The sequence below is a fragment of the Leucoraja erinacea genome, unplaced genomic scaffold, assembly GCF_028641065.1.
Source record: "Leucoraja erinacea ecotype New England unplaced genomic scaffold, Leri_hhj_1 Leri_108S, whole genome shotgun sequence".
Taxonomy (NCBI): domain Eukaryota; kingdom Metazoa; phylum Chordata; class Chondrichthyes; order Rajiformes; family Rajidae; genus Leucoraja; species Leucoraja erinaceus.
The window spans coordinates 270445-338678 of NW_026575330.1; the positions used below are offsets into that span (position 1 = coordinate 270445).

The following is a 68234-nucleotide window of genomic DNA, read 5'->3' on the forward strand; positions in this document are numbered from 1 at the left end:
TAGATGGAACCGAAAGGTGATAGAAATTAAGTTAATGTCATAGAAGCAGAATTAGGCCATTCGGCCCATCAAGTCTACTCCGCCATTCACTCATATAACCATATAATAATAATAATAATAATAATAATCTTATTTATACAGCACATTTTCAGTCAACTTGCATTGACCCCAAAGTGCTTCACATAATTACATTACATTACACGCAGGCAAAGGTGGGTGAAGTGTCTTGCCCCAAGGACACAACGACAGTATGCACTCCAAGCGGGATTCGAACCGGCTACCATCCGGTCGCCAGCCGAACACTTAGCCCATTGTGCCACCTGTCGTCCCAATGGGTCAATTATAACAATTACAGCACGGAAACAGGCCATCTCGGCCCTACTAGTCCGTGCCGAACAAATTATTTTCCCCTACTCCCATCTACCTGCACTCATGGCTGGTCTATCTTTCCCCATTCTCCTGCTTGCTTCCCATAACCTTTGACACCCGCACTAATCAAGAATCTGACAATCTCTGCTTTAAAAATACACAATGACGTGGCCTTCACAGCCGTGTGTGGCGATGAATTCCAGATTCACCACCGTCTGACTAAAAAAAATCTTCCCCATCTCTTTTCTAAACGTACATCATTCTCATTCCTTCTCACCTCCTTTCTAAAGGAACGTCTTTTAATTCTGAGGCTGTGCCCTCTGGCCCTGGACTCTCCCACTAGTGGAAACACCGGCTCCACATCCACTGTATCGGGGCCTTTCATTATTCGGTAAGTTTCAATGCGGCCCCACTCATCCTTCTCAACTCCAGCGAGTACAGGCCCAGTGCTGGCAAAAGCTCATCATATGTTAACCCACTCATTCCTGCGGATGAGAAGATACAAGAAGATTTGGTTGGCAACATACAAGGCAGGGTTAGCAAGTTTGCAGATGACACTAAATGATACTGAAGATGCTTGTCAAAGGTTAAACCAGGATCTTGATCAATAGACAAGTGAGCAGAGGAACGGCTAATGGAGTTTAATGCAGGTAACTTTGAGGTGTTGCATTTTGAGGTTTAGCCAGGGCAGGACAGTAAATGACAGAGCTCTGGGGAGTGTTGTAGAGCAGAGGGATCTTCGTGTACACGTACAATAGTTCCATGAAAGTAGCGTCACAGGTAGATGAGGTGGTCAAGAAGGCCTTCATCGGTCAAGGTACTGATTATAGAAATAAGGACAGACACAAAATGCTGGAGTAACTCAGTGGGCTAGGTAGCATCTCTGGAGAAAAGGAACAGGCGACCTATGCATGGGCGGAAATCCCAGGTTGGGATGGGTGGGACACGTCCCTCCATGCTTTGATAGGCAGAGGACAATCCCCCCCATGTTTTGTAATCCGGATTTTGAAATTCGGTGAAAAAAAATCTATTATGTAATACTACTGGATAGACTTGGTTTATACTCTCTAGAATTTAGGAGATTGAGGGGGGATCTTATAGAAACTTACAAAATTCTTAAGGGGTTGGACAGGCTAGATGCAGGAAGATTGCTCCCGTTGTTGGGGAAGTCCAGGACAAGGGGTCACAGCTTAAGGATAAGGGGGAAATCCTTTAAAACCGAGATGAGAAGAACTTTTTTCACACAGAGAGTGGTGAATCTCTGGAACTCTCTGCCACAGAGGGTAGTTGAGGCCAGTTCATTGGCTATATTTAAGAGGGAGTTAGATGTGGCCCTTGTGGCTAAGGGGATCAGGGGGGTATGGAGAGAAGGCAGGTACAGGATACTGAGTTGGATGATCAGCCATGATCATATTGAATGGCGGTGCAGGCTCGAAGGGCCGAATGGCCTACTCCTGCACCTAATTTCTATGTTTCTATGTTTCTATTAAAATCTCCGCTTTCCGCGAGACTGTGGTGTCAACCTACCTTTCTCTCTCTGCGTGCCCTTTGGCCAACTTTGCTTTGCTTAGATCACCCATGGGAAAAAGGGGTCATTTTACTCATTAACATTTTGTTTTAAGGAGAAAGCTGCCAACAGCCGTTAAACAGGGAAGTCATGGACCATAAAACCAATTATATGAATACGGTTCCAATGAACTGAATAATTATGTGAAGCTCTTTTGTGGGAATCTCACAAAGATTGGTCTAATTAATGAGCTTTCTGGCAGCATTACAGAAATACCTGTTCTCACATCTTTTACAGATACTGATGTGAAATTAATGCTAAAAGCAATGAACAAGAAATGTAGATTATGGTACCAAACTTCCCTGTGAAAGGGAGTCGTGCATGATAAGAGCTAATTTCCAAAATGCATGGACAAAAATTAAGAATTGTTGCCGCAATCTCCCTCGAGACTAAAGGGCGATCTTTTTCGGCGACTTGGCACCCGTCATAGTCGCAGTAGGTCGCTGAAAATTTTCAACATGTTGAATATCCAGCGGTGACCAGAACAAGGTACGGCTCTTTGGGCGACTACTCACGACCATAAAGGCTTCATCCCGCGACATATCGCCAGGGTGTCGCCTGTATGGTCGTGAGTACAGAAGTACAGTGAGTACAGTGCGTTTGAGATTCAGAAGATCATTGGGATACAGCTACCAGCCTTGGAGAGCATCTACCACACACGGTGCCTCAGGAAGGCCGTCAGCATCCATAAAGACTCCTCACACCCTTGTTCGACTGTTCGAACTACTTCCCTCCGGCAGACGTTACAAGGCCTTCTACGCCCGAACCTCCAGACTCAGGAACAGCTTCATTCCCAGAGCTATAGCGGCTCTGAACCGGCCCTGCTGAGTGCCCCCCCACCCCCCTGGACTGTCTCCCTCGGATGGTCACGTCACACAGACACATCTGCACTTTAGTCTGTTTGAACCGTTTTGACTATTTCACTGTTCTTTTTACAATCCATGTTCTCGGGGTGTCTAAATCGAAATCTAAATCTAAATATCATTAGTTATTTAAGTCATGACATCGGATGAAAGATGCATACCAAATCTCATTGCGTTTATGTGCAATGACAATAAAAGATATTATTCATATTATTATTATTATTAATAGTCGTCTCCTCAGTCGCCCAAAGAGTCGTAGCGTGTTGAAAATGTTGAACATTTTCGGCGACCTGAAACGACCTTTGACGGGCTGGTTGACACTCGATGCCCCCAACAAATGTAGCCAAGTGTACCATAGACCTTCTTTGCCACTCTCTCTACTTGTGTTGTCCTAGCCAACAATTCCTGTTGCTGGTGACACACTCTTTATAGGAACAACTAAATCCTTCCCGCTGTAGATTCCAACCCATAACAGCTCTCTGCAGGAGAGAGTGGATCCGCATGTTTTCCCGCATTCCACTGGTTCTTCTGCTGATTACCTTTCACCTGTGGCATCTTTAGTTTTAGCTTAGTTTAGAGAGACATCGCAGGAACAGGCCCTTCGGCCCACCGAGTCCCTGCCTACCAGCGATCCCCCCGCACATTAACATGAATGAATGAATGAATGAATAAGTTTATTGGCCAAGTATGGTCACATACCAGATTCAGATTCAGATTCAGATTCAATTTTAATTGTCAATGTCAGTGTACAGTACAGAGACAACGAAATGCATTTAGCATCTCCCTGGAAGAGCGACATAGCAAACGATTTGAATAAATAATAATAAGTGTCCGGGGGGGGGGGTGGTGATTGGCAGTCACCGAGGTACGTTGTTGAGTAGAGTGACAGCCGCCGGGAAGCATACAAGGAATTTGCCTTGGTGCTCCACCCTCAAGTAACGCCACAACATACAGTCAACCATTGAGAATAAAACATAAAACATTAAAACATTAAGAATAAAACATTCTAGTTTAAACATGTGAATGATATAAAGTACCAGAGGAAACGGAGGCTGCATTACCCCACACACACACACCCACTAGGGACAATTTACACTTATACCAAGCCAATGAACTTATAAACCTGTACGTCTTTGGAGTGTGGGAGGAAACTGGAGATCTCGGAGAAAACCCACGCAGGTCACGGGGAGAACGTGCAAACTCCCGACAACGGAGCACCATCATCCGGCGAGACCGACCTGGAACATCAGGCACCCGTAAAGGCAACTGTGGAGGCCTCAATAGGCTGGACTATGGGTGAACTGGGGATGGGACTGGACTTTGTGCCTTCTCTCATAATGGGAACCATTGTGGGGGGATGTTTTTATGTTTACATTTCTTTATTATTGTTATGTCTGTATTCTATCTCTATGTGGTGCATTGGCAAGAAGCGTTTCACTACACCTAGATGTATGTGACCAATAAAATAACCTTTGAACCTTGAACCTTTGAACTCCGCACAGAAGGCGCCCTACTTGCTGCCTTACTGCGCCAGTAGTCGGGATCGAACGCGGGTCTCTGGCGCAGTAAGGCAGCAACTCTACTGCTGCGCCACTGTGCCGTCTCTTGTGAATCACAACTCTTTGCCATGGGAACAGATTCTCTTGATTCACTTTGTATAGACCATTGATAACTCTGGACATTTCTATCAAGTCACCTCAGCATCTTTCTGTCAGTCCACAATTCTTTCAGCCCAATCTTTTTTTTAAAATCTCAATGTCATCAGCTTTCATTTTTTGTCCAAATCGTGGGTGAATACAGGCTAATTCTATTTCATATCCCGTTAGACCCAGAATCATTCCAGTGAATTTAGGCAGCAGTGAATCCATAGCGTTTTCATTCTTCCATTGGGATGATCAGAATTGCACTCAGTGTTACTCAGTGTTACGAACCAAGACTTACTCAAGCTTTGTACAATGTCATCAAGATCTCATTACGTGTACAAGCTTCGTGCAAAATATGCAGACATACGCACATATATGTTTAGTATACACCACACACACATTTGTATGTAATGTGTATGTTGTGTGTGTATATTATATATACAGTATATGTGTGTATGTATGTGTGTGTGTACAAACAAGCGTGTGTGTATATAGGAGTCAAGTCAAATCAAGTCAAGTTTATTTGTCACATACACATACGAGATGTGCAGTGAAATGAAAGTGGCAATGCTCGCGGACTTTTGTGCAAAAAGACAAACAACCAAACAACCAAACAAACTATAAACACAATCATAACACACATATTCTTTTACATAATAAATAATGGAAGGAAAAACGTTCAGTAGAGTTAGTCCCTGATGAGATAGGCGTTTACAGTCCGAATGGCCTCTGGGAAGAAACTCCTTCTCAACCTCTCCGTTCTCACCGCATGGCAACGGAGGCGTTTGCCTGACCGTAGCAGCTGGAACAGTCCGTTGCAGGGGTGGAAGGGGTCTCCCATGATTTTGTTTGCTCTGGAGTTGCACCTCCTGATGTATAGTTCCTGTAGGGGGGTGAGTGAAGTTCCCGTAGTGCGTTCGGCCGAACGCACTACTCTCTGCAGAGCCTTCTTGTCCTTGGCAGAGCAATTCCCAAACCAGATGGTAATGTTCCCGGACAAGATGCTTTCCACCGCCGCTGCGTAGAAGCACTGGAGGATCCACGGAGACACTCTGAATTTCCTCAATTGCCTGAGGTGGTAAAGGCGCTGCCTTGCCTTACTCACGAGTGCTGAGGCGTGTGATGCCCATGTCATATCCTCGGAGATGTGGACTCCCAGATATTTAAAACAGTTCACCCTATCCACAGGATCCCCATTTATCCTCAATGGAGTGTACGTCCTCAGATGATGTGCCCTCCTAAAGACCACGATCAGCTCCTTCGTAGGTAGGAGGTAGACAAAAGTGCTGGAGAAACTCATCGGGTGCGGCAGCATCTAAGGAGCGAAGGAAATAGGCAGCGTTTCGAGCCAAAACCCTTCTTCAGACCTTCTTCAGATATATATAGGAATAACTCAGTAGGTCCAGGTAGCATCTCTGGGAAAGCGGAATAGGGGGATGTTATATATATACTGTATATAAAACAAATAAACAGACAATAGTAGACCAAAATCAAAATTAATGTCCCCCGAATCTATGCAGATCAGAGCCTATTTGGAGGTTGTAGTGTTTAATAGCCTAATGGCTGTGGGGAAGTAGCTGTTCCTGAACCTGGACGTTACAGTTTGCAGGCTCCTGCACCTTCTTCCTGAAGGCAGGAGTAGAGGGGTAGGCCATTTAGAAGGGAGATGAGGTAAAGACATTTCACCCAGAGAATTGTGAATCTGGAATTCTCTGCCTCAGGAGGCGGTGGAGGCCAATACTCTGGATGCTTTTAAGGGAGAGTTAGATAGAGCTCTTAAAGATAGCGGAGTCAGGGGATATGGGGAGAAGGCAGGAACGGGGTACTGATTGGGGATGATCAGCCATGGATCACATTGAATGGCGATGCTGGCTCGATGGGCCGAATGGCCTACTCCTGCACCTATTGTCTATTGTCTGTTGCCTAAAGTGAAAGTGTGGCCTGGGCCTTTGATGATGCTGGCAGCCATTTTGAGGCAGTGACCCCTGTAATCGATGATGGGGAGGTCAGTACACGTGATGGACTGGGCAGTGTTCACCACTCTTTGTAATCTTCATCACTCCTGGGTGTTCGAGATGCCAAACCTGGCCATGATGCAACCTGTCGATATACTCTCTACTGTACACCTATATGTAACCATATAACAATTACAGCATGGAAACAGGCCATCTCGGCCCTTCTAGTCCGTGCCGAACACTTACTCTCACCTAGTCCCATCTACCTGCACTCAGACCATAACCCTACATTCCTTTCCCATCCATATACCTATCCAATTTATTTTTAAATGATAAAATCGAACCTGCCTCCACCACTTCCACTGGAAGCTCATTCCACACAGCCACCACTCTCTGAGTAAAGAAGTTCCCCCTCATGTTACCCCTAAACGTCTGTCCCTTAATTCTCAAATCATGTCCCCTTGTTTGAATCTTCCCTACTCTCAATTGGAAAAGCTTATCCACGTCAACTCTGTCTATCCCTCTCATCATTTTAAAGACCTCTATCAAGTCCCCCCTTAACCTTCTGCGCTCCAAAGAATAAAGACCTAACTTGTTCAACCTTTCTCTGGAACTTAGTTGTTGAAACCCAGGCAACATTCTAGTAAATCTCCTCTGTACTCTCTCTATTTTGTTGACATTTTTCCTATCGCAGTTCAAGAGACTATTCGTTGAAAAAAGACCTTTTGTCAAATATCTTTGATGTTGCTATAAGTTCATAAGTTCTAGGAGCAGAATTTGGCCATTCGGCCCATCAAGTCTATTCCGCCTTTCAATAATCATGGCTGATCTACCTATCCCTCGCAACCCCATTCTCCTGCCTTCTCCCCATAACCTCTGACAACCGAACTAATCAAGTATGGCAATCTCCGCCTTAACAAAAATCTGTTGACTTGGTCTCTGTCTGTGGCAATGAATTCTATAGATTCACCACCCTCTGACTAAAGAAATCCCTGCTTAACTATAAATGTTTATTTCACATGGGTCCATTGAAGCAAAGAAGCAAATCTTCCAGAGGGTACTCATGTCCGCCAAGGAGCTTGAACGCTGATTAAAGCATTAGTTTCAAGGCAGTTTTGGGATGGTTTTCCATTTGTTATCAATACAAACCAAATGAAAAAGTTAGTGAGGCATCCACTAGAGGGAGACCATGGGCCATGCTAAATGCTGACATTCGCTTGCTGTGGAATATAAGATTCAAGGATTCAGAACAAGAAGGCACATGCTGGAGAGCACAGATAACTATTTATTGAAGCAAAATACAAGTAAAACACAGAAAACTATCAGTAAAGTACAAAATAACTGGTCTCACATCCCTGAGTATTCAACTCCCCTGTATAGGGTGATTTCACGAAAGGTCACTGGAGCGTAGATCCGCACCCACGTGACCGAAAATTTGAAGTGGAGTACATGCTATACATCCGGTACACGTTAGTGAATGGGAAAACACGCACTTTCACACCCGTTAAAAACATCGAAAACGGCCAGTTTTTGAGCTGCAATTTACTGTGCCAGTCGGGGTGACGGGGTGAATAAATTCAAAACGCATTGATAGTTTACGATTATTTAAATGGTAAATGTAGCTTCAGATGCGTTTTCATTTTGCATGTTAAAACCCACCTGAGAAACATGGGCGATTTTGAAATTTTACTGACGGATTTTTCACTTTTAAAACTTTTCATATAACAAATGAATAAAGATAAAAAAGTCAATAATGCCTTACTTTTGATGAAATGCAGCGAGCAAACGCAATAATTCCCGATATCTTGGATCTTTAAATCTCCACAGCAAATGTCCGCTGAGCACTTCCGCTGGATTTGCACCTTCAGCTCCCTCTTGAATTTACCTTAGTTTCTATCTTTTTTTTGGACTGTAAATTTAGGTAGCTGTGCCTCACGGTCACCCCGACTGGCACAGTAAATTGCAGCTCAAAAACTGGCCGTTTTCGATGTTTTTAACGGGTGTGAAAGTGCGTGTTTTCCCATTCACTAACGTGTACCGGATGTATAGCATGTACTCCACTTCAAATTTTCGGTCACGTGGCTGCGGATCTACGCTCCAGTGACCTGTCGTGAAATCACCCTATATGTGTAACTCTCTCTTTCTCTCTCAGTGGAGAGAGAGAGAGAGAGAGAGAGAGAGAGAGAGAGAGAGAGAGAGAGAGAGAGAGAGAGAGAGAGAGAGAGAGAGAGAGAGAGAGAGAGAGAGAGAGGAGAGAGAGAGAGAGAGAGAGTTACATTGGGAGGCGGGGAAGGTCCCCAGTGGGGGTCCCTCTACAAGGGAGTTGTCCCCCTATACGTGGGGGACCTGGGGTGGAGAGTGCTGCACAGAGCGGTGGCGTGTAACAAACTTTTGAGTCGGTTCACGGACTCGTCCGCTGCCTGTATTTTTTGTGGCGAGGAAGAGACCGTGTTCCACATTTATATGGAGTGTGAGAGGCTACTGCCCCTGTATCAATATCTGAAGGGGTTGTTCCTAAAGTTCTGGTTACATTTTAGTCCTACGATTCTTGTGTTTGGACACAAGGCAGGGTGTGGGGAGAGCCAAGTGGGAGGGTGGGACCTACCTGTCGGTCTACTCCTGGGCCTGGCCAAGATGGCCATACGTGGGTCCAGGCAGCAGGCGATGGATGGTCAGGCAAGAGTCGGCTGCTTGCCCCTCTGTCGGGCCTACGTCCGTGCACGTGTGTCCCTGGAGAGGGAACACGCGGTGTCCACGGGGACACTGGAGGTATTCCGTGGGTGCTGGTCACCGCGTGGGGTTGATAGGACTGTCTTATGAAGAAAGACTGGATAGACTTGGTTTATACTCTCTAGAATTTAGGAGATTGAGAGGGGATCTTATAGAAACTTACAAAATTCTTAAGGGGTTGGGACAGGCTAGATGCAGGAAGATTGTTCCCCGATGTTGGGGAAGTCCAGGACAAGGGGTCACAGCTTAAGGATAAGGGGGAAAATCTTTAAAACCGGGATGGGGAGGACTTTTTTCACACAGAGAGTGGTGAATCTCTGGAACTCTCTGCCACAGAGGGTAGTCGAGGCCAGTTCATTGGCTATATTTAATAGTGAGTTAGATGTGGCCCTTGTGGCTAAAGGGATCAGGGGGTATGGAGAGAAGGCAGGTACGGGATACTGAGTTGGATGATCAGCCATGATCATATTGAATGGCGGTGCAGGCTTGAAGGGCCGAATGGCCTACTCCTGCACCTAATTTCTATGTTTCTATGTTTCTATGATAGTATTGTAATCAATGAATGGACATTTGTACTATAATGATTATTTGATATAGTGTATTTTTGATTATGATTTGATGTGTTGTATCATATGTTTGTGTCGAATAAAGTTTTTGAAAAGGAAAAAAAGGGTGTGCGAGAGAGATATGACAAATAGAGCGTATACACAGTATAAGGTCTTAAGTGATAGTAGAATTAGGCCATTCGGCCCATCAAGTACGTAATTCAATCATGGCTGATTTATCTCTCCCTCCTAACCGCATTCTCCTGCCTACTGCCCATGACCACTGACATCTGTACTAATGAAAAATCTATCTCCGCCTTAATAATATCCATTGACGGCCTCCACAGCCTTCTGCGCAAATAATTCCACAGATTCATCACCCTCTGACTAAAGAAATTCCTCCTCATCTTCTTAAAAGAACGTCCTTTAATTCTGAGGCTGTGACCTCTAGTCCCAGACTCTCCCACTCGTGGAAACACCCTCTCCACATCCACTCTATCCAAGCCTTTCACTATTCTGCGCGTTTCAATGAGGTGTCCCCTCATTCTTCTAAACTCCAGCGAGTCCAGGCCCAGTGCCGACAAACGCTCATCACAGGTTAACCCACTCATTCCTGGGATCATTCTTGTCAACCTCCTCTGGACCCTCTCTAGAGCCAACACATCTTTCCTCAGATATGGTGCCCAAAATTGCTAAAAATATTCTAAATGCTGCCTGACCAGCGCCTTATAGATCCTCAACGTTATATCCCTGTTTTTGTGTACAAGTCCTCTCGAAATAAAGGCTAGTATTGAGTTTGCTTTCTTTACTTCCGATTCGATTTGCAGATTAACGTTTTGGGAATCCAGCACCAGCGGTCCCAAGTCCCTTTGCACCTCTGATTTCTGGACTCTCTCCCCATTGCAAGGGCCAGGAAGCGAGCGGGCAAGATCATCTCTGACCCCTCTACCCTGGCCACAAACTCTTTGAATCACTTCCCTCTGGAAGGCGACTCCGGACTGTCAAAGCTGCCACAGCCAGACGTAAAAACAGTTTTTATCCACGAGTAGTTGCTCTACGCAACAGCCAAAAATCTGTAGCCTCCCTTTGATCAGGTATTTTGTTGGTTCACATGCTTGATCAATGGTGTTTTATCATTAATGTTTTATTATTATTAATGTTTAGTGTTTTCTGAGTCACTCGTAACTGTCACTGTATGTCATGTTGTTACTTGTGGGTGGAGCACCAAGGCAAATTCCTTGTATGTGAATACTTGGCCAATAAACTTACTTACTTACTTACTTCAGAAAACTTTAAGAACATAATAACTCTAAGAACAGCAGATGACTAGCTCTCCTCCTTGCTGCTATCATGGCATGAGCTATGTGCCCTATCAGACCCCGAACTAGTCTCGGATGTGTCTCGGAAAACAAAGTTTATCTCAGTGACCTCATGATCTACTGGTCCCTTTGAGTTTGCCCAAGCGTTCTTTGATAAACATCCACTAAAACAGTTTCCTAAGTGAGGTTTGACTTGCTGAGCTGCTAATTCAGCTGCCAACTCCATTTCAGCTGAAGGTAGACAAAAATGCTGGAGAAACTCAGCGGGTGCAGCAGCAGCTATGGAGCGAAGGAAATAGGCAACGTTTCGGGACGAAACGTTGCCTATTTCCTTCGCTCCATAGATGCTGCTGCACCCGCTGAGTTTCTCCAGCATTTTTGTCTACCTTCGATTTTCCAGCATCTGCAGTTCCTTCTTAACCAACTCCATGTTACCTGACATAGCCTGTCTAAGCCTTGCATTAGAGGCCCCTCCATAGCCTCACTCCCTTTCAGTAACTTCCAGCCGCGGGCGGCGCTGACGTCAACATCGCGGAGTCCTGGGATCTTTCGCCGAGGATCGCCAGTGTGGAATCTCCGCCCAGCTCGGCCTGTGGAAGTAGGAAGTGGCCGATTGGGAAACTCCCAACCGCCGAGAGTGTTCTTCTTGTTCCAACGCTGGAGCTCTGATCATCCCGGCGAGAGGTCCTGAACATCGGGGCTGCCCGTAGTGGCGACTACGGAGGGCTCATAGGCCCCGACCACGGGGTAACAAATGTGGAAGTTTGTTGCCTTCCCTCACAACTAAGGAGATGGTGGTTGACTTCAGGAGGGCGGGGAAACAACACCATACACCTCTGCACATCGACGGAGCTGATGTGGAAAGGGTCAGCAGCATGAAGTTCCTAGGACTACATCTGTCTGATGACCTGACGTCCATGGCCAACACCACAGCACTGGTCAAGAGAGCCCAGCAGCGACTACACCCTCTCCAAAGACTACGTAAAGCAGGTCTCCCCACTACACACCTACGGACTTTTTATAGGGGGACTGTCGAGAGCACATTGACCTACGGCATCACTTCCTGGTTCGGGAGCTGCAAGGCGTACGAACGGCACCAACTAGACAGGATAGTGAAGACCGCCAGCAGGATTATTGGTGCTCCACTCCCCTTCCTGCTGGACATATACAGGAAGAGATGTATCAGCAGAGCCATCTCCATCATCAAAGACCCTTACCACCCATCGCATGACATTTTCTCCATCCTGCCATCTGGGAAGAGGTACAGGAGCATTAGCTGCAAAACCAGCAGGATGCTCCTCAGCTTCTTCCCACAGGCTATAAGACTGCTAAATGGACTTTGCCCCCTGCCAAGTATCGCGCACAAACCCCCACACTGCAGCAGAGCCACTGTTGTGCCGCTGCCGGTCGGAACGCCTGTTGAATGTTTAGTAGAGTGTTTAATTTGTTCATGATATATGTATTTTTTTATTTCTATTTATTTTTCATGCACACTGAATGGACACTGGTTGAGCAACGGTTTTTTGTTTCCTCTGGGTATGTGAATACTCAGGAAATGACAATAAAGATATACAATACAATACAATACAATACAATACAACGTTGATTCCGCTGTGTGGGGATGTCCATGTGAAACTCTATTGAGTGTTGTGTTCTTTTTAATTGAAATCTTTTTATTTGGATTTTGAATTTGACAGCAATTTGTATACATACAATGATAACAGACAGTGATAGTCAAGACATAATTGTACAACAGTATGTAAACGACCCTCAAAACCCTTACCCTTACCCTTATCCACCCTCTCCACCCGGGGACAGACAACACTCACATACGTACACATCCACACAAATACGATAAGATAAACATAATGGGGAAAAAAAAAAAAAAAAAGGGTGGGGAGGGAGGGGGGTTGAGGGGATAGCAGCTGCAACAAGACAGAGCAGTGATAGAAACATAGAAACATAGAAATTAGGTGCAGGAGTAGGCCATTTGGCCCTTCGAGCCTGCACCGCCATTCAATATGATCATGGCTGATCATCCAACTCAGTATCCCGTACCTGCCTTCTCTCCATACCCCCTGATCCCCTTAGCCACAAGTGCCACATCTAACTCCCTCTTAAATATAGCCAATGAACTGGCCTCAACTACCCTCTGTGGCAGAGAGTTCCAGAGATTCACCACTCTCTGTGTGAAAAAAGTTCTTCTCATCTCGGTTTTAAAGGATTTCCCCTTTATCCTTAAGCTGTGACCCCTTGTCCTGGACTTCCCTAACATCGGGAACAAGGATAGAGGGCACTCAGTCCTAGATAGAGTCCGGATACAAGTTAAGAGAGTTAACAAGTTCCAGGAAAGGGTTCCATGCATCTAGGAATGTCTTGGTAGAGCCCTTGAGAGAGAACCTAAGTTTTTCAAGCTTTAAGTTGTAGAGCACCTCCTTGATCCAGCGGGCGTGTGTCGGGGGACAGGTAAGCCTCCAGTTAAGCAAGATCAGTCTCCGGGCTAACAGGGTTGTAAAAGCCAGGACCCGCTTCAACGTTGTGTTGTGTTCTTTTTATTCGTGTGGCTGCATGGTCACTCAAATCTCATTGTACCAATTGGTGCACGCACGTGACCAAGAGCGGAACTCACTATCAAAACATGGAGGGGACGGGGGACACAATTTTTTGGCGGCCGTGCGCGCATGCGCACACTCACACACGCACGCGCGCGCGCGAAGCTTCGGAGGCTCAAACCATCGCTAAACGCAGCTCAACTGCCTCTCACCGGGTTAACTACAGCCCTGTCTTGACTGACGGGACAACAGCGTTACTTCTCCGCGCTGGGCATATTTCCCGCAAGCCCAGGCAGGTTAACCTGGCGGGGATGTCACCCACCTCTCAAAACACAGGGGGGGATGTGTCCCCTCTGCCCCCCCCGGGTTTTCCACCCCTGCATGTGACAATAAATGGAACTTGAACTGGAACTTGACCTCTACTTCCTCCAACCCTACATGCCTTCAGATTTCCGGCACTCCTCCATATCCGACCATTTCCCATTTCCTTCCCACACCTGTCGTTGTCCTGTAATTTGATATTCCATTTCTGAAGGGAATCAATTTCAAGACCCTCCTCTATGTCTACAAAGCCCTCAATGGGCTTGCCGCCTCCTACATTAAAAGTCTTCTCACCCCCCACTCCACCTCCAGGTCCCTCAGATCGGCCGACTTGGGATTACTGAACGTCTAGGCATAAGCTCAGGGGCGACCACGTCTTTGCGGTTGCAGCTCCTAGACTGTGGAACAGCATCCCCCTTCCCATCAGAACAAACTGCCCCCTCCATCGACTCCTTTAAGTCAAGACTTAAATCCCATCTGTAGGCCCAAGCCTTTCCTGACGTCCACTGAGCGAGGGCTATATGTATAGTTTGTTTGTTTATACTATTCTTATACAAATGTAAAACACTTTGGACAATGAGAGTTGTTTTTTAAATGTGCTATATAAATAAATGTGACTTGACTTGACCTGAAGGCCCCTCGGCTCACCCTTAATATAAGGTCTTAAGTGATTGGGGCAGAATTAGGCCATTCGGCCCATCAACTCTACTCCGCCATTCAATCAGGGCCGATCTCTTGCTCCGAACCCCCGCATTCTCCTGCCTTCTCCCCATAACCCCCTGATGCCCGTACTCGGACTATGTCCCACTAACTTGAGCAAAACGCAATGCTGGGGGTAACTCAGCGGGCCAGGCAGCAGCGGGGAGGCAATGAACAGGTGACATTTCGGGTCGTGTTGGCCCGGACCCCGACCAGAACCTTCCACTCTACAGATGCTGCCTGGCCAGCTGAGTTACCCCTGCACTTGGAGTTTTGCAGCAACTGTGGTTTAATATGGCTATCAAACTGTACAACTGCTCCACATTCTGTCGTGGGGTAAGACTGACTCCCCCCTCTTTAATCATTGCACATCCCCAATCCTTCCCATGTGTCACTTTAATTTCATGTTTCATGTATCACAGAGGGGGTGCTGTCGAATATGGCTGCCCTAGCAGCAGCTGTTAGTCCTTCACCCTTTTTTTTATTTTTAGTGAGTCAAAGTGTTTGTTTTGGAGGTCTTCTAGTCTTTTATGTGGTGGGTTGTGGGGGGGAAGGGGGAAACTTTATTTCCTGGTCCCTACCTGGTCAGAGAGGCGGCTTCGCTCCTCGCCCCCCTCCTCGCGGCCTACCGTCGGACTGGAGCGGCGTTTCCTGTCGGGATCGGCTGGAGCCTCAGCTTCGGCGGCGGCGCAGCGCTGGGACACCATCATGGAGCGGGCGATGCCCTACCCGGGTCGCCATGCGGTAAGCTCCGGAGTGCTGTGTCCGCCGAATCCAACATCGTGGCGCTGTGGCTGCGGGCGTCCAGCCACGGGCGGGCGGCGTTGGATTTAAAACACCGGGATCCGAGATGGCGGGATCCGAGTTGGAGCTCCAACCAGCGCAGCCTGTGGACTTCGGGTTCCGCTGTCTCCGGGGAGAAAGACGGGCCCCTCCAGACTTTCCAAGCTGCTGAGGAGTGTTCACCCGACGCCAGAGTTCCATCTTCCCGGCAAGAGCTCCTGAAAACATCGGACTGGCTGCGGAGGTCACAATAGGCCCGACTATGGGTGAACGGGATGGGGACTGGACTTTGCTGCCTCCCCCCACAGTGGGAACTATTGTGGGGGGATGTTTTTATGTTTGTTGTTAAATTCTTCAATGTTGTGTCTTATCTTTATTCATGTGCTGCATTGGCAAATCAAATTTCACTACACCATTGGTGTATGTGATAATAAATGTCCTTTGTATCCTTGTATCCTTGTATCCTTGTATCTTGTGATTCATGACTGTTGCCAGATCAATTTCCCTCCTGGGATAAACAAAATTCCATCGTATCGTATCGTACCTGCCTTCTCTCCATACCCTCTGATCCCCTTAGCCACAAGGGCCACATCTAACTCCCTCTTAAATATAGCCAAAGGCCAGTTCATTGGCTATATTTAAGAGGGAGTTAGATGTGGCCCTTGTGGCTAAGGGGATCAGAAGGTATGGAGAGAAGGCAGGTACGGGATACTGAGTTGGATGATCAGCCATGATCCTATTGAATGGCGGTGCAGGCTCGAAGGGCCGAATGGCCTACTCCTGCACCTAATTTCTATGTTTCTTTGTTTCTATGTATCATTTAAAGATAAGGTGCAGAAACAGGCCCTTTGGCCGTCTAGTTCTGCTCCGACCAGCGATCCCTGCACACCAACACTATCCTACACACCCTAGGGACAATTTACCAAGCCAATCAACCTGCAAACGTGTGTCTTTGCAGTGTGGACAATAGCCCAGGCAGGTCACGGGGAGAACGCACAAACTCTGCACAGGCAGCACCCATAGTCGGGATCAAACCCGGGTCTCTGGCGCTGTAAGGCAGCAACTCTACCGCTGCACCACCGTGCCGCCCAAGTTCCCTGGCGTATCTTCGAACTTGGCAAGATATTCAGTAATAATAGCAGCGCATGCAATCCATCTTGAAATTTGGTCAAATGCAGTAAACCCTCGCGATAACAGGCCTATATATTGGTGATCGCGGGCCCATCTATTCCTCTCATGATTTTGCACATCTCCATAAGGTCACTCTCTTCCTCTCCCTATAGCTCAGACCCTTTAGCTCTGGCAACATAAAGAGATCATGCGGTGTCAATCCAAATTGGTGTTGCATTCCTGCGTCTTTTTAAAAAAATGAAAGTGATAGTTCTGCAGCTGTTTTCCTCTCTCCCTGCTCGTCTGTGGCTCTGAGCAGGAATTCCTTCACTCCCAAGATAGACGCAAAATGCTGGAGTAACTCAGCGGGACAGGCAGCATCCCGGGAGCGAAGGTATGGGTGACCTTTCGGGTCGAGTCCATTCTCTTCAGACTGAGAGTCAGGGGAGAGGGCGACACAGAGATATGAAGGGTAAGGTGTGAAAACGAGAGATCGAAGGGGACGATGGTCAAGGAAAATGTGGAATGGTGCATTGTTGGCTGAGGGGAAGGTGACAACGAGGCTCACAATCAGTAATATTTAATCAGGAGGACAATGAAACTAGTAGAACTAAATTCAAGATTCAAGATTCAAGTGAGTTTATTTTCATGTGTCCCTGATAGGACAATGAAATTCTTGCTTTGCTTCAGCACACCGAACATAGTAGGATAAGACTGTCTTATGAAGAAAGACTGGATAGACTTGGTTTATACTCTCTAGAATTTAGGAGATTGAGAGGGGATCTTATAGAAACTTACAAAATTCTTAAGGGGTTGGACAGGCTAGATGCAGGAAGATTGCTTCCCGATGTTGGGGAAGTCCAGGACAAGGGGTCACAGCTTAAGGGTAAGGGGGAAATCCTTTTAAAACCGAGATGAGAAGAACTTTTTTCACACAGAGAGTGGTGAATCTCTGGAACTCTCTGCCACAGAGGGTAGTTGAGGCCAGTTCATTGGCTATATTTAAGAGGGAGTTAGATGTGGCCCTTGTGGCTAAGGGGATCAGGGGGTATGGAGAGAAGGCAGGTACGGGATACTGAGTTGGATGATCAGCCATGATCATATTGAATGGCGGTGCAGGCTCGAAGGGCCGAATGGCCTACTCCTGCACCTAATTTCTATGTTTCTATGTTTCTATGAATACACAACAGATCAGTGTGTCCATATACTATTGTATAAATATATACACACATCAATAAATAAACTGACAAAGTGCAAATAACAGATAATGGGCTATTAATGATCAGAGTTTTGTCCGAGCCGAGTTTAATAGCCTGATGGCTGTGGGGAAGTAGCTATTCCTAGGATGGGGGACAGAGGGAGGGAGAGGGAAGTTAGAGAAGTCAATGTTCATTGTACATTGTTCAATGTTCATTGACTCCTAGGGTGTAAGCTGCCCAAGCGAAAAATGAGGTCCTGCTCCTCCAATTTGCGTTGGGCCTCACTCCGACAGTGGAGGAGGCCCAGGACAGACAGGTCAGTGTGGGATCGGAGAGGGAAGTTAAGGTGTTTAGCAACCGGGAGGCCGGAGGTATGAGAACGTGAGTGAGCTAGCATCCCTTGCGTGTGCAGGGACTGGGTGTGAGGACGCACACCTCCAGGTTCTGGGTTCAGCTCTTGGGTTTAAGCTGCAGGATCCAGTGGAGAGCGGGTGGCTGGTGATAACTCAGTGGGAATTCTCAGCCCGGAAAGGGGTCGTCATAGCAACCCATCTGTCCCGCAGTAAATAAACACAGATTGGTCTTTTAAATATAACTTTAAAGTCAATTAAAGAGCGTTCTCGAATCATAATGGCGTACTGCTTGAATCGGCCTATAGAAATGGGAAAATCGATTAACTCTTTCCAACATAGAGTTGAGTTGAATTGGGTTGAGTTGGGTTGAGTTGAGTTGATTACAGGTACAGTGAAAAGCTTTTGTTGCGTGCTAACCAGTCAGCAGAGAGACAATACATGATTACAATTCAGCCATTCATCTTGTGCAGATGTTTCTATGTACATGATAAGAGAATAACGTTTAGTGCAAGACAAAGTCCCATTAAAGATAATATATGGTCTCCAATAATAGACAATAGACAATAGACAATAGGTGCAGGAGTAGACCATTTGGCCCTTCGAGCCAGCACCGCCATTCAATGTGATCATGCCTGATCATCCCCAATCAGTTCCCCGTTCCTGCCTTCTCCCCATATCCCCGGACTCCGCTATCTTTAAGAGCTCTATCTAGCTCTCTCTTGAAAGCATCTGCCTCCACCGCCCTATAACCATATAACAATTACAGCACGGAAACAGGCCATCTCGACCCTTCTAGTCCGTGCCGAACACATAATCTCCCCTAGTCCCATATACCTACGCTCAGACCATAACCCTCCATTCCCTTCCCATCCATATAACTATCCAATTTATTTTTAAATGATAAAAACGAACCTGCCTCCACCACCTTCACTGGAAGCTCATTCCACACAGCTACCACTCTCTGAGTAAAGAAGTTCCCCCTCATGTTACCCCTAAACTTCAGTCCCTTAATTCTCATGTCATGTCCCCTTGTTTGAACCTTCCCTACTCTCAGTGGGAAAAGCTTTTCCACGTCAACTCTGTCTATCCCTCTCATCATTTTAAAGACCTCTATCAAGTCCCCCCTAAACCTTCTGCGCTCCAAAGAATAAAGCCCTAACTTGTTCAACCTTTCTCTGTAACTTAGTTGCTGAAACCCAGGCAACATTCTAGTAAATCTCCTCCTATGAGGCAGAGAATTCCACCGACTCACCAGATAGTAGATACTAGCCCAGGCCCACTCTCTAGTTGTTGTTAGGATGGTTCAGTTGCCTGATAATAGTTGGGACAAAACTGTCCCAGAATCTGGAGGTGTGCGTTTTCACCTTGTGCCCGATGGGAGAGGGGAGAAGAGGGAGTGACCAGGGTGAGACCTATCCATTGATTATGCTGCTGGCCTTGCCGAGGCAGAGTGAGGTATAGAAGGGGGGTCAATGGAAGGGAGATTAGTTTGCGTGATGGTCTGGGTTGTGTCCACAACTCTGCAATTTCTTGCCATCTAGGAAGGGGATGTTAACTAGGGTTACCAGAGTGCACCAAATTTGTTTTCTCTTATTAAATGAGGTGGATGGAGAGATGTTAGGGCAATGTTTTGCCATGGGAATACTTTTGTTACAACCCCACAGAGGGAAAGAACATGCATTTATATATCAGATGTGCCACAATGCTGAGAACTATATTCTATCCTCTGCATATTTCCCTTTGCACTAGTTCAGTGTAGTTTATTGTCACGTCTACCGAGGTGCAGTGAAAGGTTTTTGTTGCGTGCTGGGCTTGTACCCTCTGGAGTTTAGAAGGATGAGAGGGGATCTTATTGAAACATATAACATTATTAAGGGTTTGAACACGCTAGAGGCAGGAAACATGTTCCCGATGTTGGGGGAGTCCGGAACCAGGGGACCACACACAGTTTAGGAATAAGGGGTAAGCCATTTAAAACGGAGATGAGGAAACACTTTTTCTCACCGAGAGTGGTGAGTCTGTGGAATTCTCTGCGTGATCTAGGTGATCAGAGGGCGGTGGAGGCCGGTTCTCTGGATACTTTCAAGAGAGAGTTAGATAGGGCTCTTAAAGATAGTGGAGTCAGGGGATATAGGGAGATGGCAGGAACGGGGTACTGATTGGGGATGATCAGCCATGATCACATTGAATGGTGGTGCTGGTTCGAAGGGCCAAATGGCCTACTCCTGCACCTATTGTCTATTGTCTAAATATCCTTTCAAAATCTGAAGTCAGACAGAATCAACACATTGAGGAAGGAAGTCGTGTTCTGTAGAGCAAACTGTGTTGGCAGAAAGAAGCCAAATTTAACACCTAATCCCAGGGTGACATTAGCAATGGAGTGTGGTAGATGTTGCAGCTTGCCTTGGCTGGGAAAGGATGAGTAATAATGAGAGACACAAATGCTGGAGTAACTCAGCGGGACAGGCAGCATCTAGATAGCGAGATAGATAGATTCTAGATTAGTACGGGTGTCAGGGGTTATGTGGAGAAGGCAGGAGAATGGGGTTAGATAGATCAGCCATGATTGAATAGCGGAGTAGACTTGATGGGCCGAATGGCCCAAATGTTTATGTCCTTATGATCTCCAGGATAGAAGGAATAGACTTTGTGTTGTATCCAGCATTGTGTGTCTTATCTTCAGATTCAGATTCAATTTTAATTGTCATTGTCAGTGTACAGTACAGAGACAACGAAATGCATTTAGCATCTCCCTTGAAGAGCGACATAGCAAACGATTTGAATTAAAAAAAATAAAACTGGTCTTCAGTGTAAACCAGCATAAGTTCATGTGATAGGAGCAGTTAGGCCATTCGGCCCATCAAGTCCACTACGCCATTCAATCATGGCTTCCTATCTCTCCCTCCTAGCCCCATTCTACTGCCTTCTCCCCATAACCCCTGACTCCTGTACTAAAGAAGAATCCATCTATCTCTGCCTTAAATCTGCAGCTCCCTCCTGCTCAATAAATGATCCTGATCCCTTGGGCGTTGTCCTGATATTGGACTCGTAAAGTGCACAAATGCCTGTCAGATGACGGCAGGATCCAGATGTGCTGTTCCCACGGCAACACGGGATCCAGATGTGCTGTTCCCACGGCAACACAGGATCCAGATGTGCTGCTCCCACGGCAACATGGATGTGAACGCCCAACGGGATGGAATGCCAGATGTTGTCTGGCACTTGAGATTCGAACTTCACGAGTATGTTGCCAGGACTTGAGGGGCTGTACTACAGGAAGAGCAACTGAGGTGGCACAGTGGTGCAGCGGTAGAGCTGTGCCTTACAGCGCCAGAGACCCGCGTTCGATCCTGACAACTGGTGTTGTCTGTACGGAGTTTGTACGTTCTCCCTGTAAGCGCGTGGGTTTTCTCCGGGCGCTCCGGTTTCCTCCCACACTCCAAAGACGTGCATCAAGACGTTTCATCCCGAAACGTCACCTATTTCCTTCACTCCATATAAGGCTGCAGCACCCGCTGAGTTTCTCCAGCATTTTTGTCTACCTACAGGTTTATAGTTTAATTGGCTTCGGTAAAATTACAACTTGTTCCTGGCGTGTAGGATGGTGCTAGTATACGGGGTGATCGCTGGCTGGTGCGGACTCGGTGGGCCAAAGGACCTGTTTCTGTGCCGTATCTCTAAAGTCTGAAGCCTGAGGATTTTTTATGAGGGTGTTGCCAGGACTTGAAGGACTGAGGGGTTGGGCAGGTGAGAGGATACTGCTCTTTGGAGCGCAGGAGACTGAGGAGTGATATTACTGAGGTGTATAAGATCATGAATAGGATAAGGTAGAGACATAGAATGTTTTTTTTCCAGAGTTGGGGCTCAAATCAGCGGCCCCGGACATTTTTTTATGATTGGTTTATTGAATTTTAACATTGTGTTTTTTTTACCTGCTTTTAACTATTTATACTGTTCCATCAGGGACTGGATTGTTTTTAGTGTTATTATGTGTGAAGTGTTTAAATTTCATGTGCGATGCTCCGCTATTCACTGGGAAACGTCTTTTCATTTTGCACTGTAACAACTGTTGCTTGCAAGATGACAATAAAGGTTGATTGATTGATTGATTGATTGATTGAAGGACCAGAGGACATAAGTTTAAGGTGAGAGAGGAGAGATTTAACATGCACCGAGGGTCCCCCTCCCTCTCTCGACAGCGCGGGTGGGTCCTGTCGACACCGGTGTCTCCGGGCCAAGGTTGGTGGGCGAGCCGGGCCTACCAGCGTGTCCCCCATCGCCGATCCGCCTCGGTGAACCGGGCCTGCTTGCCGGGACACTGCTCACCGCGGGAGGTCGAGTATTTTGTTGACAAAGTTGCCGTTATATTAACTTCATGATCGTCTGTTTGTAAACTGTTAACATAGGCAGTCTTTGATTGGGTTAAAATTCTCCATATGTTTTATTTTTTGAATGAAATTATTTGTATAAGAAAAAAAAAAACCCACAAAACCAAGCAAGGGACTCAGCCAGGATTGAACCCGGGTCTCAGGTGCCGTAAGGCAGCAACTCTGCCGCTGCATGAGGACGCTGTTGCTAAGGATGGTGATATAGTTGTTTAATAGTTCAATTAGTATATTTGTTTTGCTTGTATTGAGGTGGTGGGGTTTGTTTTTGAATCGTTTATTGCCATTATTGACATTATTGCCATAGAGGGAGTGCAGAGAAGGTTCACCAGACTGATTCCTGGGATGTCAGGACTGTCTTATGAAGAAAGATTGGATAGACTCGGCTTGTACTCTCTAGAATTTAGGAGATTGAGAGGGGATCTTATAGAAACTTACAAAATTCTTAAGGGGTTGGACAGGCTAGATGCAGGAAGATTTGCCCGATGTTGGGGAAGTCCAGGACAAGGGGTCACAGCTTAAGGATAAGGGGGAAACCCTTTAAAACCGAGATGAGAAGAACTTTTTTCACACAGAGAGTGGTGAATCTCTGGAACTCTCTGCCACAGAGGATAGTCGAGGCCAGTTCATTGGCTATATTTAAGAGGGAGTTAGATGTGGCCCGTGTGGCTAAGGGGATCAGAGGGTATGGAGAGAAGGCAGATACGGGATACTGAGTTGGATGATCAGCCATGGTCATATTGAATGGCGGTGCAGGCTCGAAGGGCCGAATGGCCTACTCCTGCACCTAATTTCTATGTTTCTATGTTTAGTATTGTACATATTATTGTAAATAGGTGAATGCATTATTTTTGGTTTAAAAAAAAGATCCCGTGCCGCTGCTGAGACGACTTGCGACACTTCGCCGGTCTTGGCACAAGTTTGACACAAAGTTCTGGAGTAACTAACTCAGCGGGACACACCCATTCCTTCTCTCCAGAGATGCTGCCTGTCCCACTGAGTTACTCCAGCATTTTGTGTCTGCCTTTGGTTTAAACCAACACCTTCTTAATTCCTTCTTAATATGGTTCAGTTGCACCTCAAATTGACTGGTATCGTTGTGGTTAAATATTTCCAAGATTACATGAAGTTACCATGAGAGATGGAAGTATCACAGGAATGATGCACAGGGAAGGGTGTGTGCCATTGAATTCCTCCAGTGAATTATCACCAAGGAATGGGAAAAAGCGAATTCATCCAAGTTCACAGTTCGGTTCCTGAACGACAATGGAACGAGGCCACCAAATGACTCAACAATGATTTAATTCAATGATTCTTTGAAAGTTTATTGTCACAGATGCCAAGCAATAGAAACAAGGTGTTGGTCCATACCCAACAGGCCACAAACTGATGGAGTAACTCAGCGGGACAGGCAGCATCGCTGGAGCGAGACAAAAAATGCTGGAGTAGCTCAGCGGGTCAGGCAGCATCTCTGGAGAGAAGGAATTGGTGACATTTCGGGTCGTGACCCTTCTTCAGATTGGTTAGGGATAAGGGAAGCGAGAGATACAGACGATGATATAGAGAGATAAAGAACAATGAATGAAAGATATGCAAAAAAGTAACGATGAGAAAGGAAACAGGCCGTTGGTAGCTGTTTGTAGGGTGAAAACGAGAAGCTAGTGTGACTTGGGTGGGGGAGGGATAGAGAGAGAGGGAATGCCGGGGCTACCTGGAGTGAGAGAAATCAATATTCATACCACTGGGCTGGAAGCTGACCAAGCAAAATATGATAACATAGATAGAAATATAGACAATAGGCGCAGGAGTAGGCCATTCGGCCCTTCGAGCCTGCACCGCCATTCAATGTGATCATGGCTGATCATACAACTCAGTATCCTGTACCTGCCTTCTCTCCATACCCCCTGATCCCTTTAGCCACAAGGGCCACATCTTACTCCCTCTTAAATATAGCCAATGAACTGTGGCCTCAACTACCTTCTGTGGCAGAGAATTCCACAGAATCACCACTCTCTGTGAAAAATGGGTGAAAAATGATTTTCTCATCTCGTTCCTGAAAGACTTCCCCCTTATCCTTAAACTGTGACCCCTTGTTCTGGACTTCCCCAACACCGGGAACAATCTTCCTGCATCTAGCCTGTCCAACCCCTTAAGAATTTTGTAAGTTTCTATAAGATCCCCCCTCAATCTTCTAACTTCTAGCGGGTACTATCCGAGTCTATCTTCATATGAAAGTCCTGACATCCCTTGAATCAGTCTGGTGAACCTTCTCTGTACTCCCTCTACGGCAAGATTGTCTTTCCTCAGATTAGGAGATCAAAACTGTACGCAATACTCCAGGTGTGGTCTCACCAAGACCCTGCACAACTGCAGTAGAACCTCCCTGCTCCTATACTCAAATCCTTTTGCTATGAAAGCTAACATACCATTTGCTTTCTTCACTGCCTGCTGCACCTGCATGCCTACTTTCAATGACTGGTGCACCACGACACGCAGGTCTCGTTGCATCTCCCCTTTTCCTAATCGGCCACCATTCAGATAATATAATAGGGGATGTTCGTGTCAATATCTGGATTCAACACCTGTAGTCAGGATCGAACCTAGATCTCTGGCGCTGTGAGGCAGCATCTCTTCCCCTGCGCCACAGTGCCGCCTGTTAATAATAATTCACACATTAATAACACCAATATTATCCAGAAGCCCTGATTCCAGATCTGGAGACTTAATTTGGAATTGGATCATGTCTTCAGGGAAATTTAAATTCCAATATGAAATAAATCTGGAATTCAAAAAAAATTAATCCTTCTGGTGGTGACTCTGAGACACCAGACTGACGTGAAATATACAAGAAGGAACTGCAGATGCTGGAAAACCGAAGGTAGACAAAATTGCTGGAGAAACTCAGCGGGTGCGGCAGCATCTATGGAGCGAAGGAAATAGGCAACGTTTCGTCCCAAAACGTTGCCTATTTCCTTCGCTCCATAGATGCTGCCGCACCCGCTGAGTTTCTCCAGCAATTTTGTCTACCTGACGTAAATTCTATCTGGTTCATTGCCAGGAAGGAAAGCGGTGAGGAGAGGGTAGGGCTGAAGATGGCCTGGTTGGGTTGCTCCCGGGCCTGGCCAAGCTGGCCATCCGCGGGTCACGGCACCAGGCGGAAGAGGGCTCTGCCCGAGCCAGCTGCCTGCCCCTGTTCCGCGGTTAGGTCCGTGCCCGGGTGGTACGAGAGAGGGACTATGCGCTGTCCACGGGCGCCCTGGGGGATTTCGCGGTCCGCGGGGGGTGTAAAGCATCCTTAATAATTTAAGGATATAAACACAGAAACATAGAAATTAGGTGCAGGAGTAGGCCATTCGGCCCTTCGAGCCTGCACCGCCATTCAATATGATCATGGCTGATCATCCAACTCAGTATCCCGTACCTGCCTTCTCTCCATACCCCCTGATCCCCTTAGCCACAAGGGCCACATCTAACTCCCTCTTAAATATAGCCAATGAACTGGCCTGGGATAAGGGGGAAATCTTTTAGGACCGAGATGAGAAAAACATTTTTCACACAGAGAGTGGTGATTCTGTGGATTTCTCTGCCACAGAAGGTAGTTGAGGCCAGTTCATTGGCTATATTGAAGAGGGAGTTAGATGTGGCCCTTGTGGCTAAAGGGATCAGGGGGTATGGAGAGAAGGCAGGTACAGGATACTGAGTTGGAGGATCAGCTATGATCATATTGAATGGCGGTGCAGGCTCGAAGGGCCGAATGGCCTACTCCTGCACCTATTTTCTATGTTTCTATGTTTAATAAGGATGGGGCAATAGTTATCTAATGTTAAGGGTTGGGTGTGTATGCGTGCTTTGTCTGTGTTTTTTATTTATTTGCTTATCTTTATTATTTTACCGTGGATGTTTCGTTAGCTTTAGAAATGTTTGAATGCTGCACTGACTGGCTGACATTTTAAATTTCGTTGTACATGGCCCATGTTACAATGACAATAAAGAAACTATTCTATTCTATTCTAAGTATATTTGTTTTACTTGTACTACGGTGGTGGGTTTGTTTGAATAGTTTAGTATTGTAAATAGTATTGTAAATAATCGAATAAATCTACTTCAGGTTAAAAAAAATGAAGCAAATCTGTCCTCCTTACTTCCAGATTCAGGGACAGTTTCTCCCCAGCTGTTATCAAGCATCTGGTTCATTTTATCGCCAACTAGATAGCGGTTCTGAGCTACTATCTACCTCATTGAAGACCGTTGGACTATCATAAATCATAAAGTCTACTGGACTTTGCACACTTTGGGTTGCCCAAGGCAAGCAAGGATTTCACTGTGACTTATCACATGTGACAAAGTATTCATTCATTGCCCTTGCACTGAACGCTATTCCCTTTATCCAGTATCTGTACACTGTGGGCGGCTCGATTGTTAAAGCCCTGTCCCACGGTACGAGTTCATTCCAAGAGCTCTCCCGAGTTTAAAAAAAAAATCAAAACTCGTGGTAAGCACGGAGAATGAACGTAGCGGGTACTTCGGAGCTCGGCGAAGTCTCTTAGCGGCTCGTAACGCTAACGGCAGGCACTCGGGAAGACTCGCTAACGGCAGGTAAGCTCGGGAAGACTCGCTAACGGCAGGTAAGCTCGGGAAGACTCATGAAGATTTTTCAACAAAAATTGCAGGTAATGGGCCCCGAGTACCGACAAGTGGCCATTACTGTAAATCTCCGAGTTCGAATCAGGGCAAACTCGGGAGAGCTCTTGGAATGAACTCGTACCGTGGGACAGGGCTTTAATCATGTAGTCTTTCCGCTGAATGGTTAGCATGCAACAAAAAAAGCTTTTCACTGTACTTGGGTACATGTGACAATAAACTATAAACTAGAACCTCAGGGATTCAATGATGCTTTGCCACATGTACCTGGGTACAAATTATTTGTTTTTGCATACAATCCAGTAAAATCATATTATAGATGAGTACTCTATATGACTGTAGTACTCTAGCGTAAGAATAGTAGACTTTAGAGATACAGCGTGCAAACAGGCCCTTCAGTCCACGCCGACCAGCGATCACCCCGTACACAAACTCTATCCTACACGGGCAGGTGGGACGAGTGTAGCTGGGACACGTTGGTCGGTGTGGGCAAGTTGGGCCAAAGGGTCTGTCGGTATGTCTAGGGGGTAAACTATGAGAGTGTTTGCCCGCATTTATTAAGCATACACTTAACCAAAACCAGGGCATTGAACTCTGACCTCATTGATCTAATCGTCAACTGTGAATTTATGGAATTCCCTGCCACAGAGGGCAGTAGAGGCCAAGTCACTGGATGGATTTAAGAGAGAGTTAGATAGAGCTCTAGGGGCTAGTGGAGTCAAGAGATATGGAGAGAAGGCAGGCATGGGTTATTGATAGGGGATGATCAGCCATGATCACAATGAATGGCGGTGCTGGCTCGAAGGGCCGAATGGCCTCCTCCTGCACTTACTTTCTATGTTTCTATGTCATATTGACTGATTGAAAGATCTTGTCAGGACCTGGAGACTTATCCACTTTTATAATTTTCAAAAGTGTCAGTACTTCCTCTTCTTTTGAATCTCATAGTTTCCACAGCTACTCTACTTGTTTCCCTTACCTCACATAATTCAATATCCTTCTCCTTGGTTAATACCGAAGAAAAGAAATTGTCCAAAAGGTGCATCGAGTCCATGCCGACCATCGATCACCCATTCACACCAGTTCATTTGTTATCCCACTTCCCGTCCACTCCCGACACACTCTGGCTATTTTGAAGAGGCCAATTCTCCCGCAAACCCTTTGTACGTCTTTGGGAATTGGGAGCAAACCGGAGCACCTGGAGGAAACCCACGCGGTAACAGGGGGATCGTGCAAACTCCACACAGACAGTCAGGATCCTGCAGTTGCGCGGCAGTGGCTCTCCCAGCTGGGCCTCTGTGCTGCCCGACGTAGCACAGAATCAACAAGTTTTAAATGTGTATATGTGGGGGGGCGGGGGAACCCGTTTAAAATCTCTTCCCTGTTCGGGAGACCCGACCTTTTCCCTGTCGGGTCTCCATTGTCGTTGGGGCCTAGCACCGTGGAGTGGCCTCCAACCTGAACGACCCGGGGGCTCGGGAGACTGCGGAGCTGCGGACTACTCACCATCGTGGGGCTGGCTGGCCTCGGAGCGTGGGGAGCAGTGGTGACTCGCTGCTGCGACTCGACTCCTGGGGCTCGGAGGCTCCAGCCGCAGCCGCAGGTCCGGTGGACTGGGACAACGGGAGCTCGCGGGTCCGGGTGGAGAGACCGCTTCCCGGAGCTCCCGCAACGCGACTTCTCCAGCCCGTGTCGCGGGGTTGGAAAGACCCGGAGCGGGGACGAACATCGCCCGGCGCGGCTTCATGGCCGTGGGACATTCCAGCGCCCACCGGGGGTTCCAACCGAGACTTTTAGACCGGGAGCAGGGCCGTAAATCGCCCGGCACGGCCTAAAATGGCCGTGGGACTTATCATCGCCCACCTGGGGCCTGGATATCGGGAGAGACATGGAGAACAGGGGAGAGAAAAGACTTTGCCTTCCATCATGGATGGATGTTTGTGTGAATTAAATTGTGTGTATGTCTGTAGGACATTGTCTTTGTTTGTATGGCTGTGGAAACAGAATTTCGTTTGAGCCTCACTGGGGCTCAAATGACAATAAATTGTATTGTATTGTACAGAAGACAATTGACAGTGAAGAAAACCAAGAATTCAAAACTGCTTTATTTTGTAGAGTCGTAAGCTGTCCATGTGCAGTATCTTCATTCAGACAATCTACCATATTCCCATAGCAAGTGCCACCAAGTTTAAGATGGATGCCATTCCCATCAATTATAAAAGGCCATGAATAAATATTGGAACAATCTTCTTACGCCTTCAAACATCGGAGACCGCCACTTCACCGCACCAGTTTTGTCCTGTAAATCGTGAAATAATGCAAACACCAACTCACACACCCAAAGTTCGCCCGCACCAGAGGACATTTAATTGTGCAATACGATAAAACCCGACAATAAAACTCCTGATGTGAAGTACGTGTGGCCCCATAGCAGAAGTGTCCACGTCGCGGGGGCTGGAAGCTGGAAGTATCCCGAGCTAAATCTGCTACCACCACCATCTATTGCAGGGGTCGGCAACCTGTGGCCCCCGGGCCGAATCCGGCCCGTAACCCGAAATCATCCGGCCCGCAGACTTCCGTCATCTCCGGTACCTGAAATGTTTAAGAAATAACTGCAGACGCTGAAAAATCGATGGTAGTAAAAAAATGCTGGAGTGAGTTCCTCCAGCATTTTTTTTCTACCTCCGGTACCTGGAAGGTGATTTGGTGGTATCGCATCCTGCACCTTCTGCGTCTGGGCTTCGCTGTCGGGATCGGGGTTGTCCGTAGGCCGGGGACGAGCGAGTGTGAGTATTTGAGCTCAGTGCTCCGGGTGGAGTCCTCGAAGGGGCGGGATACATGTGTACACGTGGTAGATGAGTTCCGCCATCCACTCACAGACATGAGTCCCGGTCCCTATGCAGAACAGGGTTGCCAACCACTGATCTATTGCGACAAGTGATGGCTCCCACTGATTGGCGCCGGATGTTTGCGCCCTTTTCAGGACGAACGATGGCAGCGAGGTCAACATTTGAAACACGGAAGATGGACACGAAAGAAGAAGGAGTACTTGCGATACAAGTTATTCAATTCAACGTCGGGAGGGGTCTAGAAGGGACGTTAAAACAGTACTAGGTAAAGACCACGCAGATTCCATAATTTCTGTACAAATCTCCTCTCCTTCTAAAGGTAAGACTCCAAATGCTGGAGTAGCACAATGGGTCTCTGGAGAAAAGGAACGGGTGATCGGAACCCTTCTTCAGACCTGGAATGGTCACCAATCCCTTTTCTCCAGAGATGCTACCTGACTCGCTGAGTTACTCCAGCATTTTCATAAGTGATAGAAGCAGAATAAGGCCATTCGGCCCATCGAGTCTACTAAGCCATTCAATCACGGCTGATCTACCTTTCTTTAGTTTAGTTACATTTAGAGATACAGCACGGAAACAGGTGTTTAAGGAGGAACTGCAGATGCTGGAAAATCGAAGGTAGACAAAAGTGCTGGAGAAACTCAGCGGGTGCAGCAGCATCTATGGAGCGAAGGAAATAGGCGACGTTTCGGGCCGAAATCGGGCGGGAATAGGAAGAAAGTGGGGTGCCCGTCGGAAACCCAACCAATCCCGGGGGAGACTGTGCAAACTCCACACAGGCAGCACTGGAGTTCAGGACCTCAGTTATAGGACTGACTGCATCAACACTGTACCAGGGGAAAGGTTCCACGGCATCAAGTGTGTTGCGTTTCCACAGTGGATGTGGTGAGATTCAAACTCATGCTTCAGGTTATCCATCATTGAGTCAAAGAGTCATACAGCATGGAAACAGGTCCTTCAGCCCAACTTGCCCACGTCGACCAACATGTCCCATCTACACTAGCCCCACCTGCCTGAGTTTGGCCCATATCCCTCTGAATCTGTCCTATCCATCCACACATCTAAATGTTCTTAAACCTTGCAATAGTCCCTGCCTCTGTTCCAGATGAACTCCTGTGTATACACATAGATACATAGACAATGGGTGCAGGAGGAGGCCATTTGGCCCTTCGAGCCAACACCACCATTCAATGTGATCATGGCTGATCATCCACAATCAGTACCCCGTTCCTGCCTTCTCCCCATATCCCTTGACTCCGCTAGCTCTAAGAGCTCTATCTAACTCTCTTTTGAATGCATCCAGTGAATTGGCCTCCACTGCCTTCTGAGACAGAGAATTGTACAAATTGACAACTCTTAGGGTGAAAAAGTCTTTCCTCATTTAGTTTAGTATAGAGATACAGCACGGAAACAGGCCCTTCGGCCCACTGGGTCCGCTCCGACCCGCGATCCACACACATTAACACTATCCCACACCCACTCGGGACAATTTTTACATTTACACCAAGCCAATTAACCTACAAGCCTGTACGTCTTTTGAGTGTGGGAGGAAACCGAAGATCTCAGAGAAAACCCGCGCAGGTCACGGGGAGAAGGAACAGACTCCGTGCAGAGAGCACCCGTAGTTGGGATCGAACCCTGGTCTCCGGTGCTGCATTCGCTGTAAGGCAGTAACTCTACCGCTGCGCCACCGTGACCACCTATGATGTGCTTGCCTTCATCGGTCAGTATAAGAGTCAGGAAGTCGTGTTACAGCTTTATACAACTTTGGTCGGGCTACATTTGGAGTATTATGTGAGGATTCTGATGACCCCATTACAGGAAGGATGTTTTGAGGTTTTGATGAAGACACAGAGGAGGTTTACCGGAATACTGTTATCAGGCCAATACCTTTATCAGGCCAATTAATCAAGCCAAATTAACCTACAAACCGTGTTTAAGAGGGAACTGCAGATGCTGGAGAATCGAAGGTTACACAAAAAAGCTGGAGAAACTCAGCGGGTGCAGCAGCATCTATGGAGCGAAGGAAATAGGCAACGTTTCGGGCCGAAACCCTTCTTCAGACTGATCGGGGGCGGGGGTGGGTGGGGACAAGAAAGGGAAAAGGAGGAGGAGCCCGAAGGCTGGGGGATGGGAGGAGACAGCAGGGGGGCTGAGGAAGGGGTGGAGACAGCAAGGACTAACAAAATTGGGAGAATTCGATGTTCATGCCCCCGGGGTGCAGACTCCCCAAACGGAATATGAGGTGCAAACCTACAAACCTGTACGGCTTTGGGATGTGGGAGGAAACCAAAGATCTCAGAGAAAACCCGCGCAGGTCAACTTCATTCTAAAAGGCCTTATTCTTATATAAGTGTCCCCTGGTTCTGGACTCCCCGAACATCAGGAACATGTTTCCTGCATCTAGCGTATGTTGAAAGGCATTTACAGGTATGACTAACAACATTCTGGAAAAATATAGAAATCCATCCACTTTTTTTGTTGAAAGCATTCAAGTAAAAAATATACATTTTTAAAGAAAAACATATAAATGCTACATCCCAGAAGTTTACCCAAGATCAATAAACCTTTGACACAAGTTTGTGAACGGTTCCACAGTGGCGCCAATAGAAAACCCACCAGGAATGAGCAGGTTTAACTACGATGAGCGTTTGTCGGCAGTGGGCGGCACGACTCACGTGGCAGTGGCCTCTGCAGTCCGTCTGTATTGTTAATTATTTTTTGTCTCGTTTGAATGTAGTTTTTATTTATTTTTTTGTGTATGTGTGTGTGTGTGGGGGGCGGGGGTTGGGGGAAACTTTAAAAAATCTATCCCCTGCACAGAGAACCCGACCTTTTCCCTGTCGGGTCTCCGTTGTCGTTGGAGCCTAGCACTGTGGAGCGGCCTCCAGCAGGAACGACCTGGGGCTCCAGTCGCAGAGCCTGCGGACCTACTCACCATCGTAGAGCTGGCCGAGTTCGGAGCGGGAGGAGCGGAGGTGGCGCGCTGCTGCGACCCGACCCCGGGGATTCGGAGGCTCCAACCGCAGGTCTGGTGGACAGTGACACCGGGAGCCCGCGGGTCCCTGCTGGGAGAACGCTTTTCGGGGCTTCCCCAACGGCGACTACACCCGCCCGAGTTGCAGGGTTGAAGATTACCTGGAGCGGGGCCTTACATCGCCGCCCCGAGCGGCTTGGAACGGCTGCGGGACTTTGCTAGCGCCCGCCGGGGGCTCCAACACCAAGACCCGGAGCGTGGCCTTGCATCACCCAGCGCGGTGTTAATGGCCACGGGACAATTACCATCGCCCGCCGGGGGCTTTGACTCTGACATTGGGAGGGGAATGGGGAGTGCAGGGGAGAGATAAGTCTTTGCCTTCCATCACAGCGAGGAGCAGATGCGCTGTGATGGATGTTTGTGTAAATTGTGTTGTGTCTTGGGTCTTTCTTGTGTGTATGACTGCAGAAACAACATTTCATTTCAACCACTATGACAAATAAATTGTATTGTATTGTGTATTGTGTATTGTGGCCTGTACTCGCTGGAGTTCAGAAGAATGAAGGGGGACCTCATTAGAACGAACACAATAGTGAAAGGCTTGGATAGAGTGGATGTTTCCACTAGTGGGAGAGTCTAGGACCAGAGGACACAGCCTCAGAATTAAAGGACATTCTTTTTGGAAGGAGTATTTAGTCTGTCATCCTCTGGTCTATGTGTGGAATTCTTTGCAGTGGAGGCCAAGTCAGTTGATATTTTTAATGCAGAGATAGATAGATTCTTGATTTGTTATGAGGTTATGGGGAGAAGGCAAAGGGTTAGGAGGGAGAGATAGATCAGCCATGATTGAAAGGCGTAGACTTGATGGGCTGAATGGCCTAATTCCACTCCTATCCCTTATGACCTTATGACCAGTCCACATGTTAATTACATTTCATCAACATTTCATCAATGCATAACCAATAATGTTCAACCAAGATGTATCACACTCCTTGTGCTACAAATTTAACATTGACGAAGGATTTCCAAGAACTCATCGATATTTACACTTGTCTCAAGAGGACAGTACCAGTGAAATCTCAATTCAGTAGCGCACCGAAGCAAAGGTTCTGGCAATTAAACCACGAGTTGACGTTTTAAATAGACGTCAAGAAACACAAAATTACACCCCATCATAAATAAGCCAGGTGTCCAAAAACCAGCGCAGATGAAAAAAAAACCAAACCAAAATCACATCTGAATTACAGTGAACATATCGGAAAACTGAAGCTGAACCCAAGAAATCTGATGTTGGACCACAGCCATGTGTATCCTGTCTCCGATGAACAGTTTGTTCCTTCCAACAGGTGCGTTGATTGAAGGTTGGGGTGGGTGAATGCTAGGATTAAGAATACGCCACAGACAAGTAGATTAATTGGACATGTGTAGCTCCGGGCAACAGTACACATCACAACAGAGTTTTATTGAGTCGTACAGTGTGGAAACACGCCCCCATCAGTCAAACCTGCCCACACCGACCCAACATGTCCCATCATGAGTAGTAGGGGTGTCAGAGGTTCTGGGGAGAAGGGCAGGTCAGCCATGATTGAAAGGCGTAGACTTGATGGGCTGAATGGCCTAATTCCACTCCTATCCCTTATGACCTTATGACCAGGTCCACATGTTAATTACATTTCATCAACATTTCATCAATGCATAACCAATAATGTTCAACCAAGATGTATCACACTCCTTGTGCTACAAATTTAACATTGACGAAGGATTTCCAAGAACTCATCGATATTTACACTTGTCTCAAGAGGACAGTACCAGTGAAATCTCAATTCAGTAGCGCACCGAAGCAAAGGTTCTGGCAATTAAACCACGAGTTGACGTTTTAAATAGACGTCAAGAAACACAAAATTACACCCCATCATAAATAAGCCAGGTGTCCAAAAACCAGCGCAGATGAAAAAAAAACCAAACCAAAATCACATCTGAATTACAGTGAACATATCGGAAAACTGAAGCTGAACCCAAGAAATCTGATGTTGGACCACAGCCATGTGTATCCTGTCTCCGATGAACAGTTTGTTCCTTCCAACAGGTGCGTTGATTGAAGGTTGGGGTGGGTGAATGCTAGGATTAAGAATACGCCACAGACAAGTAGATTAATTTGACATGTGTAGCTCCGGGCAACAGTACACATCACAACAGAGTTTTATTGAGTCGTACAGTGTGGAAACACGCCCCATCAGTCCAACCTGCCCACACCGACCAACATGTCCCATCATGATTAGTACGGGTGTCAGAGGTTCTGGGGAGAAGGCAGGAGAATGTGGTTAGGAGGGAGAGATAGATCAGCCATGATTGAATGGCGGAGTAGACTTGATGGGCCGAATGGCCTAATTCTACTCCTATCAGTTATGATCTGTGCCTGTCCCACCTGCCTGCATTTGGCCCATATCCCTCCAAGCCAGCACTATCCATATACCTGTCGAATTGCTTCTTAAACGTTAGGTTAGTCTCTGTCTCAACTACCTCCTCCGGCAGATTGTTCCATACACCCACCACCCTTTGCATGAAAATGTCACCCCTCAGATTGCTATAAATGTTTCCCCCTTATGCCTTATGAGGGGGGAAACCAGACACCCAAAGTGAAACCCATCTTTAGTATTTAGTTTTAGAGATACAGTGCAGAAACAGGCCATTCGGCCCACTGAGTCCGTGCCGACCAGCGATCCCCCTGTACACTGGCTCTATCCTACACTCTAGGGATGATTTTACAATGTTATCGAAGCCAATTCACCCACAAAGCTGTACGTATTTGGATTGTGGGAGGAAATCAGAGATTCCAGATTGCAGGTCACGGGGAGAGCGTGCAAACTCCGTACAGACAGCAATCTAGTCAGGATCGAACCAGGTTCTCTAGCACTGTAAAGGGCCTGTCCCACGAGCATGCGACTGCATGCGGCAAGCGCAACCAAACCGGAAGTGGGGGCCGCGCGGAGGTAGAGTGATCCCTTATGAGTTGACATGAAGTTCGAGCGAAGTCCGCGGGAAGTTCACGCTAGACGTACGACGTCAAGATGCTGCGTACGGCGCCAAGACGGTGCGTATGGCATTGAGGCGCTGTGTACGGCCTCAATGCGGCTGCGGGCCGGCGCAGAATTTTTGAACACCGTCAGTTTTTCGGAGCCCCGCGCGATGTCGGGACCAGCTCCGCACAACTCCATACGGCTCCGGAGACCATGTTAGGTCACGCTTGCCGCATGCAGTCGCATGCTGGTGGGACAGGCCCTTTAGGCAGTAACTCTATTGCTGCGCCACCCTTGAGGCAGGGAGAGCGTGAACAATAATATACTTGAACCTAAACCATTTCCATCCCTCTCATTATTTATTCCAAACAGATAGTCGGTGGCAGAGAAAAGCAATAAAACTCTACATACCCTGAATATCTTCTCACTGCTCCTGTGGCGTGTTATACAGATCTTTCAACATTTCTAATAACACAAACAGAAATATATAATAAGTAAGGCAAGACAGTAGTCACAAGAAGGTCTACAAAATGCTGGAGTAACTCAGCGGGACAGGCAGCATCTCTGGAGAGAAGGAATGGGTGACGTTTCGGGTCGAGACCCTTCTTCAGACTGTGGGTTCGGCTGGGATTTGAACCCGGGACCTCTCGCACCCCAAGCAAAAGTCATACCCCTACACCAACGAGCCATTGTGTTTACAATTAACACAATTTCCAATTAACAGAAGCCGATTAGCCTACTAACCTGTATGTCTTTGGAATGTGAGAGGAAACCGGAGCACCCGGAGGAAAACCCACGTGGTCACATGGAGGGAGGGGGGGGGGGGGGTACGTACAAACTCCACAGAGACAGCACCCATAGTCAGGTTCAAATTTGGTCTCTGGCGCTGTGAGGCAGCAACTCTACCGCTGCGCTGATGTGCCTCCCCAGTCACCCCCAGACCCGTTCTCGCCCCCAGACCCTTCTCTCTCCCCTCAGTCTCCAACCACCAAGTGGATCTCTATAAACAGGCCAAACAGCCTCACCCATCAACTTGAAGCAAATCTTCTGAAAATGCTCTGATGTGCCTCCTAGTAGGGTCATCAGAAAGTCGCTGATCTGGTCACTCGTGCCAGCAGGGTCCTGACCTGGGAGGATTTTAAAACAAGCCAACTTACCTTTGAGCAATTATAAAAAATAAATTTCAATTCAGTCCCGTTTATTAGTGTCACGTGTATCGAGGTGCAGTGAAAACAGTAGTTATGTGCTAACCAGTCAGCGGAAAGACAACACATGGTTACAATCGAGCCATCCGCGATGCACAGATACATGATAAAGTGTATAACATTTAGTGCAAGATAAAGTCTAGTAAAGTCCCATAAAAGGTAGTCCGATTATAAATTGGTCGAAAACCATCTTAAAATATGCAAAACAAAATATGCTGGACAAACATTAATAGTAATAAAAACACGATAGAGGGTTCTAAAGGGGCTGCCCACTTGGTGATTTTTTCGGCGACTGTCGGCATCATTGACCGACATATCAGGACACCGAAAAAGCCGCGGCGTTAACGACTGACGTATTTTTTGTAGCCGCTGGATTTTGAAACGATCAAAATCTTTCCGCCACCCTCATACGTCAGTCGTTAACGCCGAAAAAATCGCCAAGTGGGACAGGCCCTTAAATGTGCAACTGATAGAAATAATTATCAAAATACTATCTACACTTCTTGTCCATGTCTAAAGTACTTTGATTTCCTGGCACCCGTGGATTCAGAGTCTTTCTGGGTTACTTGTTTGGCCGCACCAGCAGAGGTCACGGTTCCCGCGAGTAGTCCAACGGAACCGGAATGTTAGGCCGTGGAGGGGTCGTGCCAGGCCACCAGTTTAGTTTGGATACAGCCCTTCAGCCCACCGGGTCTGCGCTGACCAGTCATTCCCCCGCACACTAAAACTGTCCGACACACCCTAGGGGCAACTTACATTTATACCAAGCCAATTAAACAACAAACCGGTACATAGAAACATAGAAATTAGGTGCAGGAGTAGGCCATTCGGCCCTTCGAGCCAGCACCGCCATTCAATATCATCATGGCTGATCATCCAACTCAGTATCCCGTACCTGCCTTCTCTCCATACCCCCTGATCCCCTTAGCCACAAGAGCCACATCTAACTCCCTCTTAAATATAGCCAATGAACTGGCCTCAACTACCCTCTGTGGCAGAGAGTTCCAGAGATTCACCACTCTCTGTGTGAAAAAAGTTTTTCTCATCTCGGTCCTAAAAGATTACCCTCTTATCCTTAAACTGTGACCCCTTGTTCTGGACTTCCCCAACATCAGGAACAATCTTCCTGCATCTAGCCTGTCCAACCCCTTAAGAATTTTGTAAGTTTCTATAAGATCCCCCCTCATCTCGGTTTTAAAGGATTTCCCCCTTATACGTCTTTGGAGCGTGGGAGGAAACCGGAGATCCTGGAGAAAACCCGGGGAGAACGTACAAACTCGCTACAGGACAAGCACCCGTAGTCAGGATCGAACCCGGGTCTCCGGCGCTGTAAGGCAGCAACTCTACCGCTGCACCACCGTGCTCTAGGTGAAACGAAATCTAAATTTAAGATCGAAATGAAAGGAAGCTGGCTCATCAACGTGGTGATTAAAGGGCTGTCAGATAGACATATGGAAATGTAGGCAAAGGACGGAAGTGGATCACGTGCAGGCGGTGGAGAATCGTTTGGCTACATGTTGGTCACCTACATAGAGGGTGGAGGGGCAGTTCCTGTGCTGTATGTTCAAAGTTAATCCGGGGCGAGCTCTTCCATTTATCCAGATGGTCTCATTTGAGAACTTCACGGCTGGTAATTATGCGGAACTAAGCAAACTGCAACATCTGTTATACTTGTGTAAGTTAATGCTTAAAAAAAGATCAAAGGGCAGTTGACGGATCTGCCTGAAAGAAAGATTGCTGCAGAGATAATGGGAACTAAGATGGGTGGAGGGGACTCTCTTGGGGGACCAGCATTGACCTGATTTAGTTTAGTTTAGAGATGCAGCGCGGAAACAAGCCCTTAGGCCCACCGAGTCCGCGCCGACCAGCGATCCCCGCACATTGCCTGACACACACTAGGGACGATTTGCATTCATACCAAGCCAATTAACCTACAAACCTGCACGTCTTTGGAGTGTGGGAGGAAACAGAAGATCTCGGGGAAAACCCACGCAGGTCACGGGGAGAAAACGTACAAACTCCGTACAGACGGCAGCCGTGGTCAGAATCGAACCTGGGTCTCTGGCGCTGTAAGGCAGCAACTCTACAGCTGTGCCACCACGCCCATATCCCTCACAACCTGTGGTCTTATATGTATAAGAAAAGCATGAATAGACTACATGGTTCCTTATGCCCCTGTCCCACTTAGGAAACCTGAACGGAAACCTCTGGAGACTTTGCGCCCCACCCAAGGTTTCCGTGCGGTTCCCGGAGGTTGCAGGTGGTTTCCGGAGGTTGCAGGTAGTGGAAGCAGGTAGGGAGACTGACAAAAACATCCGGGAACCGCACGGAAACCTTGGGTGGGGAGCAAAGTCTCCAGAGGTTTCCGTTCAGGTTTCCGAAGTGGGACAGGGGCATTAGAAAGTTACTTACATGCGAATAAAAAGGTACCGGTATAAAGGTTTACCTTTCGAGCCGGTCTTATCAGGTTTATAGTCACCATTCACCACATGTAGAAGGTCTGAGTCGTCAAAATCTCCACCTGCAGCATTAAAAGGAAAAAGCTAAAATGAGAATAAATGAAGATACCTAATCTTAAAATCACACCCTAAGTTGTACTTTGGTTTGAACAGTTGGTGGGTCACCATTATCTTTGATTGTTAAGTATCCTACACAATCAGCAGTAAGTTTAGGACCAGAGTGGAAAGTGTGAAAATTCATATCCAGTCTTCCGAAAAAGCTCACACAAGGAGAATGGATTCCAATTATACTCGCTTCCACCGAAACCACAAAGTCAGAAGGTTTGTACAGCTGGCAATCGATACCTCAAGGACTTAGTCTATGTTATCCCACTTTCTCATCCACTCCCTACACACTAGGGGCAATTTTACCCAGGCCAATTAACCTAAAAGAGGGCTGTGAATCTGTGGAATTCTCTGCCACAGAAGGCAGTGGAAGCCAATTCACAGGGTGTTTTCAAGAGTGAGTTAGATAAAGCTCTAAGGGCTAACGGAGTCAAGGGATATGGGGAGAAAGCAGGAACAAGGTACTGATTTGCAGTAGAGAAGGTTCACCAAACTGATTCCTGGGATGTCAGGACTGTCTTATGAAGAAAGACTGGATATACTTGGTTTATACTCTCTAGAATTTAGGAGATTGAGAGGGGATCTTATAGAAACTTACCAAATTCTTAAGGGGTTGGACAGGCTAGATGCAGGAAGATTGCTCCCGACGTTGGGGAAGTCCAGGACAAGGGGTCACATCTTAAGGATAAAGGGGAAATCCTTTAAAACCGAGATGAGAAGAACTTTTTTCACACAGAGTGGTGAATCTCTGGAATTCTCTGCCACAGAGGGTAGTCGAGGCCAGTTCATTGGCTATATTTAAGAGGGAGTTAGATGTGGCCCTTGCGGCTAAGGGGATCAGAGGGTATGGAGAGAAGGCAGGTACGGGATACTGAGTTGGATGATCAGCCATGATCATATTGAATGGCGGTGCAGGCTCGAAGGGCCGAATGGCCTACTCCTGCACCCAATTTCTATGTTTCTATGATTTTGGATGATCAGCCATGATCATATTGAATGGCGGTGCAGGCTCGAAGGGCCGAATGGCCGGCTCCTGCACTTATATTCTATATTTCTGCAAACTCACATGTCTACGAGTTGTGGGAGGAAACCAGACCAACTGGAGGAAGTCCATGCAGTCACAGGGAGAATGTACAAACTTCACACAGGTAGCAACCGAGGATAGGATCGAACTTGGGTCTCCAGAGCTGTAAGGCAGGATATCGACAGCCCCCTGCACCAAATCTATATTATTACTACAACTCTCATCTTATCCTCTTCCGGTAGGCGGTGTTTTTAAATTTGCGCAAAAAAACTATCCTATACCGCAAGGTTTTTCGCTGCCTTCCTCACCGTTCTCCTCTGCTCCAAACGCACCAAGTTTTGTTCCGATCGGTGAAAATTTACAAAAGTTATGAAGGTTTAAAAATAGTGAGATCAGCAGATTGGTCTTCTCGCCTGTCAGTCAGCGTGAAGGTGACGCCCCTTCTGGCACCCGCTGTCAATCACCGGGGCGGGGAGTATAAAGCCCCAGAGGCCGGGCATGAGTTAGTCAGCCTGGAAGCCCGGAAGCCCTGATACCCGCAAGCTGTGAGTGAGAGTCGAGTCCAGAAGCCGTGAGTGAGTGAACTGTGAGTCCAGAAGCCGTGAGTGAGTGAACTGTGAGTCCATAAGCCATGATTCAGTGAGCTGTGAGTCCAGAAGCTGCCCGGTGTGCGGAGGTGGCCCAGAGCGTGGAGCCTGCCTGATTGCTGCAAACATAAGATCCTGGGGAAGTGAGGAGTGAGAGTGGGGGTGATTGAGGTAGCTGGGAGCTGGCGGGGCTCACCACCCCTGGCTACAGAACTCTCCCTCCGGCCCCCACACAAAGCCTCCCCATCCCCAGCTGCAGGACTAGCCCAAGAATCCATTCGGCCCACAATGTCCATACTAGCCCTCTGGAAACCAATCCCTTCGGTCCACAACAGGCATACTAGCCCTCCAGAACCCCCCCCCCCCCCCCCCCCCCCCCACTGGCCACCGTCTGAAGCCGTCTCCTTCCCCAGGTTGCAAGACGCTCGCCCTATTAGCCCTCGACAGCCCCCGCCTGAAGCCGCCCCCCTTCCCCCGGCTGCAGAACGCAACAAGTTTTCCCACGCACGATGGAACAATTGTTTGCTGAGTATCCGTGCGCCATCATTGTTGATGACACTCACGTCCATGGACGCAACCTGGCTTAACATGACGCTAATCTGAAGAAAGTACTAGACCGTGCTAAAGACATTCAGCTCAAACTCAATCCCCTTAAGCCCAAGTTTCGAGTCCCGGAAGTTACATACGTCGGCAAGTGATGGTCTCAGACCAGACCCGTCTAAAACTGCAGCTATCAACGAGATGCCGGCTCCTACTGACGTTGCGAGTCTACAAAGGTTCCTTGGAATGGTCAACTACCTGGGGAAATTTATTCCCAACCTCAGGGACATATCTGCCCCCCCCCCCCCCCCGCGGGAACTGACACACAAAAGAGGCTGCATGGTCCTGGTATCTGCAGCACCAGAGAGCCTCCGACACTCTCAAGTTGCAGCTGGATAGCGCACCTACTCTCGCCGAATTCGCTTTGGAGTTACCAGTAACGCTCACCTGCGATGCGTCCCTGTACAGACTCGGCGCTGCTTACCTGCAAACCACTGCCGACGGCCATTGTAAGCCTGTTTCTTAAACCTCTCGTACACTAACTGACACAGAACAATTTTACGCCCAGATCGAAAAAGAATTGTTCGCAGTGGTTTTTGCCTGCACAAAATTCAAGGACTTTATCTGATCTGATCGTCCTAATCTGAGAAAAGACATTCTTGCCATAGAGGGAGTACAGAGAAGGTTCACCAGACTGATTCCTGGGATGTCAGGACTTTCATATGAAGAAAGACTGGATAGACTCGGCTTGTACTCACTAGAATTTAGAAGATTGAGGGGGGATCTTATAGAAACTTACAAAATTCTTAAAGGGTTGGACAGGCGAGATGCAGGAAGATTGTTCCCGATGTTGGGGAAGTCCAGGACAAGGGGCCACAGTTTAAGGATAAGGGGGAAATCTTTTAGGACCGAGATGAGAAAAACATTTTTCACACAGAGAGTGGTGAATCTGTGGAATTCTCTGCCACAGAGGGTAGTTGAGGCCACAGTTCATTGGCTATATTTAAGAGGGAGTTAGATGTGGCCCTTGTGGCTAAAGGGATCAGGGGGTATGGAGAGAAGGCAGGTACAGGATACTGAGTTGGATGATCAGCCATGATCATATTGAATGGCGGTGCAGGCTCGAAGGGCCGAATGGCCTACTCCTGCACCTATTTTCTATGTTTCTATGAACTGGTGTTACAGGATGGGATTATAGTTAAGGGACACAAGGCAGTGGTCCCAGCTGTCCTCCGGGACAAGTACTTTAACGCCGTCCACAGGGGCCACCCCAGCGTGGAGGCAACCTTACAATGGGCACAGAGCATGTTTTACCGGCCTGGTATGACAAAGTACATACGTGACAAAACTGAAGTCTGCGCCTTCTGCAAAAGCCTGACGCCACACCAGCAGAGGCAGCCCTTACTGCCGCACCCGGATCCTCCTCTACTGTGATCCACGTTAGCCACCGATATATTCGAATGGCATGGGAAACACCATCTGGTTCTTGTTGATTCTTATTCGGGCTGGTTTAACATCGATCTACTCCAAACCGTTGCACCTGAAGTGGTTGTCGACAAGTTGCAGCGTCACTTCTCCGTGCACGAAGGCTCCCCTGCACGTCTTCTGTCCGACAACAGCAGACAGTTCACCAGCCAGTCTTCCAAGAACTTTGCAAAACGATGGAACTTCCGACATATCGGCAGCAGCCCTTAGTTCCCGCAGTCCAACAGACTCACCAAACCAGCCGACAACTGATGGAGCGTTCATACTTTGCAAAATCGGACGTCTACCTAGACCTGCTCAACTTAAGGAACATTGCAAGGGATCCCATTCTGGAGTTCCCCAGCCCAGCGACTGATATCTCGCCAAACTCGTGCACCTCTGCCTGTGTCCCAGCAGCTTTTGCAGCCACAAATTCATTCTCCGTCTGCGGTCCAGAAACAACTACAATCCAAACGCGGTACGCAGAAACGTTTTTTTTTTTTGACAAATCCAGTAAACCACTTAAATCTCTCACCAGTGGACTGGTGGTTCGTCTCCAGACCAACAAGGGCTGGGTCACATCTACGGCCCTGCTAAAGAACTGCGCTCTTATCTGGTTGAAGCGGACGGGGGCCATTTACAGACGCAACTGTCAACATATCCTTCCAGTGAAGGAACCACATCCTGCAACTCCGTATCCAGATATCTCGGGTTTTGTATACCCTCCCACTGCCGGTCCTGCTGCTCCACTATCAGCGAACGTTTCCACCGTGGCCTCCCCGTGGCATTCGGCGCCTGGCTCGCCTATCTCACCACCTCCCCGCCCCGTCGGGTCCCCGGTTACGTCTCCCGTTCCCTCCCCGGTATCTTCTCCGGTGAAAGGAGGTGAAGCGGAGTCGTACCACACACGTGCCGGACGGGTTAGTAGGCCACCCATTAGATACAGTGATTTTGTGCAACTATATAACCTTCCCCATATGTGTTATTCCACGTTCCGCTACCTATATTGCTTCCATGTTCCTATGTCCCGATGTTTTATTTTAGTTTCTACAAGGAAAGATGTAGATTGGTTATTTACTACCAGCCAATAGTAGTGATCGTTAGTAGTTACTCCGCCCAACTTGCGTTTTATATTAGCAAGAGTTTGCCTGCACCATTCAGTATGAGTAGCTGCTACTAACTGTAATTTCCTGCAGACTGATTATGTAAAGGGCCTGTCCCACTTGCATGCGATTGCGTGCGTTTGGCGTGAACAAACGGAAGCGGAGTTCACGCGGAGTTCGCGTGAAGTTCGCCCTAAGTTCGTGTGTGACGTCGTTTGCGTCACGCTTACCAATCAGCGGGCCGGCTGAATTTGGGCGTCACACGGCGTCGGGCAGTGACTTCATCACACAACGCCACGCCGGGCAGTAATATCATCGCGCAACACCACACGCTAGGCGTACGCCGTTAAGACGCTGCGTACACCATCAAGAGGCTGCGTACGACATCAAGGCGCTGCGTACGACCGCAACGCGCCTCCGTGCCGACAGGCCATTGGCGAGCGAAGATTTCGGCCACTGCCAGAATTTCTGAGCCCCGCGCGATGTAGCGATCGTCCCTGCACAACTCCGCGCTTCTAAGTGGGACCGGCCCCGCGCGGCCATACGGTGCCCGTACGCCTCAAGCGATCACGAGGTTGCGTAATTTGTGAGCCAAGGTCGCATAAGTGGGACAGGCCCTTAAGTACATTTAATAAACGTGTGTTGTAACTGATATGTGTTTGATTCTACTCATTACAGTTATAAATGGCATGAATTAATAAGGGTTAATCTACAAACGGGCCCACTTAGTCTAGTTATTGATCTTCCTTCCACAATGTGGTCACGATGTTATTCATATAAAATGCAGCACGCACCTGTTTTCTTAACAGAATGGTCATTGAACGCGGCCCCAAGATCAAATCCGTCAGGGTCTGGAAAGGAAACATTAATAAATTAGTCCAAAACATTCTCCAATGACATTCTCCAATGACATTTATCTACAAAGAGACCTAGTTAAAGATTTCACTTTTGAAAGTTAATATCTAATATTGGCCAGCTGCAATCTATGGGTTGGATCAGTTCCAGCTAAACTTGCTCTTGGCAGCATCTAATGTCAAAAACATAGAAACATAGAAAATAGGTGCAGCAGTAGGCCATTCAGCCCTTCGAGCCTGCACCGCCATTCAACATGATCATGGCTGATGGGGAACAAAAGTTTCACCATAAGGACTTGGAGCAACTATTTAAACCTCCCCTCAGCCACCAATAAATCATTGTGTAGGAAGGAACTGCAGATGCTGGTTTAAACCGAAAATAGACACAAAATACTGGAGTAACTCAGCAGGACAGGCAGCATCTGTAGAGGGAAGAAATGGGTGATGTTGTGTACATTTCCTTGATCATCCTCTGCTTTGATCTGTCCTTTTCACACATGACATGCCATTTGTACCCTTCCATATCTCTAGGTTCCCTCTCCCCTGACTGAAGAAGGGTCTCGACCCGAAACGTCACCCATTCCTTCCCTCCAGAGATGCTGCCTGTCCCGCTGAGTTACTCCAGCATTTTGCGTCTATCTTCAGTGTAAACCAGCATCTGCAGTTCCTTCCGACATATTTAAACTGCACAGTGCTTTCACTTCCCTACTTCCCAAATTTGGAAAAGGGATCAGTTTAAAGGTTCAAAGGACAGTTTATTGTCACGTGTACATAGAAACATACAAAATAGGTGCAGGAGTAGGCCATTCGGCCCTTCGAGCCTGCACCACCATTCAAAGTGATCATGGCTGATCATCAAATTAAGGGACAGTGATATTTGAATTACTGTACAGCCATACTAAAAAAAGCAACAAGACACACAACTACATAAAAGTTAACATAAACATCCACCACAGTGGATTCCCCACGTTCCTCACTGTGATGGAAGGCGATAAAGTCCAATCTTCGTCCTCAAAGAATTCCACAGATTCACCACCCTCTGACCAAAGAAATGTCTCCTCATCTCCTTCCTGAAAGAAAGTCCTGTAATTCTGAGGCTGTGCCCTCTAGCCCTGGACTCTCCCACTAGTGGAAACATCCTCTCCACATCCACTTTACCCAAGCCTGTGCAGGCAGATCAGAGTTGGTCTTGGTAAGGGGCCTGTTCCTCTGTGGTACGTTTTATGAAAATGTGATGCTGATCGCCCTATCGTATTTGACCTGGCCTGGTCGTTAAAATTTTTCTGACCTAAATGGGGTCTTTTGACAGCAAGTATCTATCTGGAACAAATCTCGCTGACAAGCAAGCACATCTCCCCCCCCCCCCCCCCCCCCCCCCCCCCTCCTTCCTTATGGAGTAAGCTCTCCATCAAATGTTTAAGTTGCTTTCTTGGAGATTTGGCAACTACTCAAAAGGGTAGTATTGAATTGCAAATTACATCCTAATTACAAAGATATTCCTCACCGACACGTACCTAGGGATTGGGTGGCGTCATCTTGTAGAGCATCGTTAAGATCAAATTCAACATTATCATCTGAAAGATAAATGGTGACCGTCACTAACGGAAGCTCGTAATTATACACGGTGGCCCCAGGGCCAATTTGGTTCCCAATTTAAGGTAGTCTCGTTGCAACAATTGGTCTTTACCTGTCGGCCAGTTCTGGAGATTGTGGCTTAACCAAGTCATCAAACCCAAAGAGCGAGCTTGTGTGTGAAACCCACGAGGGCAACAGATAGGATGAATGCACACTGTGTAAGAGAGAACTGCAGATGCCGGTTTAAATCAAAGGTAGACACAAAATGCTGGATGTAACTCAGCGGGTGAGGCAGCATCTATGGAGCGAAGGAGTGGGCGACGTTTCGGAATGAGATGCTGCCTCACCCGCTGAGTTATTTCAACACTTTGTGTCTACCTTCGGGTAAATGCACACGGTCTTTTACCAAGAGTGTTCAAGAAGGAACTGCAGATGATGGGAAATCGAAGGTACACAAAAATGCTGGAGAAACTCAGCGGTTGCAGCAGCATCTATGGAGCGAAGGAAATAGGCAACGTTTCGGGCCAAAACCCTTCTTCAGACTGATGGGGGGGGGGGAGGGGGTAGTAGAAAGGAAAAAGGAGGAGAAGGAGGAGCCCAAGGGCTGAGGGAGAGCTGGGAAGGGGAGGAGACAGCAAGGGTTAACAGAATTGGGAGAATTCAATGTTCATGCCACTAGGGTGCAGACTGCCCAAGCGGAATATGAGGTGCTGTTCCTCCAATTCCCGGTGTTGCTCGCTCTGGCCGTGGAGGAGGCCCAGGACAGAGAGGTCGGATACGGAATGGGAGGGGGAGTTGAAGTGCTGAGCCACCGGGAGGTCAGGTTGGTTAATGCGGACCGAGCGGAGGTGTTCGGCGAAACGATCGCCAAGCCTGCGCTTGGTCTCACCGATATAGATCAGCTGACACCTAGAGCAGCGGATGCAATAGACGAGGTTGGAGGAGATGCAGGTGAACCTCTGTCGCACCTGGAACGACTGCTTGGGTCCTTGAATGGAGTCGAGGGGGGAGGTAAAGCGTAGTACCTGGAGTAGTGGAATCAAGAACCAGGAACCGAGGAAAGATTTAATAGGAACCTGAGAGGCAACATTTTCCACACAGATGGTGGTCGGTACATGGAATGGGCTGCCGGTGGAGGTGGTTTATGTAGGTACTATAACAGCATTTGGAGCGGTAAGGATTAGTTTAGTGTACGGGGAAATGTTTTGTTTGCGCGCTATACACTTAGCGAAAAGACTATACATGAATATTATCTGTGTGCTGCCGACAGTGCACAGATAACAGATTAAGGGTTTAACATTTACTGGAAGATATAACATTCAAGTCCAATAAAGTCAGGACTTTCATATGAAGAAAGACTGGATAGACTCGGCTTGTACTCACTAGAATTTAGAAGATTGAGGGGGGATCTTATAGAAACGTACAAAATTCTTAAGGGGTTGGACAGGCTAGATGCAGGAAGATTGTTCCCGATGTTGGGGAAGTCCAGAACAAGGGGTCACAAGGGGGAAACCTTTTAGGACCGAGATGAGAAAAACTTTTTTCACACAGAGAGTGGTGAATCTCTGGAACTCTCTGCCACAGAGGGTAGTTGAGGCCACAGTTCATTGGCTATATTTAAGAGGGAGTTAGATGTGGCCCTTGTGGCTAAAGGGATCAGGGGGTATGGAGAGAAGGCAGGTACGGGATACTGAGTTGGATGATCAGCCGTGATCATATTGAATGGCGGTGCAGGCTCGAAGGGCCGAATGGCCTACTCCTGCACCTATTTTCTATGTTTCTATGTCTGATTAAAGGTCATAAGGTTCTTAAGTCATAGGAGCAGAATTCGGCCATTCGGCCCATCAAGTCTTCTCCGCCATTCAATCATGGCTGATCTATCTCTCCCTCCTATCCCCATTCTCCTGCCTTCTCCACATAAACTCTGACAACTGTTAAAGACAGCTGTAATGTCTCCATTGAGGTAGACGGGAGGTACAGAAAGGAACTGCAGACGCTGGTTTACACCGAAGATGGACACAAAATGCTGGAGTAACTCAGCGGGGCAGGCAGCGTATCTCGATAGAAGAATGGGTGGCGTTTCGGATTGGAGACCCTTCTTCAGACTGAGAGTCAGGGGACAGAGATGAGGAAGGGTAAGGTGTGAGCAAGAAACATCAAAGGGGATGGGGATCAAGGAACATGTCGAATAGATCATTGTTAGCTCTGGGAAGTTGACAACGAAGCATACAGAAATAAAATTGAATCAGGGGACAGTCAGACTGGTCAGAGAACAAGGACGGGCAAGGGTTACTTGGAGTTAGAGAAGTCAATATTCACACCACTGGATTGGTAGCTGCCCAAGTGAAAAATGAGGTGCTGAGATGTCCTCATTCTTTAGGGAATGGGGGTTCCCCTCTTCCATCATTGATGAGCCCCCCGTTAGGGTCTCCTCAATATCCTGCAGCTCTGCCATTGCTCTCCCTCGCCCCCGTCGCACCAGGGACAGAGTCCCCCTCGTCCTCACCTTTCACCCCATCAGCCGTCATATATCGCACATACTCCTCCGGCATTTTCCCCACCTCTAACGGGATCCCACAACTAGCCACATCTTCCCATCTCCACCCCTTTCTGCTTCCCGCAGAGACCGTTCCCTCCGCAACTCCCTGGTTACATTTGAACTCTGTATCCTTCCTTGTCACCGTCCCCTAGTTAACAATGAGCTATTCTACATTCTCCTTTAACCCCATCCCCTTTGATGTCTCATGTTCACTCCTTAATCTTCCTTATCTCTGTCTCCCTCTCCCCTGATTCTCAGCGTGAAGAAACGTCTCGACCCAGAAAGTCACCTGTTCTTTTTCTCCAGAGATGCTGCCTGACCCGCTGAGTTACTCCAGCATTTTGTGCCTGTCTCTGAGAGGTCGGATGTCCTCTCTGACAATCAGCAATGGACGGAATTGTTCCCTCCATTCTGAAACAAGACTTGGATACAAAACCGCCATCTCTAAAACCACAGGATATTGATACGTACCCCTGGATGCAACATGGTCATCACTCAGAGCGTCAGCAAGGTCAAAACCCTCTCCATCGTCTGAAAAGAAAATGTTATACAGTCAATGGAACTTCCAGGAACATCATGATTTTAGATACAAGAAACTCCAGATGCTGGTTTACCAAAAACAATGTTATGGACAATAGACAATAGACAATAGGTGCAGCAGTAGGCCATTCGGCCCTTCGAGCCAACACCGCCATTCAATGTGATCATGGCTGATCATCCCCAATCAGTACCCAGTTCCTGCCTTCTCCCCATATCCCCTGACTCCGCTATCTTTAAGAGCTCTATCTAACTCTCTTGTTATATTTGAAGTTATCCAATGCATCGACTAAAGATTTAATTTTTAGTTTTAGTTTCAGAGATACAAAGCGGAAACAGGCCCTTCGGCCCACCGAGTCCGTGCCGACCCACAATCCCCGCACATTAACACTACCCTACAGACACGAAGGACAATTTACATTTATACCAAGGCAATTAACCTACAAGTCTGTACGGATTTGGAGTGTGGGAGGAAACTGAAGATCTCAGAGAAAGCCCACGCGGGTTTTGGGGGAGAACGTACAAACTCCGTGCAGACAGCACGCGTAGTCGGGATCGAACCCGTGTCTCCGGCGCTGTAAGTGCCGTCATGGAACTTCCAAGAACATCATGATTTGGGACACAAGAAACTGCAGACGCTGGTTTACAAAAAAAAAAACACAAGTGCTGGAGCAACTCAGCAGGTCAGGCCACATCTGTGGAAGACATGGGTACATGATGGGTAGGAAGGAACCGCAAATGCTGGTTTACTACGGAGCTAAATACAAAGTGTTGGAGTAACTTAGCTGATCAGGCAGCATCTCAGGAGAAAAAGGAATGGGTGACGTTTCAAGTCTGGGGAAAGGGAAACTAGAGGGATAAAGGTACAGACAGATCAGAGCCGGCACCGATGGCCGAGGAGCCCACAATGGTCCATTGTTGGCTGTGGAGGAGGTGACAACGAAGAGATACAAACAGTGAAACTGGCAAGATGATTGGTTTGGGGGGGGTGGGGGGGGCAGAGAGGGGAGGGAATGCCAGGGTTACTTGAAATTTAAGAAATCAATATTCATACTGCTGGGTTGCAAGCTGCCCAAGCGAAATCTGATGTGCTGCTCCTCCAATTTACGTTGGGCCTCACTCTGACAGTGGAGGAGGCCTCGGACAGAAAGGTCAGTGTGGGAATGGGACGAGGAGTTAAAATGTTTGACAACTGGAAGATCGTGGAGGCCAAGGAGGACTGGGTATACTTTTAAGAAGCATTAATCGGCAGAGTCATAGGACAGGGTCTGGACTAGGGCAGAATTGCCTCATGTTAAGCTGCATAGAAGTATTGCATTGATTTCCTTTCTCCCAGGAGAATATTATTGTGCAACAAGATTATTCAAATGAGTTTAGACGGATGAGGAGGGAGGACCTCATTGAAACTTACCGACAAGTGAAAGGCCTGGATAGAGTGGATGTGGAGAGGATGTTTCCCCTCGTGGGAGAGTCTAGGACCAGAGGCCACAGCCTCAGAATTAAAGGGTCTAACTTTAGAGAGGGGATGAGTGAGAATATGTAGAATTGGAGATACTTTAGGACTAAAGTTTAAGTATTCCGAGTTAAGTTTTAATTTTTTTGTTTTGATATCATTAAATTTCATTATCCCAGCTGTGACAATTTTTCCTGGAAAATGTGAGTTTTATGTAATTTTTAATGCTATTGTAATTGGCTGAGATGTCCTATGCTGTGCATGATTGTCATTGGGTAGAAAGATTGTCCACACATATATAACTTATAATTTATTTCACACAGAGAGTGGTGAATCTCTGGAACTCTCTGCCACAGAGGGTAGTTGAGGCCAGTTCATTGGCTATATTTAAGAGGGAGTTAGATGTGGCCCTTGTGGGTAAGGGAATCAGGGGGTATGGAGAGAAGGCAGGTACGGGATACTGAGTTGGATGATCAGCCATGATCATATTGAATGGTGGTGCAGGCTCGAAGGGCCGAATGGCCTACTCCTGCACCTAATTTCTATGTTTCTATGTTTCTATAACCATGTTATACTGCAGTTATTGGCCTAGAATCACCACCCTATGTAAGTTACCTCGCACTGTATCAACATAACACAGGGACCATCTGTGGGCGGCAAGCCTCACGTTGCAGTGGCCCCTACAGCCTGCCTGGCTTTTTTTTGTCTGGGGGGGGAGCAGGAAACTCCGTTGTCGTTTTGGGCCTAGCACCGTGGAGCGGCCTCCAGCCGGAACGACCTGGGGGCTCCAGTCGCGGAGCTGCGGACTTAGCATCGTGGGGCTGGCCGGCCTCGGAGCGTGGGGAGCGGTGGTGGCTTGCTGCTGCGGCCCGACTCCGGAGCTGCAGGCCGGTGGACTGTGACATCGGGGTCCGGGTGGGAGACCGCTTTCCGGAGCTCCCCCAACGCAACTTCTCCAGCCCGTGTCGCGGGGTTGGAACGACCCGGAGCGGGGCCGTGCATCGCCCGGTGCGGCTTTAATGGCCGTGGGACATTCCAGCGCCCGCCGGGGGCTCCAACTTTGTGACTCTTAGACCTGGAGCGGGTGCGTACATCGCCCGGCGCGACCTTAAATGGCCGTGGGACTCACCATCGCCCGCCTGGGGCTTCAACATCGGAAGAAAAGTGGAGAGCAGGGGAGAGAGAAGACTTTGCCTTCCATCACAGTGAGGAGGAGATTCACTGTGATGGATGTTTGTGTGAATTAAATTGTTTGTGTGTCTAGTTGGAATCGTTTTTTTGTTTGTATGGCTGTAGAAACAGAGTTTCGTTTGAGCCTCACTGACGTTCAAACGACAATAAATATTGTATTGTATATATATATGCTAATTCCTTTGTTTGAAACATAGAAACATAGAAATTAGGTGCAGGAGTAGTCCATTCGGCCCTTCGAGCCTGCACCGCCATTCAATATGATCATTGATTACTTAAAGGGTCAGAATAGTTCAGCACAGGAACCTGACTAGCACCCGGACTAAAGATTGGATGAAATGCTATACTTCGAAATGTACGAACATATCTCGAATGATGTTTTTAAACTCTAACAAATTTTTCCATTCTTCTTCAATTACCTCTTTCACTCCTCTTCCTTTTTTTTTATTTTAGTTTTCTTTTTCCTTCTTCCCTCTCTCTATTTCATCTATCCCTTTAGCTCTATCTAGTTATTAAAAAAAACCGAAGAAAAATGCAAAAAGTATTGGAGACAATGTAATAATAACTGACAATATTATCAATTTAAAAATGATGTAACAGTAATGATGTAATAGATCATGTACCTATCTCCAATAATAAAAAAATAAAAAAAAAAAAAAAAAAAAAAAAAAAAAACAATATGATCATGGCTGATCATCCAACTCAGTATCCCGTACCTGCCTTCTCTCCATACCCCCTGATCCCCTTAGCCACAAGGGCCACATCTAACTCCCTCTTAAATATAGCCAATGAACTGTGGCCTCAACTACCCTCTGTGACAGAGAGTTCCAGAGATTCACCACTCTCTGTGTGAAAAAAAGTTCTTCTCATCTCGGTTTTAAAGGATTTCCCCCTTATCCTTAAACTGTGACCCCTTGTTCTGGACTTCCCCAACATCGGGAACAATCTTCCTGCATTGAGCCAGTCCAACCCCTTAAGAATTTTGTAAGTTTCTATAAGATCCCCTCTCAATCTCCTAAATTCTAGAGAGTATAAACCAAGTCTATCCAGTCTTTCTTCATAAGACAGTCCTGACATCCCAGGAATCAGTCTGGTGAACCTTCTCTGCACTCCCTCTATGGCAATAAAGTCCTTCCTCAGATTTGGAGACCAAAACTGTACGCAATACTCCAGGTGTGGTCTCACCAAGACCCTGTACAACTGCAGTAGAACCTCCCTGCTCCTATACTCACATCCTTTGAGCACATGTGTTTCTCCGTGATCCACTGGGAGAGCTTCCCAGGGGGGTACAGAGAAACCTGGTCACCATGGTGAAATAAAGGATGATTTAAAGTATTCTAGTCGGTGATTTCACTGAACGGACTAAGGGATATAAATACCTGAATTATCATGAGGAGGAATTTGTTTCGTCAGTGGGCGGTGAATCTGTGGAATTCATTGCCATGGACGGCTGTGGAGGGCCAAGTCAGTGGATATTTTTAAGGCGGAGAATGACAGGTTCTTGACCAGTACGGGTGTCAGGGGCTATGGGGAGAAGGCAGGAGAATGGGGTTGAGAGGGAACGATAGATCAGCCATGATTAAAGGGCAGAGTAGACTTGATGGGCCGAATGGCCCAATTCTTCGCCTTGAACTTTTGAACTTAAGACAGAATAATACACACCTGTTGGAACATTGGAATCATCATCAAGAGCATCACTGAGATCAAACTCGTCAGCCCCTGGAAAAGAAATGTTTATAGTTGTAGATCAGTGCATGTTCCTTTAACATAGTGACCTCCCCACCACTAACCACTCCCCATTGTCTCCAGTATAATTGTAGTGTCCCCACCTCTAGCTCGCTCTCTAGCTCCAGTGATGACCACGGACAGCTATTGCATAGTGTGTATCATTGAATGTAATAAACAGTTATAGTAAAAGACTCTGTGTGGAATCAAGTCGTTTTACAATAGTTACTCCACTTAGTTCCATGAAACTTTCTGGCACAACATCTAGTTGCTAAGAGACGAACGTAAAGTTGCCATTTTTGGTGTCGGGATGTAATGCAATCATTTGGGGGCTGTCGTCAGAGGAGACCCTCGCAGATTTGCGATAAAAGGGTTGAGTTGTCATGTCAGGTAATCTAGGAAGTGGGCTCCCAATGAGTGATTTCACCATCGGTTTTCCTCCGATTCGCTGATCCAGATACTCGGCAATTCGCTGAGAGGCTTCCCGAAGAGACTGAGGTCAGTAGTCCGTAGAATACTGGCATTGGGTCGGTTATATTGATAAAGGGGTTCAGCTGAGGGAACATTTCAGTATTGAGGTAATTGGAAATACATTTCGTGCTGAAGTAACAATTTGACAAATTACTTTAAAATCAGCTTTGAGGTAGAAAGTCAGGATGATAAATTACTTTGAGAGCCTGTAGTATGTAAAAGGTAAGGAAGGGATTTCGGCTAAAGTAAAAATTGACATATTACTCCAAAACCAGCGCCAAGGTGGGAAAGGGTGTCTGTGGTATTTCAGGACTGCGATCAAAACATTTCTGTTGTCAAAGTTTTTTATTGAATGTTTTCGTTTAAGTTTGTATGATTTTGCTTTAAAATTGAAGTAGTAAGGAGGATACCACATTTTTCTGATGACAGCATTCTTTTGCTGATAAGGATTCTGCTGCCAGTGGTTTCACTTAAAGCGGTACACTCAGATTCTTCAGATTTACTTTTGAAATCATTGTAAACTTTTGTCGATCGAAAATACTCTGAGTTTTGTGGAGGGGTATTGTGGAATTTATTTTATTGTGGAATTTAGTTTGATGTGTAAATTTTGTGCCGTGGGGATCTAATTGGTTTGTGTGAAATTTTTGGCCAAAATGAATCACAAGCCATGAAAGAACTAATTGCTATTGCATTGCTTACTGAGATACTGAGACTAGATATTGTGGCTTTGTACTTCTCTCAGACAGGCTTTCTCTAGTGGAGCAGATAAGAGGGGCCCCATTAAAGAGCTCGAACATGATAAGCCGCCAGATGGCAAGTTCTTGGCTGATGCTTCTTACAATACAATAAAATACAATACCATTTATTGTCATTTGAACCTCAAATGAAGTTCAAACGAAATTTGGTTTCTGCAGTCATACAAGAAAAAACAAACAAATCACACACTTAACACAATTTACTCAAACATTCATCACAGTGAATCTCCTCCTCACTGCGATGGAAGGCAAAGTCATTGTCTCTCCCCTGTTTTCCATTCTTCTCCCGATGTTAAAGCCCCCTGGCGGGCGTTGGCAAGTCCCGCGGCCGTTAACGCTGCGCTGGGTGATGTAAAGCCCCGCTCCGGGTGGTTTTCGACCCCGCAATTCAGGCGGGGGAAGTTGCCACTGCGGGAGCTCCGAAAAGCGGTCTCCCACCAGGGACATGCGAGCTCCCGATGTCACCATCCACCAGAACTGTGGCTGGAGCCTCCAAAGCTCCGAAGTCAGGTCGCAGCCGCGCGCCACCATAGCTCTCCACGCTCCGAACCCGGCCAGCCCCACGAGTCCGCAGGCTCCGTGACTGAAGCTCCCAGGTCGTTCCGGCTCGAGGCCGCTCCACGGTGCCAGGCCCCAACGACAACGGAGACCCGACAGGGATAAGGTCGGGTCCCCCGTACAGGGAAGAGATTTAAAAGTTTCCCGCCCCCCACATGTACATAGCTAAAAGCAATATCTATATTACTAAATGTCTGTTCTTGATCACTTTTGGCCGTCTGTGCTGTGATTTCTGAGAGAACGCCGCCACCTACAGCCGTCATTTTTGGCCACCTTGCTCAGAGCCCCCCTCCGCCGCATGTGTGCCGAGGATTTTTCCCGTCGATGAAAAATGACAGAGATATTAATGTTTTTACAAAATTCCCCATTCTCTCTGCTGCCCCCGCTGGCGGCAGGGGGGAGGGACTATAAAACCAGGAAGTGGTGTGCCTCACTCACTCTTCAAGATAGAGGAAGGCAGAGGGTCACGTTTCTCTGAGCTGTGAATAACACTGAACACATGTCTACTCAAATGTGAGTGCCCTTAGTGGTTCTAAAATCCTTGCAAAAAAGTGTCTATTGGTTCTAAAGCTTGCAAAAAGTGTCTATTGGTTCTAAAGCTTGCAAAAAATGTCTCTATTGGTTCTAAAGCTTGAAAAAAATGTCTATTGGTTCTAAAGCTTGCAAAGAAATGTCTATTGGTTCTAAAGCTTGCAAAAAAATGTCTATTGGTTCTAAAGCTTGCAAAAAAATGTCTATTGGTTCTAAATGCTTGCAAAAAGTGGTCTATTGGTTCTAAAATATTTGCAAAAAGTATCTATTGGTTCTAAAATGTTTGCAAAAAGTGTCTCTTTTCTTCAAATGCTTGCAGAATGTGTCTTTTTTGGTTCTACAATGTTTGCAAAAAGTGTCTCTTTTGGTTCTACAATGCTTGCAGAATGTGTCTTTTTTGGTTCTAAAATGCTTGCAAAAAAATGTCTATTGGTTCTAAAGCTTGCAAAAAAATGTCTATTGGTTCTAAAGCTTGCAAAAAAATGTCTATTGGTTCTAAAGCTTACAAAAAATGACTATTGGTTCTAAAGCTTGCAAAAAAATGTCTATTGGTTCTAAAGCTTGCAAGAAATGTCTATTGGTTCTAAAGCTTGCAAAAAAAATGTCTATTGGTTCTAAAGCATGCAAAAAAATGTCTATTGGTTCTAAAGCTTGCAAAAAAATGTCTATTGGTTCTAAAATGCTTGCAGATAGTATCTCTATTGCTTCTAAAGTGTGTGTGCGCGTCGTCTGTCTGTGCGTGCGTATGTATGAGTTGCTGTGTCTGTGTAAGTGTCTGTGGATGAGTGTGTGAGTGTCTGTGTATGAGTGTGTGTATGTGTGAGTGTCTGTGTATGTGTGTGAGTGTTTGACTGTGTCTCTGTGTATGAGTGTCTGTATGTGTGTCTGAGTGTGTGTCTGCGTGAGTGTCTGAGTATCTGTGTGTGTGTGTGTGTGTGTGTGAATGCGTGTGTGTGTGTGGAGAGCCACTAAGAGTGCATGGGGGGAGATTGAGGGGAGATGGACTGAATGCGTGTGGGGGAGGGGAATGGCATGGAGCAGAGTGGGGGGGAGAAGGGAAGAGGGGTGACTGAGTGAACTGCCACCACCAGCTGCGAGTGACAGGGCTGCCAGCCCACCAGCCATGAGTAAGTGAAATGCCAGCCCACCAGCAGTAAGTGACTGAAGTGCTAGCCCACCACCCATGACTTAGTAAACTGCAAGTCCAAAAATCCATTCAGTCCACAATGTCCATACTAGCCCTCTGGAAACCAGTTCCTTCAGTGCACAACAGCCCGAGTGACTGAGCTGCCCGGCCAGAGTGACTGAGCTGCCAGTCCAAGAATCCATTCAGGCCACAATGTCCATACTAGCCCTCTGGAAGCCAGTCCCTTTGACCCACAACACGCATACTAGCGCTCCAGAAACCCCCCCAACTGGCCAGCAATATTGGAATTGGTGGAGAGGTGGAATATTGCGTTGGGGGACCAGCCCTCCCGTGTGATACTGGGACCCAACGGGTCCCACTTAGTCTAGTATAAACTACAACCAAACTCAACAGAACAACAATTTTTTTTAAAACAGACAAACTGCAGAGGCCGCTCTTGGGACATTATTTAATGCCTTTGGTATCCTGCGTTGCTAATTTGATTCGACCTACATTTTTATGGAAGTTGTTTTATATATGTGGTGAAAAAATAAACGGTGTTTCTCCACGTTTAGTTCTGACTGGTGACAGAGAGCATCTGGCCCAGATGACCTCAGAAGTCTGGATGGTTCATAATTCAGCGGAAGGTCAGAAATGTATTTGGCCCTAGACCATTCAGTGCTTTATAAACCAACAGTCATATTTTGAAATCAATTATTTGACAGGCTGAAAGCCAGTGTGAAGACCTCAAAACTGGAGTGATGTGATCCACTTTCTTAGACTTAAAGGGGACTCGAGCAGCAGCTTTGGTTTTTCGTTTGGTAGAGAGAGAAGACGAGGATTGATTTGGATGAATGGAAGAGTAGAATCTGTACTAACGCTCACGAGCTGTGGCAACCGTCACCATTCGTGGAGCCCCCTGCGGTGGCCATTTGGCCTGTTTTGCATGCCATTGATGATGGCATGTACCTTTAAATTTTAGACTGCCCGTTATATTGTGGGTGGGATTTATGACGTGTTTCTGGGCGTGTTTGGAGCTTAGATGCTTGCGCAGAAGTTTAATTTTTAGTGTAGTTTGGAGACTGCAGGAAGAAGGTTAACCCTTCGACCATGCGGGCCACGTGCGGGGTCCATGCGAGATCTAAAGGAGATCATTCCAGTGTTACGGAGACACGAGGAGTTTTCTAATGTCTAAAGTAAAAAGCTGGAGTTCGATGAAGATTGCAGTAACGAGTCGGAAGAAATTTGGATGTATCTCACTGCTTTCCATCAATAATAAAGCATTTATTCATCAAAAGGCTGTGTTTTGAAGCGATATCCGTGAAGAAGCTGTGAAGGTCTCTGTGAGCCAGCTCGTATGCGTATCGAAGATATTCCCCTTATCCCTGCGCATCCTTTTAGCGGCTAGGGAGTTACTTTCTCGAAATATATGAAAATCTGCCGCTACACCCACAACCTACGGTAATATCGATGTTACAGCTCTTGCAGTACCACCTGCGTCCACTATACCAGCTCCAGCAGCACCGGCAGAGTTCCCTGACTCCGACAGCGCTGCTTTTGGTGGCATCCGCAGTCCCGCTCTGTACCAGGAGCAAGACTAAAAAGAGACAACCCATACCACAAGTTCTAACCCCAGCAGAACACACAAGATTCCTAGCTAACGAGGGGTTCCAAACCCATGACGTGCTGGTTCATTAATTGGAGTATTGCCATGTTACCATGCTCCTTGGAATTGGGAGTGGCGGCGCTGCCTTGCAGCTGCGGCTCGCCTGCAGTCCTTTTGTCTTTTCAATTTTTGTTTTCTTTTGTCCCGGTGTTACAGTTTATTTTGGTTTATTTAGTTGTGTACGTGTGGGGGGGGGGGGGGGGGGGGGGGGGGGGGTTGTAACATGTTTTTTGACTCTTCCTTCGGGGGGGGATGCGAACTTTCGTGTCATATCCCCTGTCTCCGTGTCCGTCTGCGCTGAGGCCTAATCGCGGAGCAGGCGGCCTCCAACTGGGACTGACCTCGAGGCTCCGGAGGCAGAGCCAGGACTTACCAACACGAGGCTGGCCGACTTCGGGGCTGTGGCTGGGGCGACCCGACTTTGGAGCCTCGTAGGCTCGGCCGCAGGCCCAGTGGACGACATCGTCGGGAGCTCGCTGGACACAGGTTGGTGACCTGTTTTTCCGGAGCTCCCGCAACAACAGCTGCGTCCGCTGGACTGGAGGGCGGCAGCTTCGACCACCCCCGGGCCACGGAGTTTGAACCAGCCCGTTCGCGGAGCACGGATTCAGCCGCGGGACTTACTCACCATCACCCAGCGGGGTCACAACATCGGGGGCCTGGATCGCCTCAATGCAGAGGGAGAGCAAGGAGGGAAGAGACAAGGACTTTGGGACTTTAAACTGTGTTGAGTGTTTGTTTTGTTATTTATTCTATTTTATGACTGCAGGCTAAACCATTTCTTTGCACTGAAAAGTACAAATGACAATAAAATTAAATCCAATCCTTGTAAATTTGATTATGCATGTCAAAGGAGGGAGTAAAAGTCCCTGTGCCTATTTAGATGAAGAGATTACAAGTAACATTAGCAGATTTCCAGATGACACAAAGGCTGGGCGGCAGTGATAACTGTGATGAGGATGCAATGAGAATGCAGGGGGAATTGGATAGGTTAGGTGAATGGGCAGATGCATGGCAGATACAGTATGATGTAGATAAATGTGAGGTTATTCACTTTGGTGGCAAGAGCAGGAAGGCAGATTATTATCTGAATGGCGTCAGGTTAGGAAAAGGGGAGATGCAACGAGTCCAGGGTGTAAGACTAAAAAGAGGCAACTCATACCACAAGTTCTAGCCCCAGTAGAAGACGCAAGAATCCGAGCTACCTAGGGGTTCTGAACCCATGACACGCTGGTTCATTAACACGCTCAGAATGAAGCCCGAGAGGACGCAAACCTTACTGCTCTTACCACAACTGTGCAAAAACGTACTGATATCTCCATAATTCTGGATACTAAACAAAGGAGAGAGGGCAGAAGAATATTTGATGGGATTTTCAGAGATATACATCAGTCAGTCGGGCGTATCGAGACAGCCAGAATTCACCCCAGCTCTGTGCTATCCTAGTACTTTGTCTCCCAGCTACTATCACAGAGGCAGTAAAACTAACAATACGCACTGGACTGACAATTCCCAAGAGCCAAAATGGCCTGTGCAGTTAAATGATACTTTAATTGTATCCAGCGAGGCCATTGGTGTAAGGAGCGCCCATGGCGGAGACAAGCGGGAGGGGGTTATCAGCAAGAACAAAGGGGAGGTTGGCAAGGAGGTCAAGGCCAAGGGAAGCACACAGACTTCTCCCGGGCTGATCCATTTCCTTAATGCTGACTAGCCGACAGTGGTGAACGGGTGTCACACTGACAAGGAACCTGTTCTGGGATTACAAGTTGCGGAAAAACATTCACAACCTCCCCAAGTCCGACAAGACTGGGAGATTATCTGGATTTATCTATCAATACCCCATCTCTATGTCAGTCGGAGTAACATACCGGAATGAGATGGTGCAGCATCAGTCTGTGATCACCCCAGGCATAGACTGTTATCTAGGCTGAGATTTGTTATGTATATTTCAGTTAAAGATTATATAGAAACATAGAAAATAGAAGTGGGAGTAGGCCATTCGGCCCTTCGAGCCTGCACCGCCATTCAATATGATCATGGCTAATCATCCAACTCAGTATCTTTTCACACATGACATGCCCTTTGTACCCTTCCATATCTCTAGGTTCCATCTCCCCTGACTGAAGAAGGGTCGACCCAAAACGTCACCCATTTCTTCCCTCCAGAGATGCTGCCTGTCCCGCTGAGTTACTCCAGCATTTTGCGTCTATGTTCGGTGTAAACCAGCATCTGCAGTTCCTTCCTACATATTTAAACTGCACAGTGCTTTCACTTCCCTACTTCCCAAATTGGGAAAAGGGATCAGTTTAAAGGTTCAAAGGTCAGTTTATTGTCACGTGTACATAGAAACATAGAAAATAGGTGCAGGAGTAGGCCATTCGGCACTTCAAGTCTGCACCGCCATTCAATATGATCATGGCTGATCATCCAACTCAGTATCCTGTACCTGCCTTCTCTCCATACTACCTGATCCCTTTAGCCACAAGGGCCACATCTAACTCCCTCTTAAATATAGCCAATGAACTGCCTTCTGTGGCAGAGAATTCCACAGATTCACCACTCTGTGTGAAAAAAAATCTCATCTTGGTCCTAAAAGACTTCCCCCTTATCCTTAAACTGTGACCCCTTGTTCTGGACTTCCCCAACATCGCAACCAATCTTCTTGCATCTAGCCTGTCCAACCCCTTAAGAATTTTGTAGGTTTCAATAAGATCCCCCCTCAATCTTCTAAATTCTAGCGAGTACAAGCCAAGTCTATCCAGTCTTTCTTCATATGAAAGTCCTGCCATCCCAGGAATCAGTCTGGTGAACCTTCTCTGTACTCCCTTTATGTCAAGAATGTCTTTCCTCAGATAAGGAGACCAAAACTGTACGCAATACTCCAAGTGTGGTCTCACCAAGGCCCTGTAAAACTGCAGTAGAAGAACCTCCCTGCTCCTATACTCAAATCCTTTTGCTATGAATGCTAACATACCATTAGCTTTCTTCACTGCCTGCTGCACCTGCATGCCTACTTTCAATGACTGGTGTACCATGACACCCAGGTCTCGCTGCATCTCCCCTTTTCCTAATCGGCCACCATTCAGATAATATTCTACTTTCCTGTTCTTGCCACCAAAGTGGATAACCTCACATCTATCCACATTATATGTGGAGAAACTGGAATAACTGTGACCCCCATGGACAATAAAGAGACAGTGTTACTCGTCAGTAACACCACAACGGTGGTCCCTAACACTGGAAGATGAGCCCCTGCACCATATCACCTTAGCCTATGACCGGAGTGGCGGGAATAAAGAGCGAGAAACATATTTTAAATCCCGTGAAGGAACTAGATGGGATGTAAACCTTTTGGCATTAGTAACCGGACTATAGGGAACAGCAAAGTATGCTGAGGTGCCTTTGGAATTGTGGAAGCAGGCGTATGGGGTTGCCCCGCATATAACAAAGAAAGTGAGCTTGCCATCTCATGCAACGGATTTAGGAGCTATGGTTTTTTTGAGGTTTTTTTTTTTTGTTTTGTTTATTTTATTAGAAGTTAATACAGTACAAAACAGTACAGTGGAACCTAATTTTAGGTGCCAACTATGTAATACCGTAATCCATTCTATGTACAACCTCTAGTTTAGGAGCTATGGTTAAGCAAGCGATTTTTCTGGCGGATCCAAACACAAGCCAGGAACAAGAACGGTCTCATAATTGTACCGTTCAATGTTATCATTCACCAAGGATGGTGACTATGCAGCCACGCCATCATCTGGGGAGTGAGGTAACAGAGTATGTGGATCCACAGGTGTGGGCACAAGTCTCTACACAGGTAGTAATGCGTCCAGAATAACCCCATCCAAGTATCTTCCCAGAAACGTTAACACTGCCCTCTATATGACAGTACCCGCTGATGCAGCAGGCAAGGTTGCAATTTAAGTATTGTGCCACCATCAATCTAGTATCCTTTCTCACCAAAGCACCGGAGGAATAGGCCGAGTCAGGGCACGACTGCATGTTTGTAAGATATCTCTGTTCGGGAAGATTTACATAGAAACATAGAAATTAGGTGCAGGAGTAGGCCATTCGGCCCTACGAGCCTGCACCACCATTCAATATGATCATGGCTGATCATCCAACTCAGTATCCCGTACCTGCCTTCTCTCCATATCCTCTGATCCCCTTAGCCACAAGGGCCACATCTAACTCCCTCTTAAATATAGCCAATGAACTGGCCTCGACTACCCTCTGTGGCAGAGAGTTCCAGAGATTCACCACTCTGTGTGAAAAAAGTTCTTCTCATCTCATTTTTAAAAGATTTCCCCCTTATCCTTAAGCTGTGACCCCTTGTCCTGGACTTCCCCAACATCGGGAACAATCTTCCTGCATCTAGCCTGTCCAACCCCTTAAGAATTTTGTACGTTTCTATAAGATCCCCTCTCAGTCTCCTAAATTCTAGAGAGTATATTTGACAGATATTCCCATGGCAAACCCCGACTCAACTCTGTATGTAGATGGGAGTACATCAATTAAATCTCTAGGTGAAAGACTTTCAGGATACGTAATTATAGATAAGGATGGCAATGATGTGGAGGTGGCAGCCATTGAAACACCATCCTCTACCAAGGCAAAGGAAGATCTTATCGAGGCAAACAAGCAGAACTGTTTGCCCTGATAAGAGCCTGCATCTTAGGGAAGGACTTGAGAATCAATGAGCCAATCAAAAATTGAAAAATAAACTTGCCAAATTACAGATTAAAAACAGGGACCAATTGGCGGAAACTACTCCCTGTGTAGCTATTCCAGATGTGTACCACCCCAGCAGGGAAGGCAAGGTTGAGTCCAGCAGAGATGGTAGATGGCCGTTCACTCAGAACCCCATGGAACCAGAATACAACAAAGGCTGTTCACTTTCATCACATGACAATGGAAATGACTAACTATATTTTATGGTGACTACGTTTGCAGGAAGTGTGTCCAGCTGCAGCTCCTGGCAGACCGCATTGAATGATTGGAACTGCGGTTGGATTCATACTGGAGCATCCACGATGCTGAGAAAGTCGTGGACAGCACGTACAGCGAGTTGGTCACACCGCAGGTAAAAGGTAAGAGGACGGAAGGGGAACGGGTGGCCAATAGTCAGCAAAGCAGTAGGCAGGTAGTGCAGGAGTCCCCTGTGGTCATCTCCCTCCTAAACAGGTATACCATTTTGGATACTGTTGAGGGAGATGGCTCATCAGGGGAAGGCAGCAGCAGCCAAGTTCATGGCACCATGGGTGGCTCTGCGGCACATGAGGGGGGGGGGGGGGGGGGGGGGGGGGGGTGGAAGAGGTGGAAGGGCAATAGTAATAGGGGATTCTATTGTCAGGGGAATAGATAGGCGTTTCTGCGGCCGCAAACGAGACTCCAGGATGGTATGTTGCCTCCCTGATGCAAGGGTCAGGGATGTCACTGAACGGATGCAGAACATTCTGGAGGGGGAGGGTGAACAGCCAGTTGTCGTGGTGCATATTGGCACCAACGATATAGGTAAAAAAATGGATGAGGTCCTACAGGATGAATTTAGGGAGCTAGGAGATAAACTTAAAAGTAGGACCTCAAAGGTAATAATCTCTGGATTACTACCAGTGCCACGTGCCAGTCAGAGTAGAAATAGGAGGATATTGCAGATGAATATGTGGCTTGAAAAATGGTGCAAGGGGGAGGGATTCAAATTTCTAGGGCATTGGAATCAGTTCTGGGGGAGGTGGGACCAGTACAAACAGGACGGTCTGCACCTGGGCTGGAATGGAACCAATGTCCTTGGGGGAGTGTTTGCTAGTGCTGTCAGGGAGGATTAACGCAATAGAAAGGAAGGACATTAGTTTGGAGGATGTGGAATCGGTATGGGTAGAGCTGCGAAACACTAAGGGGCAGAAAACGCTGGTGGGAGTTGTGTACCGGCCACCTAACAGTAGTAGTGAAGTTGGGGATGGTATCAAACAGGAAATTAGAAATGCGTGCAACAAAGGTAAAACAGTTATAATGGGTGACTTCAATCTACATATAGATTGGGTGAATCAAATTGGCAAGGGTGCTGAGGAAGAGGATTTCTTGGAATGTATGCGGGATAGTTTTCTAAACCAACATGTAGAGGAACCAACGAGAGAGCAGGCTATTCTAGACTGGGTATTGAGTAACGAGGAAGGGTTAGTTAGCAGTCTTGTTGTGCGTGGCCCCTTGGGCAAGAGTGACCATAATATGGTTGTGTTCTTCATTAGGATGGAGAGTGACATCGTTAATTCAGAAACAAGAGTCCTGAACTTAAAGAAAGGTGACTTTGAGTGTATGAGACATGAATTGGCCAAGATAGACTGGCAATTGATTCTTAAAGGGTTGATGGTGGATATGCAATGGAAGGCATTTAAACACAGCATGGATGAACTACAACAATTGTTCATCCCAGTTTGGCAAAATAATAAATCAGGAATAGTGCATCTGTGGATAACAATGGAAATCACGGATAGTATCAAAACAAAAGATGAAGCATACAAATTAGCCAGTAAAAGCAGCCTACCAGAGGACTAGGAGCAATTCAGAGTCCAACAGCGGAGGACAAAGGGCTTAATTAGGAAAGGGAAAATAGATTATGAAAGAAAACAGGCAGGGTACAAAAAAACTGACTGCAAAAGCTTTTATAGATATGTGAAGAGGAAAAGATTAGTTAAAACAAATGTAGGTCCCTTTCAGTCAGAAACAGGCAAATTGATCAAGGGGAACAAGGACATGGCAGACCAATTGTATAACTACTTTGGTTCTGTCTTCACTAAGGAAGACATAAATAATCTGCCAGAAATAGCAAGGGACCAGGGGTTAAATGAGATGGAGGAACTGAGTGAAATCCAGGTTAGCCGGGAAGTGGTGTTAGGTAAATTAAATGATTAAAGGCCAATAAATCCCCAGGGCCAGATAAGTTGCATCCCAGAGTACTTAAGGAAGTAGCCGCAGAAATAGTGGATGCATTAGTGATAATTTATCAAACCTCTTTAGATTCTGTAGTAGTTCCTGAGGATTGCTAATGTAACCCCACTTTTTAAAAAGGGAGGGAGAGAGAATACGGGGAATTACAGACCAGTTAGTCTAACATCGGTGGTGGGGAAAATTCTGGAGTCAGTTATTAAAGATGAGATAGCAGCACATTTGGAAAGTGGTAAATTCATTGGACAAAGTCAGCCAGTGGATGTGTTATATCTGGACGTTCAGAAGACTTTCAACAAGGTCCCACATGAGAGATTAGTATGCAAACTTAAACATAGAAACATAGAAATTAGGTGCAGGAGTAGGCCATTCGGCCCTTCGAGCCTGCACCGCCATTCAATATGATCATGGCTGATCATCCAACTCAGTATCCCGTACCTGCCTTCTCTCCATACCCCCTGATCCCCTTAGCCACAAGGGCCACATCTAACTCCCTCTTAAATATAGGCAATGAACTGGCCTCAACTACCCTCTGTGGCAGAGAGTTCCAGAGATTCACCACTCTCTGTGTGAAAAAAGTTCTTCTCATCTCGGTTTTAAAGGATTTCCCCTTTATCCTTAAGCTGTAACCTCTTGTCCTGGACTTCCCTAACATCGGGAACAATCTTCCTGCATCTGGCCTGTCCAACCCCTTAAGAATTTTGTAAGTTTCTATAAGATCCCCTCTCAAATCTTCTAAATTCTAGAGAGTATAAACCAAGTCTATCCAGTCTTTCTTCATAAGACAGTCCTGACATCCCAGGCATCAGTCTGGTTAAACCGTCTCTGCACTCCCTCTATGGCAATAATGTCCGTCCCTCAGATTTGGAGACCAAAAACTGTATGCAATACGTAGAAACCTCTCTGCCTCCTTTATCAAATTCATTTTGAAATGAAACTACAATTTACCTATTCCGCTTTCTTTTATGCCTGACTGCAGCCTGCATGCATACCTTTAAATGATGCGGTTTTACAATGACACCCAGGGTCTCGCTGCAATCTCCCCCTTGCAAACGGCCACCATTGCGTACTTACAGCACGGTATTTGATGCGGTATAGAGGACGGGCTCGGAGGACAGGCAGCAAAGCTGGTGGAGAACATGGGTCCTTTCAAAAGGCAGGCAGGGGGGACTAGTGGGGTGGCTAACCGCAAGTCAGGCGGGACCCAGGACTATTTACAATTAATAAAGGTCTGGAGTGGAGGGACAAATGAAATTGGCCAATATCTCCAAGTTGCAGAATGAGACGAAGCGCTCCTGGATGACTGGGAACAGAGGGACAGGGGAGGGGAGGGATGACAGTGGGACGAGATGGGGGGGGGGATGGACCAGTGGTAGCTGTGAGGAGGATGCTAGGAGGGCCGCACAGTTGACTTGGATTTGGGCTGGGTGAGGGGTCAAGGCATGGCAACGATGGCCAGTATAATGTGGATAAATGTTGAGGTTATCCACTTGTTGGCAAAAAAACAGGAAAGTAGACTATTATACTGAATGGTGGACGATTAGGAAAAGGGAGGGAGATTGCAACAGAGCGGAACCTGGGTGTCATGGTACACCAGTTATTGAAAGTAGGCATGCAGGGCCAAGGCAGGCAGTGAAAGCGAAAAGCGAATGGTTATGTTAGCATTCATAGCAAAATGATGGTTTGAGTATAGGAGCAGGGAGGTTCTACTGCGTTGTTCCAGGGTCTTGGTGAGACCACACCTGGGGTATTGCGCACAGTTTTGGTCCTCATAATCTGAGGAGAGGAACACCGACATTTCTTGCCATAGAGGGAGTACAGAGAAAGTTCACCAGACGTAGTCCTGGGATGGCAGGAACTTTCATATGAAGAACCAAGGGACTGGGATAGGCGACCGGGCTTGTACACACTAGAATTTAGACGATTGAGGGTGGTATCTATAGAAAA

General features: G+C 47.1%; 1 protein-coding gene and 1 long non-coding RNA gene across 2 annotated transcripts; both read right to left on the bottom strand.

Moving 5' to 3' along the window:
* Positions 1-29121: 29121 nt before the first annotated feature.
* Positions 29122-34339, bottom strand: LOC129715276 (uncharacterized). Its single transcript, XR_008726473.1, has 2 exons — positions 32137-34339; positions 29122-31806 (listed from the first exon to the last, which is right to left on the bottom strand). It is a non-coding gene; the product is annotated as an uncharacterized LOC129715276 (long non-coding RNA).
* Positions 34340-34438: 99 nt separating this feature from the next.
* On the bottom strand, positions 34439-59276 carry LOC129715277 (CD99 antigen-like protein 2; the record flags this gene model as incomplete). Its single annotated transcript, XM_055665138.1, has 9 exons — positions 34439-34978; positions 36289-36342; positions 36903-37004; positions 39529-39603; positions 45159-45215; positions 46733-46792; positions 49804-49863; positions 54176-54232; positions 59171-59276. Coding segments are annotated over 8 exons (558 nt in total), but the record flags the coding sequence as incomplete, so codon positions are not given.
* Positions 59277-68234: the final 8958 nt, after the last annotated feature.